The sequence below is a fragment of the Mesoplodon densirostris genome, chromosome 1, assembly GCF_025265405.1.
Source record: "Mesoplodon densirostris isolate mMesDen1 chromosome 1, mMesDen1 primary haplotype, whole genome shotgun sequence".
Lineage (NCBI taxonomy): Eukaryota > Metazoa > Chordata > Mammalia > Artiodactyla > Ziphiidae > Mesoplodon > Mesoplodon densirostris.
The window spans coordinates 107125093-107193724 of NC_082661.1; the positions used below are offsets into that span (position 1 = coordinate 107125093).

The 68632-nt window shown below is 57.7% G+C and overlaps 1 protein-coding gene across 3 annotated transcripts; it reads left to right on the top strand.

Moving 5' to 3' along the window:
• Positions 1 to 14166: 14166 nt before the first annotated feature.
• CTBP1 (C-terminal binding protein 1) lies at positions 14167 to 38288 on the top strand. 3 transcript variants are annotated; one of them, XM_060107250.1, is made up of 10 exons: positions 14169 to 14322; positions 21649 to 21841; positions 23220 to 23374; positions 31141 to 31285; positions 32580 to 32786; positions 34700 to 34914; positions 35676 to 35806; positions 36431 to 36558; positions 37040 to 37157; positions 37386 to 38288. In XM_060107250.1, exons 2-10 carry the CDS (start codon positions 21835 to 21837, stop codon positions 37570 to 37572), a joined length of 1293 nt encoding a protein of 430 aa, XP_059963233.1. In that variant the 5' UTR covers positions 14169 to 14322; positions 21649 to 21834; the 3' UTR covers positions 37573 to 38288. The 3 variants fall into 3 exon arrangements, with proteins under 3 accessions (XP_059963231.1, XP_059963229.1, XP_059963233.1); XM_060107248.1 differs by lacking the exon at positions 21649 to 21841 and having other exon boundaries at positions 14167 to 14322; positions 37389 to 38288; XM_060107246.1 differs by lacking the exon at positions 21649 to 21841 and having other exon boundaries at positions 14168 to 14322.
• The last annotated feature ends 30344 nt before the right edge of the window (positions 38289 to 68632 follow it).

Here is a 68632-nt window from a genome sequence, read left to right on the forward strand (position 1 = left end):
TCTTTTTCTTTTTTTTTTTTTTTGCGGTACGCGGGCCTCTCACTGTTGTGGCCTCTCCCGTTGCGGAGCACAGGCTCCGGACACGCAGGCTCAGCGGCCATGGCTCACAGGCACAGCCGCTCTGAGGCATGTGGGATCTTCCCGGACCGGGGCACGAACCCGTGTCCCCTGCATCGGCAGGCGGACTCTCAACCACTGCGCCACCAGGGAAGCCCACCCTTTTCTTATTTATTTATTTATTTATGGCTGCGTTGGGTCTTTGTTGCTGCACGTGGGTTTTCTCTGGTTGCAGTGAGTGGGGGCTACTCTTCGTTGAGGTGTGGGGGCTTCTCATTGCAGTGGCTTCTCTTGTTGCAGAGCACGGGCTCTAGGTACGTGGCCTTCAGTAGCTGGGGCACGCAGTCTCAGTAGCTGTGGCTCAAGGGCTGAGTTGCTCCACGGCATGTGGGATCTTCCCAGACCAGGGCTCAAATCCGTGTCCCCTGCATTGGCAGGCGGATTCTTAACCACTGCGCAGGGAAGTCCTCCACCAGCCCTTTTCAAAACAACATCTGCAAGCAGCTGCCGGCTGCAACCTTGTAACTTCAAAGTTCCCCAATCCATTCTCGCTTAACTTCTTCCAGCACCAATCCTGATTCTTGAAAAGCAATTTATGTCACCAGGCCATGTGTCCCCTTTCTAAGCCCTCCATCTTGTAGGCTGGTGGAACACAATTCCAGTGCTTGGATCTGGGCTGTGGTCCTAACAAACTCCAAATAAGCGCCTCTTTATTACAACCAGGTCTTTGTTCTTGGTTAACAGAGAGAAGAAACAAGCAACCATTAGGGCTTTCGGTCCTTGGTGGAGGGTTTGGGGGAGGGTGGCTCTGGCTTTGCTCTGTCTTCTTTTTGGCACTGGCTGAGTCTGCCCCGGGCTTGTGTGACCCTTTGTGGGGTTGAGATTTGGTGTCAGATGACTAAGGAGATGCATCAGACAGCACCCCTTCTCCCCTTCCTCACCGTGCCCCCAGCCCCGGGAGGACCCCATGGCCCATGTACTTGGCTGAGTTGGACCCTCAGGATCCAGACAGGGCATCAGGTTAGGGGTCAGCTGGGTTACCTGCGGCCGGCTGTCTCCTTGCACAAGGGCCACGGCCTCTGTCCAGAGGGACTCTCCAGGCAGCTCCCCATGCAGCCACAGGGACTGCCTCCTTCACCCTTCAGCTCTCCCATTACTAGCCCCACACTATCTTCAAGTGCACAATGTCCTTTATCATTTTCCAATAACAATTAGGCTGGGACTTCCCTGGGGGCACAGTGGTAAAGAATCCGCCTGCCGGGGCTTCCCTGGTGGCGCAGTGGTTGAGAGTCCGCCTGCCAATGCAGGGGACACGGGTTCGTGCCCCGGTCCGGGAGGATCCCACATGCTGCAGAGCAACTGGGCCCGTGAGCCATGGCCACTGAGCCTGCACGTCCGGAGCCTGTGCTCTGCAACGGGAGAGGCCACAACAGTGAGAGGCCCGCGTAACACACACAAAAGAAAAAAAAAAAAAAAAAAAGAATCCGCCTGCCAATGCAGGGGACACGGTTTCGATCCCTGGTCCGGGAAGATCCCGCATGCCTCGGAGCAACTAGGCCCGTGCACCACAACTACTGAGCCTGCGCTCTAGAGCCCGCGAGCCACAGCTACTGAAGCCTGCATGCCTAGAGCCCATGCTCTGCAACAGGAGAAGCCACCACAATGAGAAGTCCACACACCGCAACGAAGAGTAGCTCCCGCTCGCCACAACTAGAGAAAGCCCGCATGCAGCAACGAGGCCCAATGCAGCCAAAAATAAATAAATAAATTTAAAAAGAAAAAAAAGAACACTCACATTGTTGTGTAACCATTGCCACACCATTGCTTACAATGCTTGCGGTTGACTTGTGGTTAATACTCTTTATCAAGTTAAGGAATTCCCCAGCTACTCATAGTTTTCTCACAGGGTTTCATCAGAATGTTTGTTAAGGAGTGACATCAGTGAAAATGGTGCAGTAAGGGACTCCAAAAACTAGCAAATACTCTGGCGGAAACTATCAGAATAAACTTTATCAAAACTCTGGAATACAGTCAAAGATTTAAAGAAACAAGGTGAATGGATAATAAGGAAAAAGGCAGCTCACTCTCAGCATGAGGGCTTTGTGTCATTTTTCTCACCCTTGGCCTACCGCCCCCATCCCTGGCTTGGTTTGGCTTGGCAGTCTTGACAATGGTAGCCCATGTGCCAGGTGTGGGTGTCTGGTGCCAGAGGCAGCAGAGTGGACCTTCTTCCCAAGGAACTGTGGTTCTTTGTTTTGACCTTCTGGTGGCTCCCTGAAGGACTGTTGCAAGGGGCTTGCCTTTATTTTACCTAACTAGGAACTCTCCCAGCATGGAGAAGTAGCTACCTAAGGGGCTGATTTTTGTCAAAACATTTATCAAAAACATTCAAAGGCAAATGTATTAGCTGTTGCTACTGGGGCAAACAACAGACACACTAAAAAGCTTGGGAGGAAAAGCTGGGCAGTGAGGTACTTTGGGGAATAAGGTTTTTTTTTTTTTTTTTTTTTTTTTTTTTTTTTTTTTTTGCTGTACGCGGGCCTCTCACTGCTGTGGCCTCTCCCGTTGCGGAGCACAGGCTCCGGACACACAGGCCCCGCGGCCATGGCTCGCGGGCCCAGCCGCTCCGCGGCATGCGGGATCCTCCGGGATCGGGGCACGAACCCGTGTCCCCTGCATCGGCAGGCGGACTCTCAACCACTGCGCCACCAGGGAGGCCCGGGAATAAGGTTTTGAAAACCTCCCACATATCCTTGGGAATCTAGAGGTGCATGTATGTGCATAGCCAGGGCTGGGCACATCCTCAGAAAAGACTTGAGAGGCCCTAATCACTCACCTCTGTGTGACCTTTGGGCTCCATGTAAATGGAAGTGAAGGTTAAGGCAGAGCTGTCAGCTCCTTGGGTGAGAGATGAAGGCACTGAGCTCACACACACAGCCCCTCTGCAAAGACTGGGAGGGTTTTTGGTGTTTCTGTTACTTATCTGTTTTTTTTGTTCCAGGCTTTTAAAAAAAGTCTTTGTCAAATCACTAACTAACCATGAAGCTAACTGACCAGAGATTTCAGTGGCCACATGACAAAGGACACAGACTTTACAAATTTAGTTCAGAAAAGTCACTAAAGAAAACAACAGTAACCACAAGACATGACAACAAATTCTGGAGAAGGAGGAGAATCTGATTTCCAAAGTTGCCACATTATAATATTCAAAATGTCCAGTTTCCAACAGCAAAAATTGTTATGAGGTATGCAAAGAAATGAGAGAGTATGGATCATACAAAATAAATATACAGAAGCTGCCCCTGTGAAAGCTTAGACATTAGACTTATTATACAAAGGCTTTAAATATACTATTTAAATATGCTCAAAGAGCTAAAGAAACATGTACAAATAACCAAAGGAAACCATGAGAACAGTGTCTAACCAAATGGAGACTATCAGTAAAAATATAGAAATGATCAAAATGAACCAAATAGTAATTCTGGTGTTGAACAGTACAGTAACTGAAAGGAAAAATTCACTAGAGGTGTTTCAACAGAAGATTTGAGCAGACAAAAGACTCAGTATACTTGAAAATAAGTCAATAGACATTAGACCATCTGAGAAGCAGAAAGAAAAAGGAATAATGAAAAGAGCCTGAGACTTGTGGAATACCATCAAGTGAACCAACATATGCATAATGGGAGTCACAGAAGGAGAAGATAGAGGAAAAGGGGCAGAAAGAATATTTGAAGAAACAATGGCCAAAATCTTTCCAAATATGATGAAAATAATGAATGTACTCATCCAAGAAGCTTAACAAATTCCAAGTAGGATAAACTCAAAGTGATCCACATTAAGACACATAATAATCAAACTGCTGAAAACCAAATACGAAGTGAGAATCCTGACTCATATGAGGGAACGTCTATAATAATAACAGCTGATTTCTCGTCAGAGATCATGGAGGCCAGGAGGCAGTGGGATGATAGATACATTCAAAGTATCTATCAACCAAGAATTCAACACCCACAGAACTATCCTTCAAAATTTAAGAAGAAAATAAGACATTCTCAGATAAACAAAAACTGGGAGAATCTGTCACTAGTAGACCTGCCCTGCAAGAAATGCTAAAGAGACTCCTTCAGGTTGAAATGAAAGGACACTAGACAGTAACTCAAATCCATACAAAGAAGTAAAGAGCACAGGTAAATATAAAAGCCAGTATCATTGTGCTTTGGTTTCTAAGTCCACTTTTATTTCCTATTGATTTAAAAGACGGTTACATAAAACAATAATTATAAATGATATCGATGGGCGTACAATGTATAAAAGTGTGATTTGTGACAAAAACAACAGAAGGGGGTGGGGATGGAACTAAATAGGAGCAAAGTTTTTAAACTACTGAAACTAAGTGTGTATTAATTCAGATGAGATTATTATAAATTAAGATATTACTTGTAATCCAGAGAACCACCACTAAGAAATTAACAAATATATGTATATTTTTTCCGGGAACAAAAAATATGTAAGACAAATACAAAACAAGTAGCAAAATGGCAGAAGTAAGTCCCTCTTCATCAGTAATTACACTAAATATAAGTGGATTGAACTCTCTGATAAAAAGGCAGGCAAAAAAGTGGAAACTACTCAAATGTCTATCAACTGATGAATGGACTAACAAAATGTATATCTATACAATGCAATTTTATCCAGCCATAAAAAGGAATGATGTACTGATACATGCTACAACATGGATGAACCTTGAAAACATTACACTAAGTGAAATAAATCAGACACAAAAATCTATATATTGCATGATGCAATTTAAATGTAATTATAGGCAAATTCACGGGGATGTTAATCTGCAGCTTAATGGTTGTCAGGGTCTGAGGGGAGGGGGAAATAGGGAGTGACTGCTAAATGGACACAGGGTTTCTTTGGGGGTTGATGAAAATGGTCTGGAATTATATAATAGTGATGGTAGCATAACACTGTGAATGTACTAGAAGCTACTGAATTGTCCAGTTTAAAATAATTGAATTTTATGTTATGTCAATTTCACCCTGATGAAAAATTAATTTTTTACCAGATTTTACCAAATATTTTTCTTGTATTTATTGCAATGATTCAATGAAAAAGTTCCACTGCTTTTTAAAAAAATTTATTTATTTTTGGCTGCATTGGGTCTTTGTTGCTGTGTGCGGGCTTTCTCTAGTTGCGACGAGTGGGGGTTACTCTTTGCTGTGGTGTGTGGGCTTCTCTTTGCGGTGGCTTCCCTTGTTGCAGAGCACGGGCTCTAGGCACACAGGCTTCAGTAGTTGTGGCTTGCGGGCTCTAGAGTGCAGGCTCAGTAGTTGTGGCACAGGGGCTTAGTTGCTCCGCGGCATGTGGGATCTTCTCGGACCAGGGCTTGAACCTGTGTCCCTGGCATTGGCAGGTGGATTCTTAACCACTGCACCACCAGGGAAGCCCCTCCATTGATTTTTAATGTGTTAAATGTTAATATATTTTCTAATGATAAATCATCTTTACATCCCTGAAATTAACCTAATTTGGTGTAATTATTTTTATACATATTGATGGATTTGGTTTGCTGATATTTTATTTGATAATCTGTTTCTAAATATGACTAGTCTGTATCTTAAAATTTTTCATTGTAACATCTGAGTTTGATGTCTCAAGATTATTTGGGTAGCTTTCCTACTTCTTAATTACCTGAAACACTTTTATAAGATTTGGATTACCTGCTCTTTAAATATTTGACAGAACTTTTCTTTAAACCATCTGCATTTTTGCAGGGGGTCCATCTTTAAAGTGATTCATTTTCTTTGTGGTTATTGGGTTATTTGGGTATTCTATTGTTTCTTGAGTGAGTTTTGATTAGCTTAATTTTTAACAGAATATTGTTTATTTTATTTAAGCTTTGAATTTCTTGGCAAAATTGGTTATAATATCTTCTTTTGATTTTAAAATCTCTGTTCTATCTGTGTTTATATCTCACTGTTCATTGCTAATATTGTTTAGTAAAGCCATCTTTTCTCCTTTCTTTTTCAATCTTGCCACATTATGACTTCTGTAGTTTGTATTAGTTATTGATTGCTGTGTAACAGGTTACATCGAAACTTAGTGATTGAAAACCACAAACATGTATCACCTCACAGTTTCCCAGTGTTAGGAACCAGATGTGATGAGCTTGGGGCTTCTTCTTCAGGGTCTCACAAGTCTGCCATCAATGTGTCGACTGGGGCTGCAGTCATCTGAGGGCTCAACTGGGGTCACAGCCACTTCCCAGCTCACTCACAGGGCCGTTGACTGGAGACGTCAGTGTCTCCACATGGGGTCCCTCCACGGGACAGCTCACAACAGAGCAACCACTTTTCCCAGAGCAAGGAGCTCGAGAGAGATAGAGAGAAGGAGATTGAGATAAAGATGCAGATGGAGAGGGAGATGGAGATGGGGATGGGGATGGGGATGGGGATGGAGATGGAGATGGAGGTGGAGGTGGGGATAGAGATAGGGCTGGAGAAGGAGGGAGAGAGAAACAGGAGCCACAACCTTCTTGTATCTTCACCTTGGAGGTGACATCCCATTGCTTCTGCTGTATTCTAGTCTGTGGGACCATCAGGTAGTCCAGGCAAGTTCTGGTTTTGTTCATCCTGCCTAATGTTTGCTTTCTTTCTGATCTTTAGTCCTATGAATCGCTTCTCTAGTCCTGACTGTTTTCCTCCTTCTTCTCTCCATGGCTTTGCTCTGCTATCCACATCTAACCTCCTGAGTTGGACACTTAGGTCCCTGCTTCTCCACTTCTCTTCTTTTCCCACATGTGCAGTTTCAGAACAGAAACTCCCTTCCAAGTATGTGTTTAGCTGCATCCTAAGCATTTTCTTTATTGCCAAGTTCTACATGTTTTAAGTTCCATTCTGATTTTTCAATATCTCACTTCCTTTCTGCCTTTCTTCCCCAAAGTATTGTCATTATTACCTTGTGTGAGTAGCTCACAGTTGCTTCTTGCTCACACCCTTTCCTTCTCAGCCCCACTTCTTTCTTCCTGAAGTGCTTCCTCTAGCCGTGTCTTCGGCAAGGACCTGCCACAGAGAAACTCTTTAGTCACACATGTTGGAAGATGCTTTGGTTTAAGCCCTGTCTCTCAAGTGATAACCTGATCATTGAGTTAGACCGACTTCTGCCGAGACCCTCATGATCCCCGGCTCCTGTGGAATTCCCCCCACCACCACACACACACACTGTTACCTAGTAACAGTGTCAACATAGTAACCTGGTAACTGGTAACCAACGGAATGTGGCAAATGGGGCTCACATCCACGATTTGGTTACAAACGCCTGTGACCTCCACCTTGCTGGAAGACTCCTGGCACCTCGTTGGCTCACAGGCTTTGGGAAAGCAAGATGCCATTTGGGAGAAGCCCGTGAGGCCAGCAAGTGAGGGGCCTCAGCCCAACAGCCAGGGGGAGCCAAGCACTGAGTGAGCACGGCAGCAGACCCTTCCCCAGGGACGCCTTCAGGCAGGACCCCGGCCCGGGCCAACGCCTTGACTGCAGCCTCGTGAGACCATCAGGCCAACCTCGGCCACTCCTGTGTTCCTGACCGGCAGAAGCTGAGATACTAGATGTGTTTTGTTCTAACCTGTTAAGTTTGGGGGTAATTTTTTTTTTTTTTTTTTTGTGGTACGCGGGCCTCTCACTGTTGTGGCCTCTCCCGTTGTGGAGCACAGGCTCCGGACGCGCAGGCTCAGTGGCCATGGCTCATGGGCCCAGCTGCTCTGCGGCATGTGGGATCTTCCTGGACCGGGGCATGAACCCGTGTCCCCTGCATCGGCAGGCGGACTCTCAACCACTGCGCCACCAGGGAAGCCCTGGGGTAATTTTTTTACACCACAGCAGATAACCGTGCTATGTGTAAAATACCAAGTCGATAGTTATTTTTTCTCGAGACTGAAAAAATAGGTATATAATTATTGTTTGCTTTTATCATCTTAATAAGTCTGCTGTTGTCACAACTACTTTTGAGGTATCTGGGGTGCTTTTCTCTCCTGAACTGTTTGTCTTTTGTTCTCTATGGTTTCTCTCCCACACGTACAAGTGCAGGTTCCTTTTTTCCAGCTCTAGACTCAGGTGCCCCGGAGTCCAAGGGCTACATCTCTCAGCCGGGGGAATGTTCTCAGGCGTTATCGTTCCTTCCTCACCCTCTCATTCTCCCTGAATGGCAGCCCTGTGGACACTCTGCCTGCCCTTCTGTGTCCCCCGCACTCCACGCCGCGTCCTAGGTAGTGTGTACACACCTGGCAAACTCAACGTCCAGGGGGTTCCCGGCCGCTCACCCACCAGCCGCTTCCCTCCAGAGAGTGAGGCTTCCTGTTGGAGGTTCCATTCTCCCCACCGGGGGTCTCGTCCCTACTTGCTCGCCTGCCCTCTTATTCCCTGAGCCCTTGCAGTGCGTCGCCATGTTGACTGGCCGGCCTGCTGGAGGCTGCGCCTGCTGCCCCTGGCCTCCCTCTCCCACTTCTGATTGTGAGCTCATCTTCGCTGGTCAGAATCCAAGGGTGCTGGAAGGAGAGCTTCTCCCTGCAGTGATGATATGTTTGCCTCTGTCCTGGGCCCCGCGGGTGTCGTTGGCGGAGGCCCAAGCTCCATGTCAGTTTATCTGCTGCAGGGGTGACGGGGCCTGGACTGTGAGACCCGTGAAGATCCAGTATCTCAGCTCCAGTGAGGCTCTGAGCCCTGTGTCTGAGCAGTCCAGGCACACAGGCCTCCTGCTTCGTGTTCCTGCCTGCAAGGGCTGATGTGGATGTCAAGACGGACACCTTGGGATTCTGAGACCAGCTCTCCTGGGTGCCACCCGTCTGCTCTCACTCTGCTTGTGTCCAGCTGCTGGAATATCCCGGCCTCCTCATGAGCTGGTTCCACATGGAAAGGTTGCTGCTTCCATCTTGTCTTTGCAAGTTTGAAGTGGGAGGGGCCTAGGGCTCTGCCGTCATGGGTAACGCCAGAGGGGGAAGTCTCCTTTTGCTTTGTTTCTAAGATCACTTTCTGGTCTTGTCTTCAGAACATTTGCCATTTCTCTCTGTGTCGATTTTCTAGGGCTGCCATATCAAAGCACCACAGACTGGGTGGCTTGTACAACAGATTATTGTCTCAGTTCTGGAGGCCAGAAGTCCAAGTTCAAGATGGTAGTAGGGTGGTTCCTTCTGAGGCTCTGAGTAGAATCTGTCCAGGCCTCTCCCCTCGCTCTGGTGGTTGCTGCAAACCTTTGGCCTCACCCTGATCTCTGCCCCCATCTTCACCCAGCCTTCTCTCTGTCCCAATATCTCTTTCCTCCTCTTATAAGGACACCAGTCATTGGATTAGGGCCCACCTTACTGACCTCATCTTAATTTGATTACCTGCAAAGCCCCCTCTCTCCAAATAAGGTCACATTTGAGGTACTGGGGGCACGAGTCAACCCATAACAGACTCTATTACCTGGAACTCAACGAATGACTCCCAAGTTCCATGTTTTTACTGAAGTCACCAGTGTGACCTGTCTCAAGAGGAACTCTGCACTGGTGGGACACTTTCTCCCTGAACGTCCAAGGTCACATCCACACACTCACCAGGAGAGCCTTCTCAGGGCTGGCAGCTTGGCAGGGAGTGGGCCCTCCATGTGTTCCCCAGCCCCACACATCAGGGCGTAAGAAGCAGCCTTCAGGTAACGTGTTTCATCGAGTCTTAGCCAGCCTGCTGGACAGGCGATTTTTTATTCCCTCTTTATGATCAAGGAAACTGGGACCTGGTGGGGGGCGTGGAGAACAGCTGCCGCAGCCCCCCTCTACCTCCCCACCCTGGGAGCACTTCATAGTCTGCAATCACCTTGAAGGTAGATGTCATTATTCTTCTCATCTTATGGCTGAAATTCTGAGTGTCACAGAAGTTATATAAGTTGTATGGCAGTTTTCAGTCTGGATAACAGTTATTGTAGGTATTTGTCCATTTCTGTTTCAAGTGCACCTGCGGGTGGTTTTGTTGAGCAGCCGTTTCTGGCCGTGCGTCCGGCTGGCAGCCGGGTGCTCTCCTTCAGCACCTCATCACAGTTTCCAGGCCCTGCGTTTGTGGACCACGACAAGATGCTGAGACTTTACTGACCAGGAAGCCTGAAGCCTGGGGTTGAGTGATGGGCACTGGGTAAGGCGCTGACCCTCAGCCTCAGAAGCATGCTCGGGCAGCGGGAGCTGTGGATGCAGCGTCCCTCCTGGTTGGTCCCAGCGTGAAATGACTTGGAACGGAGCACGGCTCCCACACATGGCCAGCACGAGTATTTAAACTGAATTCAAGGCCACAGACGCGGGGCCCCATGAAGAACACTTGTTTAATCAAAACGCTCGCTTCTGGCTCCTTACGGATGGGACGTGGTTTCCCCGAGCCCCACTGTTCCCTGGTCACGGCTTCCCCACCCAGGTGACTCTCCAGGGCCTCCTGTGCTCAGGCACGTGGCGGGCCCAGGCACAGGAGAAGGGAAGGGGAGCCAAGGCGGCTGGCACACACGCCCCGTGCACACACACACGGCGTCTGCTAGTCCCAGGCCAGAAGCGGGGATGGAGGGAAGGACGCAGTGGGAGAGCCGGAGCAGACCTGGACTGCAGGAAGCAGGGATGCCCTCGCGGGCCACGCAGTCACATCTGGGGGCACGTGCGGGGAGCCACAGAACTTTGTGGCTGGAGCCCCAGTGCCAGAAGATGGTGCTCGGGGACACCGGGACAGGGGTTGGGGCCAAACAGGAGCCGTGGGAAAGCACGACGCAGCTGCGGCGCTGGGCTGGGGGAGAATCGCTCAGTCTCAGTTGCACCTGTGAAGTCCCTGGCGCTTGCTTTTGCTACAAAATGAAACTGCGGGTGAAAGGGAGCCTAGAAAGGAACTTTAACTCTGCCTGGGATGGCCTGCTTCTGGGTGGTCCCTGGTGGAGTCCAAAGTCCGACTCAGAGTGTGAGAGCTGTCCAGGCCTTCTCCTGGATTGCCACATGGGGTCCCTGCCCTGTGCACCCCACCATCCAGCAGTGGGAATAGAAGCCCCTGCCCCTGCCCTTGTGAGCCCACAGTCTCCCACCTCTCCTGGCCTCGGCCCTCTGTCCCCCTATCTCCTCCAGGCCTTAGAGTTTGCTTCTCCCTTTTCTGGAATGCTCTTTTCCCAGATCTCTGCAGGGCTGCCCCTTCCCCGCATCAGGACACTGCGCCTTTCCCCTCCTCCGGGACCCCACTGAGCCCACCGTGGGCCCATCGTCTCCCAGGTTCTCTCCTCTGCGCAGCCCACTGGCACGGGGAAGCCAGCAGACCCTCAGCACACCAGCCCCAGTGGTGTGAAAGTGGGGAGCAGCCAGTGCTCCCCGATGCCGGGGAGAGCCTCGGAGCCCCTTTGTTCAACCAGAAGCTGGATCCCGAGGCCACTTCTCAATGCCCGCAGGAGAGACAGCTTTCCTGGGGGCGCCCACGTTGAGCCCTCAGGGACCGCTAAACACAGGGAGAGTGAATGTCCCACAGCAACTGATGAGACCAGGGAGCATCGCTGGATGCCCGCACTGACCATTGTTTCATAAATTATGCAGGTATCTGAGCACCGTTTCAGAATAAAGACAAAGGATTTTTCTTGTCCTCGGAGAGAAAAGTAAAACATTAACTTCTGGCATTAGAAAAAATTCTCGCATTCCTCAAGAAGCCTGTGCTTCAGGGGCAACACCTCTGGTGACCTGGGGCGGGGGGGCTGGTCTCTGGAGCAACATATTCTGGTCTTCCTGGGCTCAGGGCCACGTTCTGCCGTCCGCAGAGTTAGGCTAAGTTCCCAGGACGTACTTTGGATACAAACGCGGGTCCAGCCCAAGAGCGAGGGGCTGGGGTTCCTCCAGTCCTTCCTTCTGGGTGGCGAGTCCTCCTGGGAGGGGGCTTCGCCGGGAGGTGGCAGCATAGCTGGCCGGGCGGGGTGGGCAGCTCTGTCCTAGTCCAGGCCCCCGCCTCCCCCGGTCTGTGGGGAGACGGGGATGAGCTTCTCTGGGCCTCTCGTCTGCCCGCCCAGCCCTGGTCTGCAGGCCAGTAGTTCCCTGAGGGTGATTCAGGGTCTTCGGAGCCATGTGCGAAGGCGCGGGTTGGGGAGCGGGCATGGAGGGCAGCAGAGGCGGCAGCCTGTGGCCTGGGTGCCTCTGAGCGGTCCCGAGGATGGAGGGGGCAAGCGTGGGACAGGCACATTCGGAAGGCGGGTCAGTCCTCCCACACCTCCGCCGTGGTTCCCACCTCGGATGCACGAGGGCGGGGGAGCAGATGCCCTGCCCTCAGGGAGCTGAAGGACGCCCAGACAGAAAGGTAAATCCTAGAGCAGGCACAGGATAAGGAGGAGAAAGTGGCCACAGGAAGAGCTGGGGAAGGCAGCAGAAACGGCAGTGCAACGCCTGTGGCAGGTGGGAAGAAAGGCTGGAGCATGGGGGGTGGGGGAGGGAGGGGCGCCTGGCCGCGGAATGGAAGAGAGGCTGGAGGAGATGCAGGTGGCCCGGGCCCAGGGCTCTCTGACTGGCCCAGTGCGATGAGAAGCCTGCAGGCTTTGAGCAGGACTCAATGGAATCTGATTTCTGTTCTACCATTCACTGTGCTGCTCACAGGGATGGAGCGAGGCAGGTGACCCTGGGCTGGGGGCTGGGTGGGGGAGGGAGCAGGTATCAAGGGGCACCTCGGGTCTCAGCACTCGAGATGCTGAGACAGGACAGCAAGGGCTGGAGGAGCTGGTCCAGGCCATGTCAGGGGCTCTGTTCCCGGACAACGTTAACTAAGAAAATGAGAGGGGTGTGTGGGCAAGACACGCGCCCAGGTCCGGAATTTTCATCTTTCCCTTGTGACTGGTTTTGCGTCTGTGTTTAGGAAAGTTCTCTAAGAGATTTGCTGAATGCTCATTTACAACCCATTTTCTCGTTTTCCCCATATGTTCTAATTAATCCAATTTGGGAGGTATTTTCACAGGTGAGTACCAAGTGAGAATTTAAAAGCATTTGTTTTGCAAATAGACACCCAGTTCCCTATCATCCTTTATTGAAACCACCCACACTATCTCACTGATTATGGATTTTAAGGATATATAGATAACACAGTTGATTTCAGGATGGTCCATCATGTTTCACCAACCGTACCAACAGTTTAGTGCTACCCACTGCTGTCGTGTTTAATGATGTGCTTTTTACCTAAGAGGACAGTTACATCGCCCATCCTCAGGGTCACCTGACAGCGTTCCAACTCCCAGGACATCCCTGTTCTGGGGATCAGGTTCTCCCAGGGCTGGCCTTGGCCCTTCCCCATAACCGGATCACCTTGCCCTTGAGGCCTGGCTAGCTCCCACCCTGGAGAGCCCTCATGACCCTCGGGTGCCAGGTCCCCTCTGGACTTCTGGAATTAAGCACAGGTGCTGTCTTTGGGGCTGCGGCGGTGGTCAGACTGACACCCACTTCAGCCACACCTGGCCACCTCTCAGGGACCACCTGCACCGCCCCAGGCCCAGGGAAGTCCCTGCCGCTGGCTTTGGGAAGCTGTCCTGGGGGCTCCTGTGTAGGCCGCCCCGCCCAGCATAAGGGCGGGTTTTCCCAGAAAAACCCTCCGGGGTTTGCGCCGCTGCCTCCCCCGATCTTGCGGCCGGCCGGACATTTAAACCACCGGTGCCCAGAAGCCCGCTCGGCGGCCGGAGGGTAGGTGCGGGATGGGTGCGGCCGGAGGGTGAGGATTAGGGGACGGTTCAGCCCAGCAGTTAAGGCCCAGGGGGTTCCAGGCAGGTGGGGCCTGGCAGGTTCAGAGCAGGTGCGTGTGCATGTGTAGGGAAAGTGGGGCCTTGGGGGTTCTCAGCAAGTGCGTGTGGTCATTCGGGCAGGAGGGGCCTGGTGTGTGCGGGCAGGTGACTGTGCGCTTGCCGGGAAGGTGCGGCCAGCGGGGGCGGGGGAGCCTAGCGGCCGGGCGGGGCGGGCGGGCGCGGCTTCCAGCCGCCCGCGTGGTCCTGCGCGGCGCCCGCGCTTGGAAACAGGAGACCGCCGCGCCGGAAGCCCCGCCCGCGCGCGCGCCCTGTCCCCGCCCGGTGGAGCGGCTGCTGGCGCGGCGCGGCGGCTCGGCACGGCGGCGCCCGGGCGCAGGCGAGCGGGCGGAGCAGCGGACGGCGCTCAGGCCGCCCCACGCGCCGGGCTCGCGGCGGAGCGCTCCGGACTCGTCGGGGCCCGCGGCCGCCCGCGCCTTTCAATGGGCAGCTCGCACTTGCTCAACAAGGGCCTGCCGCTCGGTAAGGCCGCGCGCGCGCATTTCCGGCCGCGGGGGCGGGGCGGGGCGGGGCCGCGGGGGCGGGCGGGGCGGGCGCGGGCCCCGGCTTTGTGTGCGAGTGCGCGTGCGCGCCGGCGTCCGCGCGCCGGCGCCCGGGGGCGGGGCTGGGGGCGGGACCGCGGGAGCGCTGTGCGTGTGCGCGTGCTGCTGCGTGCGCGTGCGCCGCCGCCCCGCCCGCGCAGGTGACACAAAGGGGCGCGGGGGCCTCGGGACCCCCGCAGCCGGGACCTCGCACTCGGTGCGCAATTCCCCCCGGCCCGTCCGTCCTTCGGGCCGGGCTGGCCAGGTCCCCGTTGACGGGGCCTCGCAGGGAGGCCGGGCGCGCCGGTGACCCCGCGTCCTTCGGGGCCGGACCTCGGACCGCAGCCGGTGGATGTGCGGTGCCGCAGCCTCGGACCCGAACCGGCCTCTCTGCGGGTCCGCGGCGCCCGGTCTTCCTGCAGTCGATCTTTACTCGTTTTTGAAATGAAATGACCGCTTTGAGATTTTTACTCGTTTTTGAAATGACCGAAGTGATGCGTCAGCTGGGAGGCACGCCGTTCCCGCTCATCCGGCAGAGGTGGCGGCAGGGCGCCCTTTTCTGTATGAGTCCGTTTCCACCTGAGTAACGGGACAGGTGTGACCCACTTTTGTTTGTCCCCAGGCACCTGTGCCCTTCCTGTTTTGAAAGGTGTCAGGAACAGGCATTCTCCGTGCCCCGGGTAGCTCTGGGGGCCCCGAGCCTGGGGCTGGGGGGCGCAGGCCGGGCGGGGGGCGCCACGGGTGGTGTTGGTTTGCTGGCCGCTGCCCTACGCCCCCGTCAGGCCACTTCCGTGTCATGCCCACCTGTCTTTCCACCCTCGCACAGCCCCAGCTTCTCCGGGCTTCCAGCCACCGGGCTGGGGCCTCCTCGTGGTAGGGGCGCATCCTGTCGGCAGGGGAGGGCCCCCCCCCTCAGCTTCCAGCGCCACCACCCTGCCCCTGGCGCCTGCAGATCTGGGCCCCAGGCTCCGAGGCCTGTGGAGGGAGGAGCTGCCGTGGCACCTGAGCCGCGGGTTTGGACGGAGCTTCCTCTGTCTGATGCCTGCCTGTCCCGGAAGGGTGCAGTGGCCCTGGGCTTGCCAGGAGGACGGCCTTTAGCTGGCAGCCTCTAAAGCCGGGAACCTGGCCGGGGCAGCCCCTTTCTGGTGATGCTCTTCTTCGTGGTTGGTTAGGACAGGTTTGCTCTCGGGAAGTGGGATGGGGTAGGTTTTCTTCCAGGTGCTCTTGAGTTGAGTAGTCACGAGGGTAAGCCCCTCACCCAGCTCCCACTTCTCTGGGTGGCTGGAGAGTTGGCTTGCACAAAGGGTATCCAGAGCCGGGACTGCCGGTCGTATCCCATGGGGGCGTCCTCCACCTCTCCAGCCCCCCCCCCACTTTTCAAGAGGAGCAACTTTATTTCTATAAAAACATACACAGGCAAATAAATACTCAGGAGAAAGCCAGTTCCCAGCAGTGTGGACGTCCGGGGTGCCCTGTGGGTCAGTGTAGCCTGTCTACTCTTGAATGGGGCAGCATCCTTCAGCCTCTGGGGCAGTGACCACAGCAGCCAAGAGCACAGAATTGTCCCTGGGGGAATCCCGGCTGAGCCCCTGACCAACACATGGTCATGGGCCCCTTACATGACTTCTCTGTGTCATGTCTGTAAAGTGGGGATGGAGCGTGTGAAGAGGTGAGATCACATGAGATCACATGAGTGAGTGTGGGCCAGGTGTTGGGGATGGAGGGACAGGGCCGGGGGCAGGGCTGAGGGACAGGGTCTCCACGCAGCAGCTGTGAAACATCACTCTGGAAGGTAGGAAGGTGACATTCCCTAAGTTACGGGTGGCATCACGATGAATCCGCCCCAACCTGCGTTCTTTTGACGTGGACAACGTTCTTGTTTCTGGGATTCTGAGCATCACGAAGGTAGCAGAACACATGCACATACGTGGGCGTAAATGAAGATGGTGAAAGAGGTGAACACGCGTGGGGAAGTCTTGGTGACGCATCCTCGTCTTTTGTCACAGTTTTTATCTAGCAGGTGTGTGGGGTGTCTTGGTTTCTGAGGAGTTGAGAAGTTGAGGCTGACTCTGGCTGGTGGTCCTGCTGGAGGTTTTACGCGGCCACGCGTTGCCTCCGGGAGCGCCCTGGCCTTGGCTGCAGGGGCTCAGCGCCCACCCCAGCCAGACTCTGCCTGGGGCAGCATGGCGGACCCCGGCCAGACGGCTGGGCTGCAGGGCAGCGGGGCGAGCTGGAGAAGGCTGGCTGCTGCTGGCTCTTCAGGCAGAGTGACGCGGGGGCAGGCGCGGGCCGCCCCGGGTCCTCAGATTCCTATCTCAGGAGGTGGCTTTCCGGAGGGCTTGCCTGGTGGTCAAGCTGGAGGGCCGGTGCTGGCAGAGGGGCTGGCTTCACGCAGGAGGGTGGGGAGGTGGCAGGGGCAGCGGCCGCCAGCGGTGCCAAGGAGTTTGCCTTTCCTGCTGCTGAGCCGTGCGCGTGACAGGCCCCGGCTGCGGTGACTGGGGCTCTGCGGCGTGCGGGCCAGAGGCCTCGTGGAGCGAGGAGAGCACACCCTCGCCGTGGGCCTGGGGAGACGCTGTTGGACGGGCCGTGGGGCCAGAGCCCTGTCCGTGGCTGCCGCATTTGGGGCCTGGGTTGGGGGGGCAGTTACTGGGGCTGGAGAGGAGCAGAGGCCGTTTTGGGGGCGAGTTCTGGGTGCGCTGAGCTTAAGATGTTCATCGGTGCTGCAGAAGGAGGCGGGAGCTGGCCCGGGACGCTGACCCGGTGCTCAGGGCGTGGTGTGGCCAAGGGCCGGGTTCTTGGGAAGCCCGGGCTTCCTGCAGGCCCTGGTGCCAGGGATGCGCTGTGATGGGTCTGGGGGGCTCAGCGACTTGGGTGAGCCCAGAGTGTGCCAGCTGCAGCCCCTGGACCCTCCGAGGGTAGCCCCACACTGGGGAGCCGTGGCCGAGGACACGTCTTAGGTGCGTGGGGGTGGGGTGGGGAGGGAAGGAGTGGCCGCCCGGCAGGAGGGCCACGCGGCCAGTGCGTGGAGCTGGGCAGGAGGGAGCGTGAAGACGGTGCCAGAGTGTCCACGTCCCCCCACGCAGCTCCCCGTCGTTGGCGTCTTCCCTTAGCGTGAATGCAAGTCGCAGCTTAAGTCCCCTTTCGTCCTTTCCTGTCCCCTCTTGTTCCCTCCCGTTCTGCCGTCCCCTCTTGTTGCTGGGTGGCGAGGCTCAAGGGAACCATCTGCCAGTCCTAGGGTCTGGGCGGGGTGTTAGGGCAGCCGCCTGCCGGGCCTTCATCAAGCGCCCTCCTGTTGGGCCCAAGCTGGGTGGCGGCTGGCACGGACGTCCACTTCGGCCCTGCAGGTCTGGCCACCGCCCGCTCCCAGCGTTTGCCCAGGAGCCGGGGCAGCCCAGGGCCGTGGCGCTGCCAGCTTTTGGCACGGGCTTCCTCTCTCGGCAGCCGCGCTGGCCCCTGCGTTCCCCTCCCCCCTTTACTGAGCCGCTGGGATGAGGGCACGCACTGCCTCTCCCCATGGCTGGCACCTGGCGCCTTTGTGACGTGGGATAGAGCCGTCTGTGCGTCAGGCTGGTCGTCAGAAATCCCTCCCTCCCCACTTACTCGCTGGGTGCCCCCGGAAGCCTGTCCTGGCAGAGCTCGTGTTCTGGCCGTATGGCCCCAGTGGTCAGCCGGCACCCACGTCCATCCCTGAGCAGAAATGGGGCAGGCGGGAGGGGACCAGGGAAGCTGGCTGGGGGTGGTGGGAGGAGGTGAGGCCCGGAGGAGAAGAGAGCCCGGGAGTGTCACGTGTTGGAAGTGTGGGGCTGTGGCCCCCGGCAGGTGCTCCCGGCAGCAGGTGCGGCCCCGCGGGCACACTCACCCCGACAGCACCTCCGCGTGGTGAGCAGGTGTGGGGAGAGCGGTGGGTGCTGGAGAGGGTCCACGTGAGGACAGGACGGGCCCTCCTGCGCCCAGAGCCCCGGGTCTGGGGCTGACCAGGGAGGGCGTCTGGACACCCGGGAACCTGGGGCCAGCCTCACACCATCGGGAGATGACCCGTCTGCTCCTCGGCTGTCCCATCGCTGAGGGGCCAGAGTCTCCGCCCTGACAGGTGTCCTGGCTGCCAGCCACCCGCTCCCCAGGGTGGCCCCTCACCACGGTCACTGAGATCACCAAGGGGCTGGGGCCCTCCCTGTCGTATCTGGTCCCCAGAGTTTCTTTGCAAGGAGCTGGCCCTGCGTCCCACCCTCCTAGATGGGGTCCAGTTTCTGGTAAGGGGGAGGGGCAGGTGTGTCTGGAATCTGGCCGGGGGGCTTCCGGCCAGAACCCCATCCCTGCCACGCCCCCGACCACGAACCAAGCCCCTGGCTCACCTGGCGGGGGAGGAGTGCAGACCCTTGTGGCTCCCGAGAGACAGGCGGGTGAGTAGAGGGCCGGAGCCCCTGAGACTCGTCCAGTCAGCGCAGGGTGAGGGGGGCCAGGCTGGCCGCACTGCACCCACCAGACGCGTGGGACATGGCCTGCGTGCCACCCCCAGGGTCCACGCCTGCTGGCCACAGGCCTTGCTCTCTCCAGCCATCCTTCACTCCCTCTTTAAACATGGGGCTGTTCCCCCGGAGGGCAGAAGGCCTTCTGTAGGTTCCTGTGCAGGGTGTTTGGGGCAGCGGTGGCTGTAGAAGGTGGTTTGGTGGCCCTGGGGTCCCTGGGGCTACTTGCTGGCCTGCTCTGGGCTTGACCATGACCCTCCCCTCCCCTGGGCTGACCTTGTCAACCCTTCAGCGCACCCCCTGCTGCCCTGTGCATCCAGAGGCTCTCCCATTGGTGTCTTGAGCAGTGAAGTCACTTACGGAGCTTCTGTTTGGCTTATTTCTAGAAACAAGGTGCACCTTAGTGTTTTCACCCATGAGCATCCCCAGCACGAGCCCAGAAGCTTCCTGCGACTGTGGTCTTGCTGTTATTTCAAGCACAATTGGACGGTTGAATCCCTGTGTCTTGGCCACTGCTGGACGCTGCCGTCCTGCCCACAGAGCACTGGGGCTGGGGAGGGGAGAGCCAGACTCACCCTGTCTGTCTGCAGTGCCCACCAGAGGTCGCCTCCCGTCTGCACGTTGGGCCTGAGACCTGCCCAGGGCCCTCCGTTTGTCCAGGCTGGCCTCCGAGGCCCGCCAGCCGCTCCTCTGGGCGGGCACCCACCACCCCCACGGGGTAGCAGGGATGCATCTGGCTCCTTTTAGGCTGCTCAGCATTGGCAAAGCAAAGCTTCCTTTTGAGACCATTTTCACAAAAGGATTGGTGGGCGGTGGACACGGGAGAGCCCAGGGGTCCAGGTTGTTTCACCAGGGCTGGGAAGACACAGTGCTGGGCCGCACTTGAGGCGCGTGAGCCCCGGGCCCTCGGGGGACAGGGAACCGTCGGCATGTAGCGGGCGTGTAGGGATGCTGCTGACCGGTGGCACCGCGAGTGAGCCAGGGAAGGCCCGGCTGGGTGCTGTCCCGCTTTCCCAGTGCAGCTGGCCCTGGTTCCTCCAGGGTTTAGAGAGGGGACTGAAGAAAGCCTCGTGACCAGACGGCTGGCTGTGACTTCTCTGGGGTCCCCATCACCTGCACACACCGATATCCTCATGTGTGGTTCCCGGGGACCCTCGGGTAGGAGGGCAGGGCACCCAGGTCGGCCCGACTCGGCTGTGCGGAGGTGACTGATGTGGTGCCTTGCCCAGTGCTGCCACTGCATCTTGGAATGAGCTTGGGGCCAACTTTGGAAGAGACGATGGGATCAGTGGGACCTGGGTTGCAGGTGTTTGAGGTCCTGGAGCACGCTCTCCTGCCTCTGTCCAGTCGGGGCCACGGCGGGGGTGCCCACTTGCAGTCGGCAGCATCCACCCCGGCTGCAGTGTGGTCGGTCAGCGGGAGCGAGGCTGGGGCCCCAGAGCCAGCGAGACCCCAGGCAAGGCTAGCGTCCTTGCCGCCCAGCCTAGGCACCCCACCCCCCGTCACTGTCCCCGAGCCCCTCTTGTGAGGATCAGGGTAGGAAGGTGAGGCTGGCCTCCAGGTTGGCCTGGAGTGAGAGGAGGGCCTGAGGACTGGCACTGAGGGTCCCTGAGGTTCTGGGGGTGTCGTCCTGTCCTGGGGCCGCCCCCGGGGCCGTGTCTGGGGTGTGGGGTGACACCTGCTGCCTTACGGCTCGTTGAGTACGTTTTTCACCGGAGGAAGTCAGATCAAAGGAGCCTCCGCTGTTTGCAGCGTGGAAGAGTTTTGCTTTCTCATGTTTGGTGATTCCGGAGGAGCGTGGCTGCGTGGGGGGGGCCCCGGCGTGAGTCGCAGGAGCTCTGGTAGTGCGACCCCTCGGGCACGGAGTCCCTTCGCGGTGGGGCTGCTGTCCACGCTGCGTGGCCCAGGAGGCGGAGCGGGTGCGGCGGGACGGGGACCGGGGCCGGGGCGTCATGACCCCCACCTGTGGGAGCGTGGGGGGCCTTGGCGCACGTGGCCGCATGGGGCTGAGAGGGGCCGAGGCCGCCTGGGAGCCGGTGGTGAGGTCAGTTCGGGTGCTGGACACCCACTGGGTGGCAGGCACTGAGGGCCGCCGACGGCCCGTGGCTGCAGGCTGCCCCCTGGCCCTGCTGCCCGTGTCCTGGGGTCGTGGGCTGTGCCTGGCTGCCTGGCTGGAGCTTTTTAGGAGCGGCTGGCCAGTTCCCGCAGCTGAGCCAGATCAGGGAGGACTCGGGTGCGCCCGAGGTTTGGGTCATGACTAGGTCGTCCTGCCCGCTGGGAAGGGCTGGGCAGCTCTCTGGAGAGGACTGCACCTGAATCTAGCCCTGGTCCCGGGACACCGCCCGCGGGGCTTGCGGGTGGGATGCAGGAAGCATCCAGGTCAGGGTCTGTGTCCCGGGGCCCTTTCCCCCTGCGGCCTGTCAGAAGTCCAGTCACCTTGCCCCGTCATGGACCCAGGAAGCGATCGGCCCCATGAGATAGGAGCTTGCTGAACTGGCCACAGACCCGCTTTCTGGGCCGTCCTGTCCCCAGGCCTCCCAGCTAGTGCACGTGGTGGCATCCGGGCGGGGTCCCGGGTACGTGGCGGTGACCTTCAGGGTGAGCCTCTTGCCTCTGCGTCCGAGCTGTGGCCCCGCCGGTCACTCCCACGCAGGGCCGGGCCTGATTCCAGGTTGGTCCCAGCCCGGCAGCCACAGGCCTGGGGTCAAGGTGCAGGGAAGCCCCTCCTCCATGGACCTGAGGTTCGTGAGTCTAGTTGACCCTCAGTGGTGTTTAACGTGTCTCTTGTGTTTAATTTTTAGTCAGACTTTGACCCGGCGTGGGCTTCAGTGGTCGCCGTGGACAGGAGCCTAGGAGCTTTGGTTCGAGACAATTAAAGACGTGGGATGAGGATCCAGTGACAGGACGCGGTTCTGCAGGGGGATTCTGAAGATAGACGCTTTGAACAGTCGAATTCATGGTCGTGGAAGCCGAGCCCATATTAAGAGATGTCAGGTTGGTCGGGGCTCGGGAGAGTGAGGCCGCCCGAGGCTGGTGTCCCCACGGCCGTGGAGGAGGCGCTGCTCCTGGGCTCCCTGCGTGTGGTGGGGTTAGGACAGGGGCGTCCCGAGTGGGCGAGTCGCCTGGGCCAGTGAGGCCTCGGTCGGGCCTCACGTTTGCCGTGGGGTTTGCTTCTGTCGAGGGTCTCGAGGGAGGGGCGCCTGGCCAGGCCACAGGTCGGCGCGGGGTCTCTCTGGATGTTCCCGTGGCCTCGCTGCAGTTGGGAGCCCTCCCGGTCGCGGTGTCTCCCATTGGGGGTTCCCGTCCTCTCTGACCGCTGGGCGCTTTAGACAAGGCTCTGCAAGCACCTTTCAGCTAAGACACCTTCGCAGACCCGGAGGGCTCGGTTTCTTGCGGTCGCGTGGATCAATGTTGGGCAAAGTTCCAGCTGAGCGAGGCTGGGAGTGGGTGTTTGTCACACGCTAAAATGAGTAACGTCTTTAAGTGAAACGCCGCTGTTCTCCCAGTGGAGCTGGAGAGACCAGGGCACCGTCTGCACAGGACCGCCACCGTCGCACCGCAGACAGAGGGGGCCTGGACGCTCTGCTCGTGACGTGGGGGGAGGTGACCAGGGAGGTCCTGTCCTTTGGACCCCACGCCAGGAGCCCTCTCAGCGGTCCTGGTGCCTTTGCCGCCTGTTCTGACGGCCGTGTGCTCTCGGGAGTGGTGGGTGCTGGCGGTCTCGTCCTGCACCCCGCGCGCCGGCTGCCACGTCCCAGGGCGAGCCTTGCGGGGCCGTGGTCAGGGGGCGGGCTGATGCGGCCACCGCTGTCTCGCGTGTCACCTGTGAAGCCCTCCCGTCTCCACCTGGGCCTCGTGTGGAAGGAGTGAGTTTTTAATCATTCTTCGCTGTCTCATTTTGGGAAGGTGAGGGGTTCTGGCCTTCTTCCGGTGTCCTAACCCTCTTCTACCTTTACACTGTTTCTTGCTCCTCAAACCTACAAGCAGAGGCGATGCTGGTGCTGGGTGGGTCCCTGTCGGGTTTTTGGGTGGCCACACCACAGCATCGAGTGGAAGAGAAGCATTGGGTGCGTCCCCGAGCCCGTCGTTCCAACCTGCGTGTCTGGACGTCAGCTGGAGCGCGGGGCTGCCTGGGGCCCTGCATCCCTGAGGCCCTGATCCGTGGAGGGGGGCAGTCACCACCGTCGGTGTCCACTCAGGCGGCAGTGAGCTGTGGCAAACACCAGTGTGTTTTCCTTCCTGATTTTTAACTTATTTTTGACAAAGATCCTCGTGGCTGGACACGTAGAATTGGAAGTCCTTGGGGTGGGCTGAGGTTTCAGCGGGGGCTGTGCTGCCGCAGGAAGCTGAGCGTCCGGCCCTGTCGTTGCAGGCGTCCGACCTCCGATCATGAACGGGCCCCTGCACCCCCGGCCCCTGGTGGCACTGCTGGACGGCCGGGACTGCACGGTGGAGATGCCCATCCTGAAGGACGTGGCCACAGTGGCCTTCTGTGACGCACAGTCTACACAGGAGATCCACGAGAAGGTACCACGGGTGGGGGCGGGGAGGTGGGGAGCCATGTCCTCGCCAGCACTGAGGCAGGTGTCCCAGGGTTCCTGCTGGAGTGGGCAGGTGCGGCGCTGCCCTCACCACCTGGCCTGTCGGGAGGCGGGGGTGGGACGTCTCCATTACAACCAGTTCTTTCCCAGAAAGTGGCGTCTGGGGATGTGGCTGCAGTGGACGGTGCTGGGGGCGGGCAGGCTGCATCTCCATCACCTGACGACTCAGGCCGCGGCAGTCTCCAGGACACCCCGAGCCTGTGCCACGTGGTTTGCAGCTCTCAGGTTCCCTGGGACAGGTAGTATGTTAATCTGGTTTCTGTTTGTAGTCACAGCCAACCGGGTACTTCAGAAGCACCTTTCCTCTGAGTCAGCTGAGGAAGCTGGACCAAGGTTTATAAAACCTAGGTGCTTCGGAGAGCCAACAGGGTCAGGAGGGGCCCAGATGCCGCAGGGGTGGACAGGTCCTGCCCGCTGGGCCGGGGCATCAGCTGTGCTGGAAGAGGTGGCTGAGAGGCCGGGGCGGCTTTGGCAGCCTCATGTGCTGGTGAGGTTGGAGCCCTGCTGGACCCTGGCTCTGGGCTGGACCCTCGGAGAAAGGACGAACTGGAACCAGATGCACCCTCACATGTCCACCCACCGGCCCAGCAACGTCCACATCAAGCCTTGAACTTGGGTTGTAGGTGACCCTGTGCCCTATGCTCAGGTGGCTGGCAGAAACAAGGGAGAACAGTACTCTTTACGGGCAAAGACCGTAGGCCTGGGCCCCAAGTTGTTTCTGCAGATCACCTCCTAGCACAATGTTCATCGCACAGTCGAAGATAACAAGATAGTAGGATAAGAAAGAACTGAGCGAAAACCAGCAGAGACAAAGGACTAGAGCGACCCACGGGGCTGGTGGGGTGTCTGCTGCTACAACCACAACGTGAAAACCAAGCCTGAGCACTTCAGAAGGAGCCGAGAGCAGAAGACGTGACGACAGCAGGCTTCGGGGGAGTTTTTAGAAGATCTAGGAGCTGAAACAGAGCAAAGCTGAAAGTGAGAACTCACTGGGCAGACTTGACAGCCACTTGGGTCAGTGGCAGGAGGGAGGCTTGGGGTGAGGGGGCCACGGTGGGGAGCCAGCCTCCGACAGAAGTCTCAGGGACTGAGGGGATGGGATGGGCCACGGGCAAAATTTGATGAGAAAAAGGCCGACGATGGTCCAGAGCCGAGGGAAGGGAGCAATAAGCGGGTGAGAAAAGTGTGGCAGCGTGCACGCCCAGGCGGCCCCTCCAGGAACTCGGGCTGGCAGTTTCCCGAAGCTGAGCAGGCTTGGGCCACCTGCCTGGCCGTCCCAGTGCTGGTATTTCTCCCAGAGAAGCAAAACACACGTCCGCTCAGAAACCTGCCCGCGAGCCCCCCAGCAGCTTTGTTCCTCGTGGCCGGAACCAGAGGGAACCAGGTGGTCTTCAGCCAGGGCGTGGGTACCGAGGAGCCCCACTGGGCAAGAGAAGGAAGGGTGAGCCACGGGCACCGGCGTCGGCCGGGCCAGAGCAGCCAGCTCGTCAGGGTCACGTGCATTGTCACTCTGGCCAGCCACCATGACGGGGACAGCGAAGGAGACAGAGGTGCTGGGTTCAGGTGCTGCTAACACGGGTGTTTCTTTGTGGTGACGGCAGTCCTGCGTTCTGTGTCCTGTTGTGAGGCGGCTACTGGAACAGACTCACAGTGAAGTTACACAGAACAGCACACATGAGCAAGGACAAGATGGCCAAGGGGACGTGGGTGCACAGATGTACCTCACCGGGCACAAGCTCGTTGCCCACCACAGGGGCCGGGCCAGGGGACACGGGATCCCTCTCGTTGGCAGCTTCTTGTGAATCTTAAACTGTTTCAAACTAAAAAGATACTTTTTAAAAAAGCAGTAGTGGAATGAAAAAGAGATATACTGAGAGAAATTTTTAAAAATTGTAAGCAGTACTAAAACAAGTTTTGCCAGTAAATTTGAAAACTAAGACAAAACCTGTTTTTTTCCAGAACTGTGACTTACCAAAACTATTTCAACAAGTTAATATAAAACCCAGGGCTTCCCTGGTGGCGCAGTGGTTGAGAGCCTGCCTGCCAATGCAGGGGACACGGGTTCGAGCCCTGGTCTGGGAGGATCCCACATTGCTGCGGAGCAACTAGGCCCGTGAGCCACAACTACTGAGCCTGCGCATCTGGAGCATGTGCTCCGCAACAAGAGAGGCCGCGATAGTGAGAGGCCCGCGCACTGTGATGAAGAGTGGCCCCCGCTTGCCGCAACTGGAGAAAGCCCTCGCACAGAAACAAAGACCCAACACAGCCATAAATGAATGAATGAATGAATGAGTGTTAAAAAAACAAATAAGTTGACAGACCCCTGGGGAGGGGCATAGGGCCCTCAGAGCCCCACCCGACGGGCAGGCGGCGTCCCCCCCGAGCCCTATGCCTCCTGACACCCACGGGAAGCCACAGCCAAGGCCTTGCCTGCCAGAGAAAAACAGGTAGAAAAAGTGTCCTGGGGACAGAATTTTACGCTCCTGACAGAAGAGACGTTAGGACTGTGTAATTGGTGTCCTCAGGCCTGAGGTAATGCCTGATTGTACACCGAGCAGGATGCAGCGAGAAAGGAATCACAGGAGAACTAGAGGGAGCTCCTGGGAACTAAAATGGGAGCGGAAGATTTAAACTTTAATAGGAAGCTCAGAAGACACAGTCAAGGGAAGCCCAGAGGAAAGATGGAAGCGATGAGGAACGAGGAGAGATTCGCAGACTCCCCAGGGGTGCTGTGCTCAGCTGGCCAGTGCAGCCGCTCTCAGGAGCCTCCCGTTTCTCATCTGGGACAAGCACTTCCTTCCCCCCTCTTTGCTGCCAGGGGTGGCCAAATGACTAAGTCCAGCCAGGGAGAGGACAGCAGCCTTTGTGTGCAGAGCCACCTTCTCTTTCTGCTGGCTGGAAACCAGATGTGATGGCTGGAGCCTGGGCAGCCACCCAGACCACAAAAGGAAACCATGTGGAGCCAGGGGAGCCTGGTAATGGCGGGGCAGCAAGACCAGGAGCCCAGGACCGTGATGGCTCTGGAGATGACACGGGGTCCGTGGACCACCTGGCTGCAGGCTTTGGCCTAGAAGGGAAATATCAGCCTGTCTTCTGTGTCACATCTGATCAGGGGTTTCTACCTCCTCACAGCTGGTTGGACGTCCGTCCAACGTTATTTGAGCTTTAAAGAGGAGAGACTGACGTTTTCGCCACAACATGAGGAAAATTACCAAAGCTGAACGGAGGCTCCCATGCTCCTGCCACGAACCCAGGACGAATGTCGGGGGCCCTGCCATTCAGGATCCAGATTTCACCAGCGCCAGGGGTGGGGGACAAGAACCAGAGCGGCCCCAGCTGGGTGCGTCAAAGCTCCTGAGAGGAGGGGTTTAACCAGGCTCGCTCGCCCGCCCACACGCGGGGCCGGCGGAGGCGTTTCTCCCCTCCGCTGCTCTCTCTGAAGCTCCTCAGCGAAAGTCAGGTGCCCATGAGGTGGGGGCAGCCGTGGAAAAAAAGACCTGGGGTCCCGTTGAGGGGCCGGGCCAGGGTGGGAGTGACGCGGGGACGCGCCTGGGGTTCCAAGGGCACCAGTGGGGGCCTCGGAGTGAAGCGCCCAGTCCCAGGAGGGATGTGCCGAGGCCGGGTAAGACATGAAATAAAATCCAGGGAAAATGCAGAAACAGGCATTGTAGCCAGTGGTGGGGTGGCTCCCGGTCGGTGGGACCTGAGGACCCTGGAGGCAGAAAGGACGGGTCAGCCCATGAGCCCTGGGGATGCTGGCTGGCGCCCTCATGCGCACCCGCTGTCACCAAGAGTGAGGGGGCATCTGCAGGGAGCGTGTTTGCCCCTGGTCAGGACAGAACCAAACGTGGGCAGTTCTGCAGAAAGCACGGCGTGGAAAGGAGGGGTCATCCGAGTACGAGGCAATCAAAACAATCTCCCTGCAAGAGAAATCACACAAAACAGGAAGATAGGGGGGCAAAGGAGACGTGTCTGCAGTGCATGTAACAGTCGGGGGGTGAACAGCTGAAATACTCAGACTTCTCAACCAACAGGAGAAAGACAAATCCCAGTAGAAAGTGGGCGAGGGAGGGGGTGTGTGGACAAAATAGCGACCGCGGAGCAGGTGACACTGCCCCCCCCTCCAGGGACTAGCAGACACCCAGGGGCAGCCGGGCTGTCAGCTTGCAGGTCTGGGTGGCGCTCCAGCAGGCCTGTGAGATCCCGTCTGTGGTCTTCAGCCCGCTGTCCCTCCACCTGGGCCATCTGCCATAGGGAAATCCCTGGAGCCGTCTGGGAGTGTCACCCTTGGGGCCTCTGGCAGTTTTCACAGAACATGCCCATCTGGAAAGATAAGAAGTCGCTGAGGGTGTGTGTGTGTGTGCGTGTGTGTGTGTGTGTGTGAGATGCTGGGAGAGGAGACTCGGGCCGAGGAGGTGCCCTGACCGGTGGCCTGCCTCTGATGTGGTGCCCAGTGAGTACTCCTCAGGCCCTCTGCTCTGAGCTCCTGACCAGGTGGGCCGCGTTACCCCCTGTGGACCTGAGGACACCAGGTCAGTGACTAGCTAGTTACACAGCAGGTAGAGGCTGGCAGCAGTGGACGCTGGGAGGTTGGTGCCATACCGGGGGTGTCACGGCCACTTTGCAACCAGGAAAGGGGACAGGAGCCAGCAGGAGCGTGGACCTGGAGTCTGGACAGGGCAGCGTGGTGCCCCTGCAGTGGTCTCATCCTGTAGCTGGTACAGGGTGGGCGCTGCTCTGAGAGGAGCCCGGGCTCCCCTCTGAGAACACTTCGCCTGGTACCCTGGGATTCGAGAGATGCTCAGTAGAAAAAGGACCAGGTGTGAAAAAAATAATTTACCCAGAAACGTACCTGGGTGACTGAGTCACACCCAGAAATGCAAATGAAAGCTAAAATAACAATTCCAGTTTGCATGTGTCAAACGGAGTATCTGGAAGTTGGGAATGCCTGGTACTGGGCGGTCGGTGCTGATGGGCAGACTGTGCCCTGGGGGCAGTGGCAGCAGGACTGGAGCCTGAAGAGGGTTTGCAGGGATCCACTCACTTCTCACCTCAAGGAAACAAGCAAACACGTGGGTTTTTGCTGCAGCACAGCCGGCACTAGAAGCCACACAGTCTCTCCAGCTTTAGAAACGTTCAGACCATCGTGGACCATCCCTGCTTAAAAGTGCAGCCCGGGACACTTAAGGACCACAACTGGGGGCAATGCTCAGGAAAAAGCCGGCCCTGCGCATGCGCCTGAGCCGCAAGGACCACCTGCCCCGTCCCGCCTGCCCACAGCCCATCCGCACGCCCGTTGTAGCCGAGGGCCCTGTGGGCGTCCAGCCGATCCATCTGCCCCTGCGTCCGGGGCTGCCCCTCCCAGTGCTGGCAGGGATGTGTCCGTCTCTCTGGTTCTAGCACCCAGCTGTGCCGGACACCGCGGGCACCGACAGATCTCTGTCTACATGCAGCCTGCCCCCCGGCTCCTGCCCACCTGCCCCAGGGGGGCCCTCCTCACCAGCTCTTATCCACACAGCGCAGGGCGGCCAGAGGGGCCTTCCGGGGGAACCGCCAGCCGAGCCCTCCCCTCTCCCCTGCACCTCCCCGTGGCCTTCGCCATGTCCACTGCCCTGTCTCTTCCGCCCACCCTCCCCATGTGCTCCCGGTTAATGCCCTCTGCCGCTGCGGTCACACGCCGGGCCTCACCCCGTCCACGTTGGGTCCCGTCGAGTCATGGCACCGGAAGTCTGCGCCTGCGTCTGTGGCCCTCCCAGGAGGCCGGGGAAGCTGTCAGGACTCGTGCGTGATCCAGCCAGTCCATTCACACGCCTGCTGGCAGCCCCCTGCTCCCAGAGCTGAGATTCCTAGATCTTCCGAGCTGGGGCCAGAGCAGGGCTGGCAGCACCCCGTCTCTTACTTGCAGGATCAGGAACCCAGGACCCCTCTGCCCTGCTGCCCAGCTGTCCTTGCCTTGGTCCTTTCTGTGAGGTCCCCTGTGGCCGTGTCCTCCAGGCCACCGCAGGCAGCAGGAGGGGAAGGGAGGCCAGGCCAGCCTCAGAGGAAACTGCGTTCCGGGTGGCCACGTGTCCGGCTGGGACCAGGACTCAGTGATCGTAGAAGGGGCGAGCCTGAGGCCGTTAGCAGTATCCCCAAGACTGCAGTCCCCTGCCCTGCGTCCCACGCTCAGAGCCCGCTCCACTCTGCTTACTGCATCAGCCACGGGCCAGCTGCTTCCTCAGCTCTCGTGTGGCCCCTTGTGGTCCAGCAGCCTCTGTCGCCCCGGGGGACCTATGGTCAGCACTGGAAGCTCGGTCCAGAGGAGAGGGCCTCAGACACATCACCACAGGTTCCCAGTGGACTCTGTGTTTCACTGAATTCGAGACGTCATCGATTATAACGTCCCGTTAGGGAGGAATAAACCTCGTCCCCAAGTATGGCAGGTTTTGGATTACATGATGCGTTGGAACGGTGTCAGCCCTCTCCACAGCCCCTGCCTTTGGGCCCAGAGATGGCAGGTCATGCGTCCCTGGCCTTGGCCAGACTGTGTCCCGGTGCGGACCCCGGCTCACAGTCCTGGGCTGGGGCCCCGCCCCCCTCGACCCGCGCTCCCCGCCCCCAACCCCCAGGAGCGAGGTGCGTCGCATGTTGGTGGGCCCGGCCCTGGCAGAGCTCATGGACTTAAGCTGGCGGGTGGGAGGGGGGCCGTGGGCGGGGCTCTGCGTGGGGCGGGATGGTGGGCAGACGTCGCCCACGGCGAGGTCTGTGCGCTTGGCACCAACCTGCCCGTCTGGGCCTCGCCTGGAACGGACTCGCCGAGACACGCGGGCCGCCCCCAGGTGTCCTGGAGCCCCGCACTTGGGGGCGACGGCCCTGGCCACGCTCCGAGGGGTGCAGAGACAGAGCCAGTGGGCCCCTCCTGCGGGCTGCAGCTGGCGAGGCCCACCTCAGGTGCAAGCGCACCCGGAGCGCGTGCCCGACCTTGACGCCCCTCCCAGTGGCGGGGGGTGGGGGAGAGGCGGCCCCCCAGGTCCGCGGCACAGTGGACAGTGCTCAGGGGCTGCGGCTGCTCCCTGCCCCTGTCTGGGGGAGTAACCCTCCAACCCTGGGCCGTGCAGGGCTGACCTGGAAGCCGGGCCTTGTGCATGGTGACAGCGGGGGTCGGCACATCAGCCTCCTCCCTGTTTGAAAGGGGTGCCCTGCTCACTGCAGCGCGTTCACCGTCCCTGGGGACTTAACCGACGCTCCGAGCGCGTTGCGCCCTTGCGGCTGCTCTGTTCTGAGAGCGGTCTGTCAAAGTGGCCGCTGGCTTCTCATCCTGTTGGCGGGGTCTGGAGGTTTTGGGTGAGCCGGGTCCTCCCAGTGCCCGGCGTTTCTCGTCTGTCGTAGCCTCTGGTGCCCAAGGAGAAGGCAGCCCCCGCCCATCCCCTTGTCAGGCAGGCAGAGCACCATCCCCTGTGTCGACCGGGGCAGGGACCTTCGGTGTGCTTCACGCGTTTGCTGATCTGTCACATTCGGGTCACTGCAGACCGCTCACACGGGGATGGGGCAGCTTCCCCCCGGAGAGGGCCTGCCATGCGCACTGGAGAGAAGTCCGCTCGGGCGGGAACCTGCTGGAGCCCTGGGACGCGCCTAGCGGGGGCTGCCCTTGGGGGGAGTGCCCGCGTGGCTTCTCCCGCAGCGACACCGGCTCACGTGCCCCCTTCAATGCAGGTGCTGAACGAGGCCGTTGGGGCGCTGATGTATCACACCATCACACTGACCAGGGAGGACCTGGAGAAGTTCAAGGCCCTTCGGATAATCGTCCGAATCGGCAGCGGCTTTGACAACATCGACATCAAGTCAGCTGGGGACTTAGGTAGGACGGTCTTGGATTCTTCTCTTTGCAACTTTGCACACTGCTCCCTTGCTGTGACCTCATCACGTTTTGTCCGTTGGTTTTACCGGGAAGAGGAGAGTCCTGTTGCAGCCGACTGCCTGGTTGGAGGTGGCCTGGGTGCTGGCAGTGTGTGGGCCCCACGCCAGGTCCCCTCAGGCAGGCGCAGGGTGGCAGCAGCGTCCCTCAGAAAGCCCGGGCGTTGTGGGCGGCGTGTCTGCCGCCCTCCTGCACTGCCTCCTGGGGACCGTGGGGAAGGGACAGCAGCCCGGGGCGGGGGGGCGGCCAGCACATCCGTGTCGGGGTTTGCGCAGCCCTGTGCACGAGACTTGCTGGGAAAGGAGGTTTGTGTTGTGATTTAGGACACGTAGGAGTGTGTACGCACAGGTGTGTGACTCACACTCACGGAAACAGATTGCAGCATGCTTCTCTGGGTACAGTGTTCAGCCTCTTGTGACGTTCTGGTCTAGTCTCTCCTTATCCTTTGTGTTGGTCACGGCTTAAGGGCAGCTGAGGACACGCCCCGCCATGGCCCGCGGTCACCGACGGCAGCCTCAGACCTGCAGCGTGAAAACGGCTCCCGCTGTCGGCTGCCACGCGTCCCAGGGTTCATTCTGCTCTGCCAGCCCAGCTCTCTCACCCCGCTATCACCTGCCCCCAGGAAGGCACCGCAGTGTCAGGCTGCGGTCTGGGCACTTTTCGAGCTGTGACGTCCTCCGGGCCTCATCCCTGTTCGCGGAGCGGGTCCTCATTGCCTCGCGATTTCACGGGCTGGGGCTCCGTCCTTCGTCCAGGGACAGTCTGGGGCATGCCGTGCAGTCATCCCTGCCAGACCTCCGCAGGGCCTGGTCCTTTGTCAGGCGGCAGCCTTGTTCCCGAGTCTGACAGGGCCTCCAGCTCTGTTCTCGCTCAGTCTCCCCTGCATGACTTCCTGACCCTGTCTTAACGTTTTGTCGCAAGTCGAGCTGGTGAGGGGGTGGGGAGGGCAGGGCCTTGGGGAGGTGTGGCCTGCCCAAGACCCCTTTCCAGAAGGTCCAGTGGCAAGTGGTCCAGGAGGGGCAGAAGCAGGTGTGGGCATCTGCCCAGGCGGCCTCTCTTTCTTCCTGTCCCCCACCCTGTCTGCCCACTGGACCCATGGGTGGCTTTCCCACGCGGCACGGGGCAGATAACCTGAATTTGTCTCCTAGCATCCCGGGGCAGGGACGTGTCCTCTGGCCTGTCCCAGGCGAGGCCCAGGACCGTTCTAGTGACTGCCCCACGTATCTCACGTCCGCAGGCATCGCCGTCTGCAACGTGCCGGCCGCGTCCGTGGAGGAGACCGCCGACTCCACCATGTGTCACATCCTCAACCTGTACCGCAGGACCACATGGCTGCACCAGGCGCTCCGGGAGGGCACGCGGGTCCAGAGCGTCGAGCAAATCCGAGAGGTGGCTTCTGGAGCCGCCAGGATCCGCGGGGAGACCTTGGGCATCATCGGACTAGGTGCGATGGCTTTTGCCCCCGTGCGCAGGCTCTGCGGACCCTGAGGCTGGGGCTGTGCTGTGCTGCTGGCAGGTGCCCCCACCTGGCATGGTTGCCCAGCCAGGGGGCAGCACAGGGGTGAGGGGTCTCTGCCCCAGAGACCGTGCTGGCCCTTATCTGCCCCGGGAACACATAGTGGGGCCCACGCACACACACAGATGTTAAACAGGTGCTCATATGGTCACGCACATTCACGCACGCTCACTCTGCCATTCCCCTGCCTCGTGACTGAACGCACAAGACCTTCAGGTGATGGCCAGCCAGGCTGCCCTGAGCCCTGCTCTGGGTGGATGGAGGCTGCTCACTCCACTCACCCGCTCACTCGCATGCCCTGCAGGCCGGTGTCCTGGGCCAACCCTGGGCCCCTTGCGCTCAGACAGCAAACCAGGGAACAGAGACATGGCGGGTGGGGGGCAGGCAGGATCCGGGGGGCAGAGGTGCCGGGGTGGTGTGGGCCTTAGCGGTTGGGGAAGCAGGGGAGGGCAGTGTGGCGGGAGGGGCCTGCCCGTCCACCTGGGCCACCCAGCACGGGCGGGACCGTAGCTCCCTGCGGCCCCATCAGCTGTCTCACAGAGGTTCTCCACGGCAAAGGCGCCGCCTCGTGCAGCTGTGGGGGAATTGCAGGGCAGAGACGCGCCTGCAGTAGTGCAGGGGGTCGGGGTCACGGGCGTCCGTGGGGCACAGGGGTGTCCCTCCCCAACGCGACTTGCTGTCCTGCTGGATGTGCACACACAGACGCCAGGGCTGGCCGGGGCCCCATAGCCCTGTGAGTGCCCTGCACCCAACACCTAGGCCCCCAGTGCCCTCGGCGGGTTCGAGGGCAGAGATGGCCTGGCCCGTGCGGTGTGATGCAGGCTGGGAGGAAGGAGCGAAGATGGTGAGTGGCTGGGCCTGGCCAGTGCCTTTGGGGCAGCCACCTCTAGGCAGTGTCGGTCAAGACGCTCAGTGGGGTGGGGATGCCCCAGAGGCTGCATCTCAACGAGCGCCCGACGGCCCTGGGGACCACGGCCCCTGGGCATCTGCTCCGGCCCTCCCCGCGCCCCTCGGGACTCCGAGAGTCTCTGTCTTGGTTCCCCACTGCCCCAAAGCAGAGTGGTCCCCTGAAACCTTCTGTGGCCCAAGTGGTGTAAAGGGAAGAAGCAGCGACCTTTGGATCCATGTCACTTGTGGAGGCCAAGGTCACGGCAGCTCCACACTGAGACACGGTGTGCGGTTCCCGGGAACGGAAGGGGCTCTGTAATGGCACCTGCCAGGCACACTGGACGCAATTTCGCTTTTGCCTTTTTTCATAAAAGTGAAAATTCTCTTCTGGTTTCTTTTGGTTCCTGGAACTGGGGACTGACGTCATAGGTGAAGTGGCTTAAGGCGAGGCCAGCCGAGCGGGGGCTCCCGTGCCAGCGTTGCCGCCCGGGCAGTGGGAGTGACTGCTCCGAGGCGCTGGCACCGTGGTTGGTCGGCAGGACCGCTGGGTGCCCGTCCTCCCCGGGCCCTCTGCGCTGGCGCCTCACCAGCCTCCACGGTGTCCCGTGGCCCCGAGCTCAGGGCCCTGGGGCGCCTGCCGCCCCCAGCTCCTGGCCTGCGCTGCTTCCCTGCTTTGTTTTCTTGGGAGCCGAGGACAGAGGGCTTCAGCCTCCGGGGCACTGGGGCCTATCCTGACACTGCAGCCCCTGCCTCGCCCCCCGTGCATCTGCGGAGCCCCCCGTTGGTGCTCCCCAGCTCCCTGGAGCCCCGTCCCTTCTCTGCAAAGCCTCGTCCTGTGGACGTCCTGCCGCTTGGCCTCTGGGAGCAGACGCCTCAGGGTCACCCCGCGCAGATGGGGAACCTGAGGCGGGGCGGCCAGAGAGGTGCCGTGGTGACACCCTGTCGCCCCCCAGGTCGCGTGGGGCAGGCGGTGGCGCTGCGGGCCAAGGCCTTTGGCTTCAACGTGCTGTTCTACGACCCCTACCTGGCGGACGGCACGGAGCGGGCGCTGGGGCTGCAGCGGGTCAGTACCCTGCAGGACCTGCTCTTCCACAGCGACTGCGTGACCCTGCACTGCGGCCTCAACGAGCACAACCACCACCTCATCAATGACTTCACCGTCAAACAGGTCTGCGGCCCGGGGACCCGGGGGACGGCGTGGTCTGGGCGGCGGGGCCCAAGCCGCTGCCTGCCTGCCCGCCACGCCTGCCAGTCACCGGCCACCACGCAGGCCCTCCCACGGGGCCTTTTCTTCCCCGAACCGCGGCGTAGGGCCTTTCAAGTACCTGTGTGCGCAGAGACCTGTGTTGCAAGCGTGCACAGTGTATATATGTGGGGGTGGGTCAGTTTCAACGACAGTGCCCTTCCCACGTGTGCGTGTGCACGTGGGCTTGTACACACACGTGTGTATACATGTATTTAAGTGTGGGGTAGCCGCTTGCATTGATGTGTGCACGTAGGTGTGCACTCACGTGCACGTATGGTTACGTACACGTCCGCATGTGCACGTGTACGTGTGGGTGGGCATGCTTGTACATTCAGTGTGCCCACCTGGGGCCTCAACTGCTGTCTGCCCTAGGCTCCTGAAGCCCTGTAGAGAGTGAGGCCAGGCACCTTACTTGGTTCTCACCCAGTGGGTCTGGGCCTCTGGGGGACAGGGCGTGGCCGGGGGCGCTGATCAGAGCTGTGTGGTCCCTGAGGACTCAGTGAGGCCCGGACAGGCACAAGCTGCCCCAAGCTGGTGGACGGCCACCTGAGCCCCACGACGGGGTGGGCTTAGTTGGGGTGAAATAGGGGTCACAAGGAATCCCTCACCGGGGAGCAGGGGAAGCCACTTCCCTGAACCGGCGGGGGAGTGTCTTCAGGCCGCACTGTCTCGTGTCTTCCCAGATGAGACAAGGGGCCTTCCTGGTGAACACGGCCCGGGGCGGCCTTGTGGACGAGAAGGCACTGGCCCAGGCCCTGAAGGAGGGGCGGATCCGCGGTGCGGCCCTGGACGTGCATGAGTCGGAGCCATTCAGGTGCCTGCGGTGGTGCCCTGGGGTCCCCGAGCCGGTGCTCGTCCAGCTTACGGCCCGCGTTAGCCTGCGGGTCTGACCCTGTGGCCACGGCGCCACGAGGGAGTGGGGCCCCAATACCCACACACAGCCTCCAGGCCCCGGCCTCGGGCAGCTGAGGGTCCAAGGACAAGGGAGCCTGAGATCCCACATTGGTCAGACCTTCCTCCCTGGCCAAATCTCAGAGCAAGGGGAGGCCACCACTGTGGGCCAGGACGACCCAGTCCCCTGCACCTGGTGGGAAGGGCTCAGACCAGGCATCCTGCTGAGTGCCCGGGGGCACAAGGCGGCTGGCCCCCATGTGGCCACGTCAGAGGCCTCACGGCTGAAACGCCCGTCTGGGGCAGCAGGACAGCTCCAGGTGGGTCTTCACCCTTCCGGGACGGAGCAGTGTCCGGAGGGCCTGGGGTCTAGAGCTCACAGCCACTTGCAGGGAGGGGCAGCTTCCCCCCCAGTGAAGGCCCCTCCCCACTGCAGTCAGGAGCCCGTGGGCAGGTTTATCTTTCAGGGGGAGCCACCGAGTCTGACGGAGGGTGGGGTGTGGCTGCGGGCAGGTGCGGGGCCTCTGACCTCCTATGTGCCGCGCAGCTTTAGCCAGGGCCCCCTGAAGGATGCGCCCAACCTCATCTGCACCCCGCACGCGGCCTGGTACAGCGAACAGGCCTCCATCGAGATGCGTGAGGAGGCGGCCCGGGAGATCCGGAGAGCCGTCACAGGTGGGCCGGGTGGGGGCCCTGAGGCCGCGGCATCTTCTGCGGGGTGGGTAGGGAGACGGGCCCTCCCAGGGCCAGACCCCAAACACGGAGGGGGCCGAGCACAGCCCAGGCCCTCGCGTCACGTGTGTGGCGCTCGCTGGCTATCCTGCTTGGGGTACCAGCTCGTGGGGTGTTTCCTCCACCTTGTAAAAAGTCACTTACACGTGTAAGCCTTCCGGGCCGGGCCCTGTCAGCTTCTGTCTGAAATCCCCGGGCCAAGCAGATGGGGTTGGGGGCACTGCTGAGCTGAGGTCGGTTGCTTGGGGTTGGGAGTCCCTGAGCTTTGAGAGCAACACTGCCCAGACAGGACCCCGCCGTGCCTAAGGGGAGCGAGTCTGTGGAGACTGCCTGTGTCCCCAGTGGAGCCCCTGCCTCTGGGGTCCCCTTGGTGGCAGCTGCCTAATGCAGGCACCGTCCCTCCCATCTCCCCGGCTTCCCCCAGGCCGGATCCCCGACAGTCTGAAGAACTGCGTGAACAAAGACCACCTGGCAGCCGCCACTCACTGGGCCAGTGTGGACCCGGCCGTGGTGCACCCCGAGCTCAACGGGGCCGCTTACAGGTGAGCGGGGGCTTTCGGCCTGGACGTGAGTTCACGCGTCCTCCATGCACACGGACGGTTGGGGCGTAAGCGCCCGAGCGGGGGCAACCTTCAGGGCCTGGTGGACATGAGACTGTCTGTCCGGGTGGTGGCCACACAGCGAGTGGGATGGCGTCTCCCAGCAGGCGGCCTTCAGGAGCAGCCTGGGGTCCTGCCCTGCTGGCCTCACCTGTTTCCTTCCTCTCCCAGCAGGTACCCCCCAGGCGTCGTGGGCGTGGCCCCCAGCGGCATCCCCGCTGCAGTCGAAGGCATCGTCCCCAGCGCCATGTCCCTGTCCCACGGCCTGCCCCCCGTGTCCCACCCACCCCACGCGCCTTCTCCTGGCCAAACCGTCAAGCCCGAGGCGGATAGAGACCATGCGAGCGACCAGTTGTAGCCCGGGCAGAGCTCCGCAGCCTGGGCACCGGCCAAGCCCTCGGACAGGCGTGTGCAGGGGCGGCGCCGCAGGTGGCCACGGCCTCCGGGACGGTCCGAGCGCCAGGGGTGAGAGGTGGCACCCTCTCCCCGCATCAGCTGTAGTTGTCCCGTCCCGAGGGCTGGCCGCTGCCGTGTCCTTTGTGTCCTCGTTCAGCAGCGGAAGTCAGTAGTTAATTCTATCATGAATGTCCCCGTCTGTGTACAGTCTTTAGAACATCACAAAGGATTTGTTTGCTTAGCTGTCGGCAGGAGAAGCCCGAGGCAGGGCTCAGCGGGTCTGCTTCAGACGTTTTCCCTTTTGTGTGTGGATCGCATCCCGAACCAGGCAGTTGGCAAACTTCTCAGGACAATGAATCCTTCCCGTTTTCTTTTTACGCCACACAGTGCATTGTTTTTTCTACCTGCTTGTCTTATTTTTAGAATAATTTAGAAAAACAAAACAAAGGCTGTCTTTCCTAACTTTGGCATGAACCCCCCTGTTCCAAGCGAAGACGGCGTCGCTAGCGGTGCAGAGAGGAGCGCGTGGGCCTCCGTCCCGGGCGGCGGGGCTGCGGCGCCTGGCCGCGCGGTGCCGTCCTGCTGATGTGGTAGGCTAGCAATATTTTGGTTAAAATCATGTTTGTGACCGTAACCATTTGTATGAATTATTTTAAAGAAATAAAAGTCCCAGAAAGAGCCGGCACGCCCAGCCTTTGTTTTATCAGCTTCGTCTCACCGGGACACAGGCGGGGTCAGTCCTCTTCTCTCCTAGCGCTGGTGGCCTTGGGGCTGGATGTGCGGCCCAGTGAGCCCCGCTGTCACCACAGGAGGGGCGCTGCGGCCTGAGTGCTGGCCTTTGCCACCCCCGCCCTCCGCCCTCGGGCAGCCTTGGACCCGGGCCCCTGGGGGCTGCAGAGACCGCTGGCTCCAGGCTTGCAGGGACACCACTATGTCTTCGTCACGCTGCTGTCTCCGGAAGCCCCGCCACGCCCGTGGGTCAGACCGCACTGCGTGGCTGGGATGCGTGGCTGCGCTTGCTCGGCAGCTGCTGCCAGACGGGGGCCTGAGGGCGGGGACGGGGTGTGTTTTTCCTGCCACCTGCCGCAGCAGGTCCCCGGCCCCTCGGCCTCTCGACCCTGGACTCCTCCCTGGGTCCTGCGAGGGCAAACACTCGCTTACGGGAAACTTCTGGGAAAAGTGCCTTGGTTTTGCCCACGTCCCCGCCTGGGTGTGGGCACGGAACCCGGGGCGGGAGCTGTGTTGCACTCCACACTTGCCACCTGCCACGTTCCCCGCGGCCACCGTCCCCCACCACTGGGGTCCATGCCGGGTTTTGATTCATTACTGCTTCTGGAGCCGCTTACCCTTGAGTCATTACTTGATTGTGGAGGGTTCTCAGCTGTTCTGTCTTCAGTGGTCCCCCTCGGGAATCCTAAACAACAGCGAAAGTACAACTTGCACAAAGTGGGCAGCAGCTAACGTAACTGGGAGCTGGCGGAGTAGTGACTTAGAAGAAAACTGAGAGGCGGTACGAATTTGAGAAAAGAATATAAAGGCTGGAATAAGGACATATTTATATGTATCTTAGCAACTAGAAAAAACACTGAAAAAATAAACTTTTAAATTATAGATGGATGTACATGATAAATATAAGATTGGAATTAATCAAATACAATACAAATATAGAGTGTCAAGAAATTCACTGGTTGGTTCTTTAAATTAGTAAAATTATTAAATTCAGATAAAGGACTTTACCACCAGGAACAGGACTGAAAAGGAGCCTGTTATAACAGTTGGCGATGTCAATAAATGACAGAGAATGTGATGACATTTTCTGATGAGAATTTAGAAAAAAAGGAAAATACACTTGCTAAAACAGACAAAAAGTAAAAGATCTGAATTGCTCTATAACTTAAAGAAATTGAACTTAAAAAAAACTTCCTGAAAGAAAATTACAAATGGCATCAATGGTTAGTTCTAAAAAATATTTAAAGTAGAAAAAACACTAATTACCAACTGATTCCACAGGACAGAAAGAAAGGAGGTGCACCTTCCAATCATTTTGTGAGATTAACTCTGATTCAAATCTCCTAGGAAAAAAAAAAATCCAGCCTCATCTTCAGGAGTGAGTGCAGGTGGGGCGACTCCTACACCATCAGCCCAGGTGGTGCACGGGGCCACCTCCGGGCACCAGGGCCCCCAGGTCTCCCTCAGGATGAAGGGTGGGCTCTACGGGGACCAGGGCCCCCAGGTGTCCCCTAGGAGGAGGGGGGTGCTCTATGGGGACCAGGTCCCCCAGTTCTCCCTCAAGATGAAGGGTGGGCTCTATGGGGACCAGGGCCCCCAGGTCTCCCCCAGGATGAGGGGGGGTGCTCTATGGGGACCAGGAGCCCCAGGTCTCCCTCAGGCTGAAGGGTGGCCGTATAGGGACAGGTCACCCAGGTGTCCTCCATAGAGGACAGTGTTGATGGTTGTCCCAGCCCTGAGCTCCCGTAGAGACACCAGCCCTCTGCCCGGGCATGTCCCCTCCAGGCCTTGTAGGGGTTGCTGAGAGCACTAGGTGTACGTCTGCTGTGTGTGGACACATGCCCTTCGTCCCTTCCCTGGGCCCAGTTATCACCCAGTCCCTGCATCTCTACTCTTGGTATCGCCACAGAATTGCAACATGCAGAGGCTGGGAGACGCGTCCAGGAATCTTACAGCAGCGTCATCATAATGATCAGCACAGGGACCTCCTGTCCGTCAGCCCTGGCCTGGACGGGTCAGTGTGGGCCTCGCCCAGTGGGGGTCGGAGCCAGACGCTGGGTGTGCGCACGGAGCTCGGTGGGACAGCTGCTCACAGCGCACATGTCGGTCGGGGGTCCGGTGACAGGGGTGGCGAGGCTTCTTTCCTGGAGGCGTCATCTCTGGCCCGCCCTGCCCCCTGGGACGCTTCCTACCATGGCCTCAGCTCCAGGGGATCTGCTCTCCGCTGGGATGCTGTTGTCAGCTGTCCCCCCAGATTTCAGGGTGGCGCTTTGCCCTGTGACCTCGGTTCTGGAATGGGTCCAGGAAACCCTGTTGATTTTTCCTTGTTGTAAGGACAGGGCTTACGCTTCTGAGCTCTTTCCATGTCAGAGCTGAAACTTGATATTTTAATTTGAGCCCTTTTTTGGTCTAACATCCTTTGCAGAAGTGTGAGCTTCCGGAGGCCGGCCCTTCGTCCACTTTGTTCTCTGCCCCGTGCCCAGTGTGTGAGGGTGGAAATGAATCAATGAATCTGGGCCTTTCCTCAGATTGGAGGCACGGGTCATCCTCGGACCTCCCCGTGTTGCCGGCCCTATTTCCCGAGCCCATGACTCCCTCTTCTTGGGTTTTCACACTCATTTTGCTGAAGCACATCCTTCAGTAGCTTCCTGACAGTGGGCTCAAGGGAGCTGATTTCATAAAACCTCATGTGTCTGAAATATTCTCCTGTCACCCACACACTGACTGGTGGGGAGGCGGGAGGTCAGGCCCAACGTGCTGCTCCAGGGGCTCCGGGACCCCTCCCCAAGTGCCCTTCCCAGCTGGGTGGGGCAGCACCTGGCGGGGAGGAGGCCTTGCAGGCATGGCCACTCTGCAGCGGGTGGGACAAAGTTCTGGACCTCAGCCCGACTCCACTGGGTGAGATCTGGACCAGTGCCCACTGCAGACCATCTTGCGAGGGTGACGGATAGGATGGCACTGCCACTCTGGGCCTGGCCTGCACCTGCTCTGTCCAGTGGCTGGTTCCGGGCCTGGAGGCTTCTCAGCGCTCACCCTGGGGCCTCTGATCACCCCCATCTTTAAAGAGAAACCTCTCCTGCCCCCTCCCTGCTAGCCCTGCCCCTCCTGACCTGGTGCCTGGTCTCAGGGGACAGTACCCCACCTGGAGCTCCTGTCCCCAACTCCTCGGAGGTCACTGGCAGGTGTGGCCAGTGCCTGAGGTCTCGAGGCCAACCCCGCAGGTGGCCCCTGTGACACGTCACTGCCTCATGGAGCAGCCCCCATCGGCTCCAGGGCCTAAGTCAGGAGCCCAAGAGTCACCAGGCCCCATGTCCTCAGGCCCTGCACCAAGTCCTGGGATCGATCCCCTCCCACAGGCCCGCACCCTGGGGCGGGGGTCCCTCACCTCATCACCAGCAGCCACAGGAGCCCCTTTCCAGCCCTGCCTGGCTGCCCAGGCTACTGAGGGACCCGAGAGCCCGAAGGTGGCTGACCGCAGTGGGAAAGGGGGTGGCTTCCAGATGTGTTTGCAGAAAACAGCCGCCAGCCTTGCCGGTTCGGGGTGTGGGCTAGAGAAGGGGGCGGTCAGGGTGACTCCAGGGTCTCGGGCACAGGCTGGAAGGGGCTGGGGGCTGCAGGGAGGGCGGTGGGGAGACGAGGAGCTCCCCTCTGACCTCGGGCCCCCCTGGGCCCCAGCTGCCCCTCAGCGCCCAGGGCAGCTCCTCTGCACACCCAGCGCCCTGCGCTGCCCTGCGCTGCCCTGTGACCTCAGCGGGTCCCACCCTGGCAGCCAGGGTTTCCCTCTGGGAATGGAGGTCGCAGGGTTGAGACTGGCAGTCACAGCCGCAGCTGCGAGGCGGGAACATGAAGGAAGGGGTCGGGCTACAGGAAAGGAAGACACAAGCCTGCCGATGTTTGCCAATAGGCATCGGCACAGAAATCCCGACTCCACCAGGACCCATCAGAAGACGGCAGGGCCATATCACACCAAGAGCTCTGCCGGCGACTCACAAATGGCTTTGATGAACCCACGGAAAGACATGTGAGCAAAGGTTCTTCAACAACCTCCCCGATCTTAAGATCCAGAGTGTGTGTGACACACTGCGCTGACTCCAGAAGAAAGAAGCTTGATGAGCAGCCTGGGAATTAGCAAAGGCCACCAGCCTTTGGGGAGACACTGACCCATCAGGACGACCACCAGTCTCTGTTGGTGGGTGGCGTCAGAGGAGTAACAGTGAAACACACATTCTCTGCATAGGAACACAGGTTCACTGCAACCCGGTCAAAATGCCAGCTGTTTATTGTCAGCAAATTCTTATCTCCAAATGTATATGGACTAACAAGGGTCTGTGAATTTGGGATTATAAAACTTGAAGGCACTTTAAAGAGACAGAGACAGAGATGGGGCCAAACGGAAGAGAACCCAGAGAGAGCTGGCTCGGGGTGCATGTGCTTGTGTGTGCTTGTGTGTGTGTGCGTGGAACCTTGAGATGTCATGGGGACACGAGTCAAGGGGAAAGGACACCCTTTTGTGGACGGCATCTCCCCTGTGGCCGGAATGGGGGTGGAATGGCTTCTTAAACATCAGGACTGCAAAAGCACAGCCCACGAGGGAGAAAACGGCTGGATCTGCGTGTCCCCGTCATGGGCTCCATCCAAGGAGGGGCCGGGACAACGGGGGGTCAGGGCACACCCCGCTGGCGGTCCTGTGATTTGCAGAGCAAAGCAGAACCTGGCGCAGGAGTGGGGGCCAAGGTCAGACTGCCCGGCCATCTGCAGGCCCGGCCATCTGGCCTCCCCTCCATCAGGGCTGCCCCCACTGTGGGCCTTCGAGGAACCCAGTGGTGGCCACCCTCAGGCCTCTGCCCTGGATCTGGGGCTCAGGGCCACGGGGACAGCGAGTGGGCGCCCGTTGCCAGGGTCTGTGGATGCGCCGGGCCCTGGGCCGGAGCTCAGGGGACATTTGTCCTGGGGGTGGCCTGAGTAGGACACAGGGTGGGGGGCAGGCTCTCTCCCTGCGGCCTCTGAGTCTATGCCCAGCTGGCCCCCCCGTGCCCCGCCTCCCCGCTTTGGGCCCAGAAAGGGCTCAGAGGAGGCAGGAAGAGGCACTGGGTCCGCATCTGCCAAAGCACCGGCTGCACCACCCCCAGCTGCTCTGGGCCAGGGCCCAGCTGGATTTGCAGAATTGATTTTCCAGCAAAAAACAACATCAGGGAGAAGCATGGAGACGAGGGCCAGCTGCAGGCTTTTCCGGGCTCTCTGCCCCCGGCCGCCAGCGCTCCCCTCGTAAAGAGAACCATCTGGTCCTCTGGGCCAGCGCCCGGCACCCGGAGGAGGACCTCAGTTCCCCGTGACCAGCCCTGCTCCCCGGGCTGCCCTGCCGGCCTCTCCCCTGGCACACGACATCCAGGCCTGCCCTGGTCATGGCACGGAGCCCAGTCCGCCTCGCCCAGTGGCTCTGGCAGGGACACACTGACCCCATCTGTGTCCCTGACCCTCTGGCCTCAGACCTGAAGCACCGAGGCCCAAGCACGAGTCTACCTCTGCTCCAGGCTCCCGGCCCCCGAGGGCTACCTCCGACAGAAGCCAGAGGGGCTTCGTCATAGAATTAAGGGATGTCTCTGGCAGGCATCCCAGACGGCTTGGAACCATCTCCGAGAGGCTCAGAGAGCGAGAAGGGAGGGGCACAAGACCCCCAGCCCAGCAGCCACCCCCCCACCGGGGCACCCATGCTTCCTGCGTCCCTCTCACACGGCCAGGGATCTGGTGATGTCTGTATGGGACTCCAGCGTGGGGATGAGTCACTGTTTATTCCCCATCCACGTGCCTTCCCCTCTTTTGCTCTTACAAACAGTGGCTCAGCCTGAGGTTGTCCTCGGTCATTGTCCTGGGTGATTCCTAGGAGTGGAATAGCTCCTGCAAGATACGCCCCTGTGTAATCTGGGGAGATATTCCCAAACTGGCCAATTTACACTCCCAACTGCGTATACGAGAGCTACTTCCCCACAGCCACCCAGACACTCTGGTTATCAAACTTCACAATTCACGTCAATGTCACAGTGAGAAATGGCACCTCTGTGTGTGCTTGTCTCCTGGTACTAGTGAAATTGCACACTGCCCATGGCTCCATGTCCTGGGAGGTATCTCTGTTCATTTTCTATTTGGGAAATTATGGCTGGCCTTTTTCTTATTGATTTGCAAGAGCTCTTTATATATTAAGGAATTAGACTTATCTACAACATGAGTTGTAAATACTTTCCTCATTTGTTGTTTGTTTACATACACATTTCCTGACTTTCCTTGGGAAGGTCAGCCCTGGGGGGGAGTGTCTTGGCTGCCCCGGCACCATGTCCTCTTCATCCGGAAGCCTGGCCTACCCAGACCTGGTGCCCAGGCTCAGGTGAGACTCTCCTTGCCCAGTGCCCTGGACTTTGCCAGGGGTGGAGGCCAGGGCAGGGCCCAGATCGAGAGGCTGGCAGGCCCCTCGGGGGTCAGGAGAGAAGTGCACCCCCTAGGAGGCCCCCACTCGGGAGGACAGACTCCCTCCTCACTCTGATAAAGGCCTTCGGTCCAGGGCAGCTGATGTCTGATGGTCCTAACTGGGTCCAGAAACTAAGATTTCCCACGGAGAACAACCCCAAATCAACATCAGGGTCAGAGCTGGTGTGTGGTGCCCAGAGCACAGAGCCCTCCGTCCTGGAGGTGGGGACGGGCCAGACCCCCTCCTTTCTGTCTTTGAGGATGAAATGCATTGTTTTCAGCAAATGTCCAGTCTCACAGGGCACTGGAGGTCCCCACCTGCCTTGTATCTCCTGGCTGTCCCAGGGCATTTCCTCCAAACCCACACCCACAGCCTCTGATCGTTCTAGAGCAGCCTGCCCCTGCCCCATGGCCCTGCTTCAGGAAGTAGCTCTTCCCAGACACTCTTCCTCGCCTGCCCCTGGCCCACAGCTGACCCCGGTGCGTCCCATCTGGTGTGAGCTGAGCCTGTCCCCTGGGTGCGGAGCTGCAGCTGGGTTGGGGGGACAGAACCGGAGTTAGTCCTGTCCCCTTCCACTCAGGCACAGGAAGGAGGCCTGGGGCTAGGTGGGCAGAGGGCAGGCAGAGGAGGTCCCTCTGGTGAGGGCCAGGCCGGGCCCTTGGGGACGCGAGGCTGGGGAGAGAGGCCACCTCCATCCTGCTCTTGGGACACATGGATTTCCAGGAGCCAGACCCGCCCACGTCCACCCCCACCTCCCGCAAGTCTCGGTGTCCCCATCTGAGCAGTGGGTGGTCACTGCCCCCTCAGGGCCGTGGCAGGCTGCCCAGTGCACCGTCCCCGGGGGACCTGGTACCCGGGTGGGGGCAGGCCAGGGGTGGCAGCCCGAGCTCAGGGCTGGGGGCCAGCTTTCCAGTAAAAGCAGTGAGTGTTTTGACAAATGGAAGGTCCTGGAAATTGCTGAGGAAAAAACCAGTCCTTGGGCCCATCAGGCTTGGCTGGGACAACCACGGAGAGGAGCAGCCGCCCTGGGCTCCCTGGACTCACAGGAGAAGAGGGGTGTGCAGATGGCCGCAGATAGGACGGGGCTGGCCCTTGCCCCTACCCCAGGCCACGTTGTGGACACTGGTTTTCTTTGGAATGGAATCCCTGGGCCCGGCAAGCTCGGACCCTGGACGCCCCCAGCTGGAGCCAGGAGTGGGGCTGGTGCAGCCGTTCCCCCTGGGGCCCCGTTCAGGGAGCCCGGGATAAGCAGGTCTGTGCTGCTCCTCAGCTGTGCCCGACGCTCAGGGCCCACCTGCCCCAGGCCAGCAACGATGACCCTACAGACCTTCACGTCCTCTCTCGGGCCCTCCCCCAACTGACCTTGGCCAACAGTGCCCCTCCTCCCCTCCCCCTCCCCTCCCCCCCTCACTCTCCACCAGTGGCCCAGCCACCTGCTCTCACCCCCACACCCAGGGCTGGGCGTCAGTTTGTGCACCCCCTGTGCTCCTGGCGGAGCTCCAACCACCCACCTCGTGGGATACCCCAGCCCTTCTGCCCCGTGACCAAGAGCCCCCCAGGCCAGGCCTGCTCCCCCTTAAGGGACCCTCCCCTGCTCTCCGCAGAGCTAGGCCAAGCACTGAGCCCAGAGGCGGGGCTGCTGGGGGGCTCCTTCTATCCTGAGCCGCCGTAAACGCTGCTGGGGTCCGTCTCTGAAGGAGACCCCTCTTACTCCGAGACCCCTGTCGGCAACAGGTGCCCCCTCCCCCAGGAGGCCAGCAGCCCTCCACTGGGCAGACTGGCCCCCACCCAGGTGCAGGGCTAAGGTGCCTGCTGTGGGTCCCAGGCCTCAGGCTCCTCGTCACCTGCTGACTCTCATCGTTGGTCTCTGCCCCTGGGATGTGGTCCTCACTGAGGTCACCCTGGGTGGCAAGTGTGAATGGACAGATGGGGACGCCCAGCAGTCGGAGGGGTGGGCGGTGGCTGTGTGACACACTGGCCAGGGTCACACACTATCCAGGTGACCTTGGCTACCGGCCCCTCTGCCCTGGCAGAGCTGTAGCAGCTCCACGTGGGCCCATGGTCAGCCCAGGGGATCTGGGGCCTGGCGTTGGTGGACACGTCGCGGTCTGCGGCTGGGCCCTCCACGGGATAAGTGGGTGGGCAGTGCCGATCCACCCTGTGCTGGGCCCTTTTAGTTCCAGAGGCTGGACTGGACCGGCCCTCAGGCAGGCACCCTGAGAGATGGCCGAGGTTGGGAGCTGCTTGCCGGCTTGCATGGTGGGACACGGGGACACCAGAGAGGGACACCTCCCACTCAGGGCCCTGTGCCAAGCAGGGTCACCCTGGTGGCCCCCAGTCTAGGGACTGGGGAGGAAGACTCTGGCGGGAGGCACCATCACCTGACATCAAAACCACACACTGGGGCCTGGCCGTCCCCCAGGCCATCCCCGTGCTGCATTCCTGCTCCCAACCCCTCCCTGGCTGGGGCGTGGGGTTTGGAAGGAGAGAGGGGCCGGGGAGGACCTTCAAGTCCACCTGGTGCCCCCGGGAAAGCTCAAGGTGGGGCCAGGGACCAGGCTGCTTCCTGCTACCCTGCCTCCTGGGGCCTGCGGACACCACTCCTGCTGGCCGCTGAGCCCCGAGCCTCCCCAGCCTGTGAAAGGCTACCTGGCTTCAGAGGTGGGAGCTGCCCCGCTGGACCCGTGGTGATGGGGGAGGGGGCACCTCGCGGGGGCCTGGGTGGTGGGCAGCCTGGGGCTCTTACGGAGGAGGCATCTGGGTGAGTGAGGATGCACGGCCCCCTGCGGCCACCCCACCCTCTCTGAGGCCACCATCCCTGCAGGTGACACCTCAGGATGCCTGGCCAGGCAGGGTGAACCCAGCAGGTGCTGGTGGGGGCCCTGGGGTGGTGGGCGCTGGGCTGTGTCCTGGCTTCACCAAGGGAGACTCAAGTTCCTCTTAGTGACCCCAAATCCTGACACCCATCCAGTGCCCCCAAGTGCCAGGCACTCTCGGCAACAGCCACAGACGCACAGACGACGGCAAAGACGGCAGAGACGGCACAGACGCACAGACGGCACAGACGCGCAGACAGACGCACAGACGCAGTTCTCCTCAGAACGAGGGATGAGGAGCAGGATGAATGGGGCCCCCGCCTGGCGGCCCCTCCCCCAGTGATGACAGCTCGGGCCCAGGCCTCACCTGGCCTGTCCTCCAGAGCCCACCATGCCCCGTCCACGTGCCCCCCCAGACCACGTGCGTGCACACGCACACACACAGGCCCCGCTGCAACTTCGTGCCAGCCCTGGAACAAGCAGAAACCACAGAAGCCACAGGTGAATTCAGGAGGGCAGCTGTGCACAAAACCAATGTTCAGAAAGCAGAGCAGCTTCCAGTTAGAAGAGACGATAAGGGGAACACGGCATTTACGACAGCGATAAAAGCTGTCATTGTCTGAGCTCAAACTGCACTCCCGGTCCACACTGCCCGAGGTGGGGAGTCCCAGCATCCCTGAGATGACATTTCACCCTGAGCTCATCTAAAACGTGACTCGGGCCATTGAGATCACCAAAGAACTTCTCAGTTGCTGGAAAACAAAGGGAGAGTAGGTGAGAAGAATCTGGAGGGACCGGGCAGTGGGGACTCTGCCTCTGCCAGATGTTAACGCCCATTCCGGGCCCGGGAGAGGAGGTGGACCTGATACACAAGGGACGCGGGCGGCGGGGCAGCTTCTCCACCCGGTGGGGGGCAGGCGACCCCCTTCCCGGGCTCTAACCCAGTCGACACCCCTAAAACATGCCCTGCGCCCCCTTCGAGCTGGGTTCAAGAGGTCATGTGCCTATTTCTGGACGGAGGCAATGTTTGTCACCCCAGGGTGAGGCAGTTATAAACCGACGTGCTAACAACCTCCTACAAGTCAACGGTCAAAAGATGAACAGCTGAGAGAGGGAGCGGGCGAAGCACACGTGCACACGGGTTCCTGATAATTTATAGGAATGCCAACAAACACGTGAAAAGATGCTCAGCGTCTGTGGTCATCGAGGAAAGCAAATCAGTGAGTCAGGGCTTCACGCCCACCTGGACGCAGCCTCTGGGGGCCCAGGTGGGCACTTCAGAATGTTAGATGGTCGCTACCCAGCCCACCAGTTCCACTCCCCGGCACAAACCCGAGAGAGTCTGAACACCTGTCCACACAAGCAGATGTGCACGCTAGTACACAGATGTTCACACAGGTGTTCACAGCAGCTGGAAGGTAGAGACAGCCCAGTGGCGTTGATGGATGAAGCGATAAACGTTGGATGAAGCGATGAACAAAACGCGGTCCATCCACACAGGGAGGACTGTTCAGCCCCCAGAAGGAAGCCAGTCCTCACACCTGTAGGGACAGGGATGAACCTTGAAGACGTGACGTGACGTGAAGGGGCGGCTCCTGGCCACACCTGCAGGTTCCTTGCGTGCAAACACCCAGCACAGACAGATTCCAAGAGGCAGAGGTGGACTCCGGGGGCAGCTGGAGGGAATGGGTGACTGCTAATGGGCACAGGGTTTCTCTAGAGAGTGGCGGAATGTTCTAGAATTAGAGGTGACGGTTGCACAACCTTGTGAAGAAACTAAAAACCACTGAATTGCACCCTTTAAAAGGGTGAATTTATGTCATGTGAATTATGTCTCAGGAAAGGTCTCGTTTTTAGAAAATCCAGCGTGCTTCCTCCATCTGTCTTCGGGGGCAACGGCGGGGCCCGAGCTGGGTCAGCAGGAAGCCGCGCTGCGTCCCGAGTGTGGCCCCCCTTCCGTGAGGATGGCGTGGAGGGTGGCTTCCCCTGAAGCTGTGTGAGCCCTCTGCCCTTCTGCCCGTCAGGGCTCCCCCTCTTTTCTTTTAGGGCCTCCATCCTCCCCTGTGGTTTTGCTAGGTCATCCCATACTCTGCCTGGACTGTGGGGCCCAGGCCTGCTCATCCCCTCACCGGGGCCCTGTCTGTCCTCCCCACAGGGCTGCTTGGAGCAGGGCAGTGGCAGGAGGGGCGTCCACACCCGGCCCGCAGCCGTGGGGCCCCGGGCTTCCTGCTGGGGGGCTGGTGGGGAGCAGCTGTCAGCCCCAGGCCCAGCAGGAAGCACACTCCCCTGGCAGTTAGCTCGTGGCTACACGTTCTCCGCAGACCAATGAGATGTCTTGGGAGGGGACGGGTCCCGGGATGCTGAGCCAGCGCACGCCCCCAGAGCCTCCTCCTCAGACCGGGGCCCTGGCACAGCCGGGGCTGGTTTTTCTGAGGCCACACCTCCTCTCGGTGGCCTCGGCCCCTCATCCGGGGCCCCTTCAGCACCCCAGCCCTGTTGCTGCAGGACTGCTCTGGGCTACTTCACCAAGAGGTTCTTTATGACTTGATCAGACCACCGTTTTCTGCACCGACTATCTACCTGGTTTTGCTCACATATTCCAGAATCCTATTCTGGGCTCCATTCTGGGCAGCAGACGACTTACTCTGCGTCTCACTAGCGCACGGACGGGGCTTCCGTGGTGGTAGGTATGTTCTGAGTCGTGCAAATACCGCCACCAAGACGAGCTGACCTTCGCCCAGCGCTTGGCAGGAGCCATGTGCTCTCGCGGGTCCCCATACTTCACGTGGAACAGCCCACCGCCACACCCCCCTCAACAGCCATGGAGCCCGGGCTCTGGAGGCGCAGTGGCCGCCCCTGCCCCTCGGCCTCCATCTCTCCATGTGTTCTACATGTGCCCTCCACAGCAACTGTAAGTGTCCGTCACGGGAAAAGCTGGGATCCCACCAGGAGCATGTGCACCTGCTGCATCTGGGTTTCAAGCCCTCCGAGAGCCTGGAGTTTTTCCATCTGTTTAGGTCTTGTTTGCTCTGCACTCAGCGGTGTGGTTCTGCTCCTGCCGTTTTGTTCTCGTGGGGAGACTGCTGCTTGACACGCTTGGTGCCCCTGCGCGGCATCGTGCCCTCACCACACACACGGCGAGGCTGCACGCAGGCCCCTGGCAGCCAGGCAAGGCCTGGCCGAGCAGTGGCCACGCAGAGCAGATGGGCTGACGTGGACCTCCAGATATGGCCTCGGAAGAGGTGGCAGCTGCTTCCTCCCGCAGGCTGGATCCCGCAGCCCAGAAGGCAGCCCCCGGAGGCCAGTGGGGAGACATGGTGGAGGGGCGGGTTCCTAGGCCTGCGGGAGCAGAGCGGCCGTCAGGGGGAGAGCTGTGAATGCCTTTGGCCATTAACGTCACCTCTACTCTTGGGGCCGCTTGACCACAGTTACCGCTTTGAACGGAATCTCTGCTGCCTTGGCTTCTAGGTGCTCATTGCTCGAGAAGTTACTCGCTTTTGTACATTTATCTAGTATCATTCTCTTATTCATTTTTAATTTTTTAAACTAGGGGCTATGGGGGAGTCTTTAGATTTATGATCACGTCACCAACACTAAAAAATTTATCTATTTTTTCTAAGGTTGATGTCATTTATTTTTCTTCTCTTGTTGCATTTGCTAGAACCTCCAAGAAAATGTTGAATTACAACAGACAAAGGGGAGTGCCACTGCTCTCTCCTGCATTTTTGAGACAGTTTTGTGATTTCCATGTAGCATGATCTTGGCCTCTGTTGTGGGCAAAGTCTTCACTTTCTCCTTCTATTTTAATTAATGTTGTTGCTATTAATAATTGCTGAATTTTGTCACATTTCTTTTCAGTACTTATTTATTTGGTTTTATGAATTTTCTGTGCTAATTTGTCCATTAAATTATTTAGGTGAATCATTGAGCCACCCTTGGAAGCCTGGCCTAGACCAGTCGTAGTACATAATTCTGCAGACTTTTTACTGGGTTCTCTTTGCTACTCCCTTATTTAGATATTTTCCTCATCTTCATTTGTAAGTAATATTTGTCTATAGTTTTCTTTTTTTTGTACTACATAAGGTTTTTGTATTAAATTATACTGGTTTCATGAAGTGAATTAGAGAGTTTTCCATCTTTTTATGTGTCTTGGAAAAGTTAAAATAACACTGGAATAACTTTTCTTGTAACTTAAGGTTAGATCTTACTCAGCTGTGAACATCTGTCCCTGGTGCTTTTCCCTATTTGTTCATTTTAAATCACCTTCCCAGGTTCTTGTATTCGTCTGCTCATGTTTTCCCTATTTTAAGTTATTTTGGTGACTTACATTCACTAGAAAATTACCAGTTTGCTTCAGGTTTCTGAACAGTTGTCCCAGATTTGAAAGTTGTGGTGTGTGTCATCCTTCCCACCTTTTCTGTCCCTGAGTCTCCTTCCTCGTTCCTAATTATAGGCAGGTTTCTACATTTCATATGTAAATTCTAAATCAAGACCGCCATTCCTTCATCAGGCTTTTGGGCAGGGCCAGGCAGCTCCATTTTATTTTCTTTTAGAAAAAAACACTTTTATCATTTCTCTTTTTTTCTTATTTGTGTTCTACTCAACTAATTTCTGGTTTTACCTTCATAATTTCCTCTCTCTACTTTCTAAACTGTATCTTATTGCTCTCATTCTAATTTCCTAAGATGGGCACGAAATCCCTCACTGTTATTCTTTCCTTGGAGCGCCTGAGCACTGGTCGGTTGAGTCTGTGAGCTCAGCTGAGATGCTGAGCTTTCCAGAGAGCCTGCGCGTTCAGATTTGACTTCCCACTTTTATCTAAGTGTTACCTAGGAATGTCTTAGTTTCTGAGTGGTCAAGATTGGGGCTATGTATGTGACACCTTTTAAAATTTATTTTAAATTTTGTTGGATTATAATAAGATCATGTTTGTTAACCTACTTTTTGCTCATTGAGGTTTCCTTTGTGGGTGAGTCCACGTCACGGCCTCATAGAAAGTACAATGTTTTCTCTCTGAGGAACATGAAGATCCGTGTCTACACCCACATCTGCTTGTTTTTCAGTTGCCACGAGACCTAACTATGAAGAGGTCCGGGGAGAAGTCCCGTGTCTGCCTCCACAGTCCTTGTTTTACCTTTCAGCTGGCTTTATGTGTTTAGCCCCTGTGTTATCTGGCACATATGTTTACGGCTTCCTGCCATCTGCTTGCTCGTCGAACGCATGTGTTAGTGTGTCCAGTGCTTACGTCAGCCTCCGTGCCCAACCTGCTTCCTGTTCTTGGCCGCGTCTGGACATCAGCTTGTACCCTCTATTCTGATCCATGGTCAGTGCTGGTCTGTTTCTGGAATTCTCCTTGGGGGAGATGTGTGGATGCCACGCTCACAGCCACTACTTCTGGGCTAGTGTGCGATGCTGGCCGGTGTCCTCCTCCCTCTGAGACCCAGGGATGACATTTCACTGTCCTCCACTTCCAGGGTTGCCAATGAGAACTGCAGCCCTCCTTAGCATTTTCTCTCTTGAAGTAACATGTTCGTTCTGACAGCAAGCACAGAACCTTCCCAGCCTGCGAGGGTCTGGGAGGGTGAGGAGGGCGCCGGGGCTGCTGCGGCCATGATCATGGCAGCAGCTTCTGCGAGAGCCCCTGCCTGGCGCCCGCTGTGCTGCTGCCACCCCCGCCTCCGTGCTTGCAGTTGGCGACCCCGTTGGACACCTGTGGGTTTGCCCAGTGGCAGAGGTGAGAGATCAAGACAGAGCCCCGCAGCCCTTCAGTGCCTTGCAGACCCTGTGCTCAGACGGAGAGAGGCGAGGCCCTGAGAGGCACAGAACCTCCCTGGGGGCTCATGGCTAGTGAGTAAAGGCTCTCCATGGCCTCCCCTCCCCGGAGCTCAGGGCCTCCTGCGGGCATGGCCCAATAGGGAAGTGGGAGAGGCTGCTCCTTCCCTGGGCACGTCCCCTGGCCTGGACTCCCTCTGGGTGCGGCTTCCCGGCCCACTGGGGTTGAAGGGGGAAGGTCGGTGGGAGGGCGGGCAGCCTCCAGCCTCCACACGCCTCCTAAGAGGCCAGGGTGCCAAGAACTCCCCAAATTTGCCCCCTCTCACAGCAGTCACAGGACCCCAGCTCAGATCACCACAGCAAAGGGGAAACTTACTGCCTTAAGAGGGGAGGGGTGGACAGCTCCCGCCAGGCCTGTGGGACCCAGGTGTACCCACTTCCCTGCACCGCATCCCCCAGGGTGGGCTGCCCCCCAGACAGCTGACGAGGGCCGGGCCAAAGCCCACACTGCTTGGCATCCTCCCAGGCCCACTGCGGTCAGGACGTCCAGGACATCAGGGGTCTGGATGCCAGCCCCTCCCCCACAGAGGGCAGGACCCCCAGGACAGGGGGAGCCAGGAGTATGGAGACAGGACACGGTCGCCCTGCAGAGAACCTGGGGAAGGTTGGCCAGAGCCACCGTCTGTCTCCCCACAAATCCCATCTGCACCCGCAGGGCCTGTGCCTGGCTGGGGGCCTCACCCCAGCAACTTGGGGCCCAGATGCCGACCCCTGGGGACTCTCGCCCCGGCCTGAACACAGGGATCTACACATTAGCACCCCGACCTGACCCCTGAGGGGGACGACCGCCCTGCCACCCCCATGGGACTCCTGCCCAAGCCAGCCTCCGACGCCCGATCACGCCCTTCAAACCGCCCAGGACTCACAGGTCCGCAGGGCAGCACAGGGTCCGGGAGGGGGTCCTGCACGGAGGAACGCCAGCAGAAAGCTGCTGACTTTTGGGCGGGTCTGCGGCTTGGCTAGCAACAGGTGTTAAGTGTTAGTGTCCTGGTTCTGACCGCTCTCTGGGACACTTAAAGCCTTAACGGTGGACGAGACAAGCAACTAGACTGTCTCGGCAACTTTTCTGTCAGCCTAAAGTCAGTTCAGAAACAAACGTTTCCTTCACAAGTGTCTCTGCAGTCGGGGTGGTGCGGGGCAAGGGCTCGTGGCCTGCCTGCGGAAGCCCGCAGCACATGCTGGCTCCCCAGAGGGTGGACATTCGTCCCCACCCCCATCCTGTCACCCGACTGAGGCGGGCTCTGTGCCCCCCCAGCCGATGAGCGGCTGCTGGGCCCCTGCCCATTCCTCTCCTCTGTGGCTGGGGGCGGGCAGCTGATGCTTTCTTTAAATCACTAAGAACAAGGCCCACTTTCCACGTTTGTAAGACGTCCTTTGGGAAGGCCCAGAAGGAGGGGGGCATTGCACAAGGTGCACGTGATCCTCCGAGCCCCCCACCGTCTCTGCTGTCCATGGTCTGTAGGGGCCACAGCAGGCGCCAGCCAGGGGCGCCCTCCCAACTTGGGGTACTCCTCCCCCCGCGAGCAGAGCTATTTGGAGGATCGGGGCCCTGTAGTAGGTGCTGCAGACCCCCTTCAGGGGCGGTAGGGGCACCCACGGGGCGGGCAGGCCCCATCAGGTGCCCCTGGGGGAGGAGTGGGCCCCAGGGTGGGGTGCAGCACCTTCTTTTGGCAACGGGCCAGCCTGACCCCCAACACGCAGCCTGACCCAGTCTGAGCAACGGCAGCAGGAATGCACAGGGCAGGGGCCCCGCCGGCGGCCAGGGCTGCGCCGCATGTTTTTCCTGCCAGTGGCTCTGGCCCCCAGCCACGTGAGCTGACGCTGACCCACATTTCCACCGCGCCCGGCAGAAAGCAGGCCACCGCGAGGCTGGAGCCGGGGCGTCTGGCCGCAAGGCTGTGGGCTCAGAATTTCTAGGCTAGGAAGTGGGTCCTGAGGAGGAGGGAGGCCTCCCCTAGTCCTCGGGGTGCCGGCCCCGCCAGGCTTGTGGGGCGAAGCGGGGAGGCCGCCTGGGCAGGGGGAAAGGGACAGAGCCCGGTGCTCTCGCACTCCGCCCCGGCAACCCCTCCCCAGCAGGGCTGGTCCGGGGGCCCCCACCCTGGGGCTGGCTCCTCCGGTGATGTCCCCCGTCTGAAGGCGACCCCTTGACCTGGCTCCCTCTGGTTGAACCTGACACCCTGACTAGGCAGGACAGGTCTGGATGCTGCAACACAGACCCCAAGAGGGGCCATTCCCCATCTTGAGGGAGGGGTGGATGGAGGCCAGGGGGCACGGCTTGGGGAGGGTCCTTTGCCCTCCTGTAGCCCTGCCTGCTGTGCTCAAAGCCCAGGCGGTGTATCCCCCCCACGATGGGGAGCCCTAACTGTCGCTTCCCCCCAGGACCCCCCAGCAATGCTCAGGGCCACAGCGAGTGAGGCCACCAGGGGTGTCACGGCTTCACTTGCCGGCTCCAAGGCTGGGGTCGCTGGCACTGCAGGGGCTCTGGGGAGAAGGGCCAGGTCCCTGAGCTGCAGTGTGGTCTCTCCCCTCAGGACAGCTACCCCAGCAAGGTGACAGGGGCGAGGGGGCGTGGGGCAGGTGCGTCCTCGAAAACAGCTGCAGGGTCAGCCTGGGACGCGGGCTGCGATCGCGGGGGCGCAGGGCTGTGCGTGGAGTGTGTACGCGTGTGCCGCCCCGTGCCCCGGCACAGGGGGAGTGAAGCAGAGCCCCGGCAGCCCCTGTCCCACCAGACACTGAGGCCTGCGGCCCGCGGATTCTTTCCCCGGACACCTCGGCCCCCTGCCTCCCTCCCCCAGTGCTGGGCCGGCTCTGCTCCGCAGAAGAGCCCAGCCCGAGGGTTCAGCCCTGGCTGTCACCCACGGTCTGCAGCTTCAGCCAGCCCCTTCCCCATGGCTCTGTCTCCTTGCTGACAGGATCAGTGTGTGGCATGGCTCCTGGGAACCTGCTGGACCAGGTGAGGCTGCCGCACAGGGAGCGCTGAGGCAAATGCCCTGGGGTCAGGGCACCCGGGACAGCGGGACACGCCCAGGCTTTTAGCAGCAACAGTCTGTGCCTCCCCCTCTACGTCCCACCCCTCCCCAGCCTGTAACCCAGACTGTGAGTCCTGTGAACCTGGCAGACAAGGAGGGAGGCGACGACGGAGGTGCTCTCTGCCCCAGGGGTGAGGCGTCTCCTGGGGCCCCCTTCTTGGCCAGAGAGCAGCCCTCTGCTAGGAGCACCCCGTCTGCTGGGAGCACCCCTCTGCTGGCTCTCTCCAAAGCTGCCCCTCTCCCCACATGTCCTTCCAAGGAAAGATGCTTTTCCTGTGGAGACTCAGCTCCCTGAGACCATCAGAACTCGGCTTCCAGGTTCAGATACAGCAGATGACTTCACAACCCCGTGGAGAGCAACAGAGGAAAATCCAGGGGGCGGAAGAAAATGTGAAAATTAAAGCGTAAATCCCCAAATCCCAAAACTCTCTGCAGGATCCACGGCCAGCCTGGCTGCCAGGGAGGGCCTCTGACTCAGGGCTTGTACGGAGTTCCATTCCTGCACAGCCGCTGTGCTGGCCTGTGGGGTCATGAGGACAGGGGTTGTCTCTGTGGGAAAGCACTGGGCGCCAGAGGGGCTGGAGGGCCATCAGGGAGCTGGTCACACCCCACACTCTGCAGAGACACCGAGGCAACTCTGGCTGAGGGATCCCTCAGCCCAGCTCACCCCCAGGCGCGGAGCGTCTGCCACCCCATCAGAGCCCAGAAGCCCAGGGCCACCACCCTGGTGCTGGGCGCCCAGGCCCAGAGGCAGGGGCTGCTGTCCTGGGGGCCCCGCCCCCTCCACCTGCCCTGGTCCAAACCCCATCGGGAGTGTGTGTTGGGGTCCTGTCCATGGGTTCAGCATCCCCTCTGGGCTGTACACACATTCAAGCACCGTCCCCTGCTGCCCACTCCAGCCAGTGCTCCCCTCCCCCGACCCCCAGGCCATCCCTGCAGATCTCAGAGCCCTTGCCAAGGCCGAGCTCTGCTAGACAGGGTCCCAGAGAGGGTGTAAGATGTAGCGGAGCACACGGCCCGGGAAGAGGCCATCGGGCCAGGTGTCGGGTGAGAGCAGTGAGGATCCTCCTGGCCCTGCTGGGTCCTTCCCGTGTGTGACCATTAAGCACTGTCTGTCTACACTCGTGGCCGAGACCCAGAGCAGATGGGGAAGCACAGCCTCAACCCGCCCCATATCCTGCTGGGTGGGAGCTCACATTGGGCCCCCTTGTCGTGGGCCTGGGCATGAAGGGAGCATGGGGTGGGGTCCCAGCCCTCGTCTGTATCTCAGCCCCGCCCCCTTTGGGTAAACTTCCTACAAGGCTCTCACCTGCTCTCTGAGCACCTGACCTTCGGCCGCTCTGCAGCTGCTTCCCTGCTCGACGCTGGTCAGCTGGTCACTCAGCGTCACCTTTGGAGCCCGCCTCTGATTGGTGGGTTGCATTGGGACCGGGGTCTGCAAAGAAACCTGGGGCACTTGATCCTCTTCAACATGCCACGCTTTGGCCCCTGGGTGCGATGACCCTGTAACTGGTGTGTCCCTGCAGAGACCTGGAAGCTCCTGAGAGGCGTGAGCCGCAGCAAAGACCCAAGGGCAGCTCGTAGGTCCCCCGAATGTCCACAAGCCCTCCAGCCCCACATCTTCCAGAACGGCGCCACTCCCCATGAGAGGTGGGGTCTGCTGCTTGTCCCGTGACCCGGGGCTGTGGCTCCACGACTCACGAGGGCAGGTCGGGAATGGCCGTGCAGCTTCCCCCTGGCTCATGTTCCCAGGGCACCTGCCCGGGAACCAGCCACCGCGCTGAGAGGAAGCACGGGGCACGCAGAAGCCACGTGTAGGAGCTCCAGGCCCTGCCAAGGTCCCAGCCCAGCATGAAACCCCTGGCAGTGAGCGCAAGGGCCTCTGGATGACTTCGGCCGTGGCCTTCCAGCCACCCAGTGACACCAACAGGAGCAGGGACCAGCTTCCCACTGAGCCCTGCCCACATGCAGGTTTGTGGGCAAAACAGACGGTGCGGTGGTTTCCAGGCACTTGGTCCTGGGCTGGCTGGTTAAGCGCCAGCCGATGACCAGAGCAGACCCCACGCGGGGCCCTGGGTGCTGCCTGCTGACAGCGGGGCTCCTTCCAGACCCTTCTGAGGCACGTGGTCCCTGCAGCGCTGAGGGTCTGAGTGCTCACGGGAGCCCCAAAAGTCTTCCTGCCTTGAATCCAAAGCCCCATGACTGCGTCTTCCAGAACACTCTGCAGGGACGGTGCAGGCAGTCGGGCCTTCCCCCAGGACTCTTGCTCATGGGTCTATTGGGTTCCTTCTCCTCGGGGTCCACGTATCCACCAACTCCCCCACCCCTGAGATGTCCAGACTCTCGGTTACTCCTGGCGGGCACCACTGTGTGAATCTGCCCATCCAGAACTTCCTTCGCTGAAGGAGCATTTTCTTCTACACTAAGTCCCCTACCTACCAACCTTCAAGTTGTGAACTTTCAAAGATGCGAACATGTGTTCCCATGTCCAATCACGCAAGTTAGTCACGTGTGTTCATCCTTTGCCAGTGGTTGTGCTTTTGTGTACTTTACTGTACAGCACTGTATAGAGTATGGTAGTAAAGTATCTTTATTTCAGGGCCAGGATGGCCGGTAGCAAGAGTAAAAGCAGCAGTGATGTAGCTGGTACTATTGTACTTTTCAAGGTGCTGTACTGTAAGATTAAAAATGTTTTCTTTATTTTTTGTTTTTTACGTATTATATATGTGAAAAGTATAAACCTATTACAGTACAGTACTATATAGCCGATTGTGTTAGTTGGGTACCTAGGCTAACTTTGCTGGATGTACGAATAACTTGGACTTACGAACACACTCTCGGAACAGAACTTGTTCATACGTAGGGAACTTACTATACTGTATCTTTGAGACAAATTTCCCTGTGCCTTATTCTCTCTGAAAATACCAGCAGTTTATTGTGAACCCGTGTGCTTGTCTGGTTTCCTCTCTGTTTTTTCTCCTTTGCATCTCGTCTTGAATACCAGGCTCCACCCGGGCTGGCATCTTTGCTCTACCCCTTAACATGTCTGGTGCTGAGGACTGTGCCTGGCACACAGGAGTCACTGATTGTTTTGACTGTCTTTTCTTCTTTTTTTTTTTTAAATAAATTTATTTATTTATTTGTTTTTGGCTGCGTTGGGTCTTCATTGCTGTGCATGGGCTTTTTCTAGCTGCAGCGAGTGGGAGTTACTCTTCGTTGCTGTGTGCAGGCTTCTCATTGCGGTGGCTTCTCTTGTTGTGGAGCACGGGCTCTAGGCACATGGGCTTCAGTAGTTGTGGCATGTGGGCTCTGTAGTTGTGGCTTGCGGGATCTAGAGCACAGGCTCAGTAGTTGTGGTGCACGGGCTTAGTTGCTCCGCAGCATGTGGGATCTTCCCGGACCAGGGCTTAAACCCGTGTACCCTGCATTGGCAGGTGGATTCTTAACCACTGCATCACTAGGGAAATCCTTGACTGTCTTTTCTTTTTTTTTTTTTTTTTTTTTGCCGTACGCGGGCCTCTCACTGTTGTGGCCTCTCCCGTTGCGGAGCACAGGCTCCGGATGCGCAGGCTCAGCGGCCATGGCTCACGGGCCCAGCCGCTCCGCGGCATATGGGATCCTCCCAGACTGGGGCACGAACCCGTATCCCCTGCATCGGCAGGCGGACTCTCAACCACTGCGCCACCAGGGAGGCCCCTGACTGTCTTTTCTTGATGGTGTCTTTTGATGGTGTCTTTTGAAGAACAAAGGTTTTTCATTTTGATGAAGAATAATTTATTTTTCCTTTGGTTGTTTGTGCTTCAGGTGTCAAAGCTAAGAAATCATTGCCTAAATCCACGGTCACAAAACTTATACCTAAGATTCCTTTTATTGTTTTATAGTTTTAGTTTTACGTTTGGGTCTTTGATCTGTTTTGACCTAATTTTTGTATATGGTGTGAGGTGGGAACCAAGTTCTCTCTTCTGCATGTGGACGTCCATTTGCCTCAGCACCATCTGTGAAGACACTGTTCTATTCCTCTAGCACATGGTTTTGACACCCTTGTCAAACAAAGATCAATTGACCATAAATGTGAGGGTTCATTTCTGAACTATCAGTAATGTTCCATTGGCTTCTATGTCTATTCTCATGCCAGTGACACATTGTCTTGATTCCTGTAGCTTTGTAATAAGTTTTGAAATTGCTAAGTGTGAGTTCTCCCATTTAGTGCCTCTTTTATAAGGTTATTTTAGTTATCTAGGGCCCTTTGCAAATCCAAATGAGTTTTAACATCAGCCTTTCCATTTCTGGAGGGGAAAAAAAAGCTGTTGGAATTTTGATAGGGATGGTAATGAATATGTAGATGAATTTAGGGAATGTTTCCATCTTAACAATACTAACTCTCCCAATCAATGAATGTGAGATGTCTGTACGTCTTCTTTAATTTCTTCCAACAACATTCTATAGTTTTCAGTGTACGACTCTTATACTTCTTCGCTTAAATTGATTCCTAAGTTTTTTAAATCATTTTTGATGCTATTGTGAATGGAATTGTTTTCTTCATTTCACTTTCAGATTGTTTCTTGCTAGTGTATAGAAATACAACTGATTTTTGTGTATTGATCTTATATCTGCAATCTTGCTAAGCTCATTTATTAGCTCCAATATTTTTTGTATGGATTTCTTTTGATTTTTGTATACAAAATCATGTCATCTGCAAACAGAGATAGTTTTACTTCTACTTTGTCAACCGGTTGCCTTTTGTTTCATTTTCTTGCCTAATTTTCCTGGCTAGAACCTCCAACACAATGTTGAATAGAAGTAACAGGAGTGGGCAACCTTGTCTTGTTCCTAATTTTAGGGGGAAAGCTTTCCTTTTTCTTTTCTTGCAATGACTTTATCTAGTTTTGGTATTAGGGTAATACTAGCCTTGTAGAATGAGTTGGGAAGTGTTCCCTCTTCTATTTTTTCAGAAGATTTAGAGAAAGATTGGTGTTAATTCTCCTTTAAATATTTTGTGAAATTCACTGGTGAAGCCATATGATCCTGGACTTTTCTTTAAGTTTTTTTTATTACTAATTCAATCTCTTTATTATAGGTCTATTCAGATCTTCTATTTCTTCTTCAGTCAGCATTGGTAGTTTGTGTCTTTCTAGGAATTTATCCATTTCATGTAGGTTATCTAATTTATTGGCATACTGTTGTTCATAGGATTCTCTTATTCTTTTTTGTGTCTGTAAGGTCATTAGTAATGTCTCCTATTTCACTCCTGATTTTAGTAATTTGAATCTCCTCTTTTTTTTTTTTTTTTTGGTCTAGCTGGTCAATTTTCTTGATCTTTTCAAAGAACCAACTTTTGTTTTCATTGATTTTTCTCAATTTTTGAAATTCTCCATTTCATATATTTCTGCTCTAATATTTATTATTTCCTTCTGCTTGATTTGGATTTAGTTTGCTCTCCTTTTTCTAGTTTCTTTAGGTGGACGGTTAGGTTACTGATTTGAGATCTTATTTATTTCCTTCTAAGTACTGCTTTGCTTCATCCCATAAGTTTCCATATGTTGTGTTTTCATTTTCATTTATCTCAAAAGTATTTTCTAAATTATAATGTGATTTTTTTCTTTGACCCATTGGTTACTAAGGAGTATAAGGTTTAATTTCAATGTATTTTTTAACTTCCCAAATGTCTTCCTGTTACTGATTTTTAATTTCATTCCGTTGTGGCAAGAGAACATATTTTGCATGATGTTAATCATTTTAAGTTTACTGAGACGTCTTGTCACATGGTCTATTCTGGAGACGCTCCATGTGCTGAAGTACACTGCTGCTGGGTGGAGTCTTCTCAGACGCCTGCCGGGCCGAGTCTACACTGGGTCTACAGAGTAGCTCACGTCCTCTGTTTCCTTTTGATCTGCTGTCTTGTTGCTTTATCCGTCATTCAAAACAGCTGTTGAAAGTTGACAGTCCCCAGTGATTATTGATGAATTGTCCAATTCACCCTTCATTTGTCTGGTTTGCTACACGCATTTTGGGACTCTATTGTGAGATGCATATACTTTATAATGGTTATATCTTCTTAATGGATTTGCCTGCTATCATTATAAAACGCCCTTCTCTGTCTCTTGTAACCATATTTGCCCTGAAGCCTCTTTTGCCTCATATGGTAGAGTCACTCTCACTTGATTTTGTTTACCGTTTGGTTCATCTGGTTCATCCTTTTATTTCCACCTCTTTCTGTCTTTGAATAGAATGTCGGTCTTTTGCAGACAGCATGTAGTAAGATCAGGTTTTGTTTTTGTCCACTCTGCCATTCACTATCAGTTAATTGATATTTAATTCATATTGAATCTTTTAACTGTAAGGTAGGATCTGCCATTTGCTACTTGTTTTCACCTGTATTATATTTTTTTGTTCCTCTATTCCTCTATGTTGCCTCCCTTTGTGTTAAAGGGATATTTTCTAGTATCTCATTTTAATTCACTGTTGTTTCTTTTCTTTTTAAATTTTATTTATTTATTTATTTATTTATTTATTGCTGCGTTGGGTCTTCATTGCTGCACGCGGGCTTTCTCTAGTTGTGGTGAGCGGGGGCGACTCTTTGTTGCAGTGCACAGGCTTCTCATTGCGGTGGTTTCTCTTGTTGTGGAGCATGGGCTCTAGGTGCACAGGCTCAGTAGTTGTGGCTCATGGGTTCTAGGGTGCAGGCTCAGTAGTTGGGGTGCACAGGCTTAGTTGCTCTGCAGCATGTGTGGTCTTCCCGAACCAGGGCTCAAACCCGTGTCCCCTGCATTGGCAGGCAAATTCTTAACCACTGAGCCACCAGGGAAGTCCCCACTTGTTTCTTTTACCATGTTTTTCGGTTATTTTCCTAGTGGTTTCCCTGGGATTTGTTGCTGTTGCTGCCTGCTGTAGTTTGTTTAGTGACATTTCTGAATTAATTCTGTTGAATCGGTATTCTTTGCCATGTGTGGTCACTAAGTCTCAGCTTCGTCAGCTTAGTGGTCAATGACTGGACAGAGATTTCCTTAAATGCCTGGAACCAAAGAGTCTCCCAGTCTTTATTGCGGGACTCTGTGGGTCTTGGGCCACATTTTCAACATGCAGCCAGGCAGTCTGCATCCTCAGGTTTTCCTTCTAAGCTCCTTGGTTAGTCTCTTATTTGACCCCATGGTTATCCATCACCTCGGCTGCTGCAAAGTTCATTAATCGTCTGTAACCGTTTTCAACAATCAGCCCTGGGGAAAAGGCTTTTCATCCTGGGTGGGCTCTGAATCAAGTCAAATACAGACAGCCTTGCAAGTGGGGGTCTTCCAGGAAACTACCAGACAGGTCAAATAATGACAAGTTTCTGGGGGACACTGCTTTGAAAGTGCTCGGCTCCATTCTGATCTCTCCAGTGGCGCTGAGTTGTTGGTTTTCACCATGAATCTGGGTTGTCAATTTTCAAGGCTACTACAGAGCTGGAGGGTGGGGCATGGGCCTAGGGCAAATTAAAACACCTCACAGCTTGGAGAGGATGCGGGGAACCTGGGACCCTTGTGCACTGTTAACAGGAATGTGAAATGGTGCAGCAGCTGTGGAAAACAATGTGGCTGTCCCTCAAAACATTAAAAACAGAGCTACCAACTATACTTCAACAAAAAAAATTTAAAAAAAGAATTTCCATATGATTCAGCAATTCTACTTGTACCCAAAAGACTTGAAAGCAGGGTCCTGAAGAGATATTTGTGTCACCTTGTTCGGCAGCATTAGTCAGAATAGCCAAGATGTGGAGGTGTCCAGTGTCAGATGAATGAATAAGCAAAATGTGGTAAGTACGTACAGTGGACTATTATTCAGCCTTAAAAAGGAAGAGAATTCTATGAAGGAAGTCAAACACCAACAGTACATTATGTGACTATTTGTATCAAGCATAAAAGGAGGCAAAAATAACTGATAAAGTTGGAAATTAGGACAGTGTTCACTTTGGGGATGGTAGTGACTGGAAGGTAACAAAAGAGGAGGTTTCATGTGTTCTTAAATTTCTATTCCTTGATCCAATTACTGATTACATGAATGCCTTCCATTTCTGAAAATCCACTGAGCTATATGCAAGGAAAAATATAATTTTCTTTATGTACATTACACTTTGTAAACATTGACTTACAAGAAAAAAAAATTACAGGGACATTAAAAAAACAAAGGAATTCTGACACCTGCTACAACACAGATGAACCTAAGAACATCATGCTGAGTAAATAAGCCAGATACAAAAGGACAAACACCGTATGATTCCACTCAGATCATGTCCCTAGAGTCGTCAAAATGACAGAGACAAAACGTAGAGTGAGGGTTTCCGGGGCTGAGAGGAGGGGACCGGGAGCTATTGCTGGAAAGGGACAGAGTTTCAGATTCAGAAGATGAAGAGTTCTGTGGACGGATGGTGGTGATGGCGGCACAATGTGAATATGCTTAATGCCACTGAGCTGTCACTGAAAAATGGTTAAGATGGTAAAAAAAAACCTCACAGCTGCCCTTACCAAGATTCAGCTAATTTTCTTGATTGAAAAACAGAAAACAAAAAACAGCTCTCCAAGGACTGCTGCAAGCTTCTGGTTAATTTCCAGAGTACAGAAAAAGTCGGTTCTGACCTTTTTTGCCTATTTTCTTGTTGCTATTACAACAGACAGTGTTTTCAGAGGTCCTCATTCTGCCATTTTTGCTGAGGTCCTGGCATCTTAACTGGGATGGAGACACAGCAAATTTTGCTGCACAGACAGTCCTGTGTTTCTGGAAGCCGGCTGCTAAGCAGAGGAGGGAACGTTCATGTTTACAGCCAGGTGGAGGCATATCTCCCCCCAGGCCTGCGGTCGGCGGCCATGGAGGCCTCCTCTGTGAAGGTGAGGCTTGGCGAGAGCCCTGGCTCCCCTGGCCCTTCTGCAAGCCAGGCTTGCTCGCAGGGGTGACACCCCCAGAGGCCGAGCCAGCAGCGAGGCCCCCACTGGGCCTCCCCGCATGAGCGCGGGGAGCTGGGTGCCGTTGGGGGCCTCAGCTCGCCCAGCACACATCCTAGTGCCTCCCGGACCCAGGGTTCCCTGACCTGACTCAGGCCCCACCAATCAGAAGTGCTAAGAGACCTGAACCCAGGATGGAGTGAGGTGAGAAGGAGGGAGGGAGCGAGGTCTCTGGGCAGGTGGGCAGCAGCTCACAGCTGCGTTCCTCAGACTCTGGGCTGCAGGACTCCCAGGGCAAATCCCTGTCTGCTCTCTGCAGGAGCCAAGACTGTAAACAAGGCAGGGCCGACCCGTCAGGAGGGGCTCTCCCTGAGACCTGAGACAGGAAGAGGCTGGCCTGGAAAGAGCTCTCCAGATAGAGGGAGCCGCAGTGCAAAGGCCCTGGGGCACATGGGGAGGAGGTGCTGGGACAGGAGGGCGGGTGGGCAAGGAGCCAGCAGGGCTCTGGCAGGGCTCAGCTCAGAGACGTGGGAAGCCCCTGTGTGCGGGCTGTGGTGTCTGTCAGGAACTTGGCCCTCGGTCAACGTCTGGTGAGGGTACAGACCAGCAAACAAATGCGTGCCTGTCAGCCGGCCAGCCCCTGAGGAGCCAGACTCCACGCCAGGTCTGGGTGCTCCCAAGGAGATGGGCGTCCCCACACACTGGGCCCCACCTGAAAGACCCCTTGTTGCCCCAGCCTCAAGAGCCCCTTGGCCAGAATACAAATAGAAGGTCCCACTGGAGCCCAATGCCCCTCAGGCCCCTTGGGTTCTGGGCCGTGGCAGGGCCCCAGCCCGGGGCACGGACGTGACCACTGCATCCCCGGCATCCCATGTGCCTGGCCCATCCTCAGCGGCTCACACAGGAACTCCTGCTAACTCCACATCCCACCGGGGCCAGTTGGGGCAGCCCAGACCCCGCCCCAAGTGCACCATGAGCAACACTCAGCTAGAAGACCGCCAGCCCCTGGGAGGACAGTGTCAGCGGCTCGTCCTGCGCTGTGCACTCATTTGAGCTACAGCGGCCTGGGGTGGGGGTCTGGGGTCGGGGTGCCTGCTGCAGCCATCGGAGTCGTGGGTGGGCGGGGGATGCAGGCAGGCCTGGGAAGCGGGGCTTGGACAGGGCTCTGCCACTGGGGCAAGCGGGGAGGGGCAGCAGTCAGCGAGTGTGGAGTCTACAGAGGCCTCACCACAGCACAGCCCTGAGCCTCGGTCCCCCGAAGCCACCTTGGGGTGACTGACCATAGACTGACTTACGGGAGGGGACCCTGGCCTCAGTGTTGGCCAAAGAACCAAGCAGTCACGGAAGAACAGAATTCCACCCACAAATGCACCCAGGTCCCCAGCCCCACAGCCTCGGGGAGCAGGGCTTCTGTCCGTTGGGGTCACTCCCATGTTCCCGGCGCTGAGACCCAGGAGGTGCTGGACATGCGTTTGCAAATGGATGACTTTACCCGGTGGGGGGCACCTGTGTGCAGAGGAGCCTGCTGTCAAGTGCTGCCCAGATGCCACCTCACCTGGTGCCTGTGAGGCACAGGGCACCGCATCCTGCTTGGTGGAGGAGCCCGAGGGTCAGAGTGGCTTGCAGTGCACCCGGGGCTCAGAGTGTAAGCTGACCCCCGACTGGCCAGGCTGCCCCGCCGGAGACCCAGCCCAGGCCAAGGGGTCACAGGCCACCGGCTCCCAAGGCTCCCTCTGCATCCCCCTCTGAACAGGGCACCCCGTGCCTCACTGTGTCCCAAGGACTCCTCAGGCATGCTCTCAGGGTCACTACAACACCAAAGGAAGTGCCTCCCTGTTCACCCACCCCCCGGCCCCTCCCAGGGGAGCCCTGAGCCAACAGAAGGTCCAGCCTTCAGTCCCCACTGGCCGCACGTCGAGGTGGGGCCCCGGGAGGGCAGAGCTGTGGGTGTGATGGGTAGGAGGGGAGCCTCTGTAAAATGGGGCAAGCCCTGAGGCCTCCACGGCCACTGGACGGCGGGCCAGGGCTGCCCAAGCACGTCCTCACTTCCCAGCACGAAACGGCCCAGGCCCACCTCCCACTTTCTCTCCTCAAACCCGGATCAGCCACTTCTCCAAGGATACGGTGTGAGCAAAGACACCCCTGCCCATTCTGCTGGCGCTCACGAGGGTGTGGGGACATCCCCAGAGGCCACGTGGCACATCCACGCGTGACGACGCTTCCGAGCTCCAGCTGCGTCCCTGCACAGCTGGCCTTTCTGCGCGGACGCCAACTAGCTCGACATGCACCTCGGAGAGACCGCAGGGTGGCAGTGACCGTCCCATGTCTCCCAGGAAGCCAGACAGAAAAAGATCTGCACTCCCCACTTTTTTCACAAAGGTTTTCTTTTTGAAAAAGAGTTGTTTTTCATAAAGCATTGCTATTTATGTTAATGTGCAATAGGTTTATTTTTGTTATTTTTAAGTGAATTGATAAGTATTCCAAGCATTTCCATTAGGGTCTCAAACATGGTGAGATCGATGGATGTCACCCACACAAACAGAAGCGCCTTGTGGGTCGCGGTGACTTTTCAGAGTGCAAGGGGTCCCGAGACCAAAGTGTTTGAGAACCACTGCGTTGGGCTCTGTCCAGAGCCTGAGGACCCGCAGTCTCAACGCGGTGTTCACAGCCGCTTCCCGGCGGTTGTGTTGTTTACTTGAAATACAGGTTAGATCATTTGTTTTTGTTTGCGTTCTATTCTTGTGGATTCTGTTTATTTTTCTCTCTCTTTTTTGGAATGTGTAAAACATTAACATGGTTTCAAAACTCCGAATGCTTCCTCTTAAGCTTTAAAGCTCCCTGGGCGGTTCTTACAAGCCAGACCATCCCACTGTCCTTGTCCTTCCCGGCTCCCAGGCCCTGTGATGAGGGTTCTGGAAATGTTCTCCTGACAGGGAGCAGAGATAAGAATTTGCTGGCATTTTCTTCCGTATGCCAGGCATCCTTGGAGCTCTTCCCCATGGAGGAAAGTTGGGGGGCCCGGGGTCACCTCCTGGCCCTTGGGGAAGGTGGCCTCATGTTTCCGACTCCCCTCGGGGGGACGGTCCAGATGCCCTGGCCACGGTGTGGACAGCATGGCTGCTCCATGCAGCTCTGTACGCGGGAAGAAGGCAGCTGTGTCCGTTGAACCCAGGGCCCCTGCTTCCCCACCCGTCCCCAGCACTCGGACAGACGGACAAATGGACAGATGTCAGGCCTGACCATG

Excerpts from the sequence above, each read along its gene's own strand:
- CTBP1 (XM_060107246.1), top strand. The coding sequence starts at position 14,283 with ATGGGCAGCTCGCACTTGCTCAACAAGGGCCTGCCGCTCG. Across the intron at positions 14,323-23,219 it reads CAACAAGGGCCTGCCGCTCG|GCGTCCGACCTCCGATCATG; the intron begins GTAAGGCCGCGC and ends CTGTCGTTGCAG. Across the intron at positions 31,286-32,579 it reads CAAGTCAGCTGGGGACTTAG|GCATCGCCGTCTGCAACGTG; the intron begins GTAGGACGGTCT and ends TCACGTCCGCAG.